Source organism: Anser anser (assembly GCF_964211835.1).
Source record: "Anser anser genome assembly, contig: HAP1_SCAFFOLD_152, whole genome shotgun sequence".
NCBI lineage: Eukaryota > Metazoa > Chordata > Aves > Anseriformes > Anatidae > Anser > Anser anser.
In genome coordinates this window covers 6,537-76,618 of record NW_028153745.1, presented here as the reverse complement: position 1 = coordinate 76,618, position 70,082 = coordinate 6,537, and the positions used below count along the sequence as shown (strand labels likewise).

The window sequence follows — 70,082 nt, the reverse complement described above, 5'->3', positions numbered from 1 at the left end:
ATAAAATTGACTAGTAACAGGCCAGCAGCTGTGTATTTTCTGTGAAGCACTGGATAGATTGTGAACATGGATTACCCAGTCAATGGGGAAACTGGGGAGGGTCCTGGTCACCGAGAGGAAAAAAAAAATTATATAAACTGTGTTATGGAACTAGTAGGTGGCTTGTGGGACGCCTGCCATTGCAATCGTGAATAAAAATGCTACCTCACTGAGATACTTGCCTGAGCCTATGGTATTGGTTACAGAGTGTTTCTAATAAGGTGTTAGGGTTTTAAGGTTTCAGGGCTAAGGCACTAGGGTTGGGTTTCAGGGTTAGGGTTTCCAGGGTTTAGGGTTAGGATTTTAAGGTTGTTAGGGTTGGAGTTATAAGGGTTAGGGTTTGGGGGTTAGTGTGTTAAGGTTTTAAAGTATTTTGTGGTTTTAGTGTTGATAGGGTTTTTAGGGTTAGGGTCTTAGGGTTTTAGTTATGGTCAGGTATTTAGGGTTAGGGTTTTAAGGTCTTATTTTTTTTTTTAAGGTTAGGGTCTCCAGCGTTAGGGCTTTGAGAATCTTTACGTTTTGGGTTAGGGTTTAGAGGGTCTTAATTTTTAGGGTTAGGGCTTTTAGGCGTAGGTCTAGTGTGGTAAATTTTATCGGGTTAGGACTGTAAGGGTTTTTAGGGTTAGGGTTTCTAGGGTTTTTTGGGGTAGGGGTTAGGGTTAGATCCGTGGGAGCCGTAGTGTTAGGGGTCAGGGTTCTTAGGGCTAAGGCCCAATATTAGGGTGGAAGGCCAAACTAAGGGGGGAGCCCCCCCCAAAATTGAAGGGTCGAAGCCCCAATTTAGGGGAAGAAACGTCAAAATTGTGGGGTCCCCCAAAATTGGGCGGAAGAGCTCTTAATATTGGGGGAAACCCAAAAAAGGAGGGTGGGGGACTCTAAAATTGGGGGGACCCCCCCAAATTGGTTGTGTCCCCCCCCAAATTGGTTGTGTCCCCCCCAAAATTGGTTGTGTCCCCCCCAATTAGGGGAGGAACCCCCAAAATTGGGTGGGCGAACCCCCATATTGGGGGGGCAGAACACTTAAACGGAAGTGTGAAATTCCAGAATTGAATGTGGACCCCCCAGAACAGTCTTCAGGGGTTTAGTGTGGTAAATTTTATCGGGTTAGGGCTGTAAGGGTTTTTAGGGTTAGGGTTTCTAGGGTTTGTTGGGGTAGGGGTTAGGGTTAGATCCGTGGTTGCCATAGCGTTAGGGGTCAAGGTTCTTAGGGGTTAGGCCTAATATTAGGGCGGAAGGCCAAAATAAGAGGGTGGGAGCCCCCCCCAAAATTGAAGGGTTGAAGCCCCAAGTTAGGGGAAGGAACGTCAAAATTGTGGGGTCCCCCAAAATTGGGCGGAAGAACTTTTAATATTAGGGGGGAACCCAAAAAAGGAGGGTGGGGGACTCTACAATCGGTTGTGTCCCCCCCAAATTAGGGGAGGAACCCCCAAAATTGGGTGGGCGAACCCCCATATTGGGGGGGAAGAAGACTTAAATGGAAGTGTGAAATTCCAGAATTGAATGTGGACCCCCCCCAGACCTGGGGAGGAATCCCCAAACTTGGGGGGGACCCCCAAAATTGGGGTTAAAGCCCCAGATCCCGGGGAGCTAAGCCCCAAATTAAGGGAAGGAACCTCAAACATGTGGTGAGAACCCCAACATTGGGGGAAAGAACCTTAATATTAGGGTGGCAGGCCAAGAAAGGATGGTGGGGGCCTCCAAAATTGTGGGGGGCTTGGAACTGGGGGGAATCCCCAAAATGGAGGGTGAACCCCAAAAGGGGGGGGGGCGAAGCACCAAATTAGGGGAAGGAACCCCAAAATTGCGGGGAAGAACTCTGAAATGGAGAGCTGAAAACCCGAAATTGAGGGGAAACCCCCCAAAACGGCGGGAAAACCCTCCATAAACACGAAACCGGTAATGTAACAGAGCAAAAAATGGCGTCCTACGGCACGCTGCGAGGCTCAATTTTCTGGGGAGTGCTGGGAAATGTAGTTCTTGGCCACCGGGTTTCCGGGAGTCCATATTGTTTTCCCAGAGCATGCCGGGAGATGTAGTTCTCGGACACTGGGCTTCCGGGAGGCCATGTTGGTTTCCCATCTTTGCTAGACTCCGGGTGCTCTGGCTTCACAGAGAAACCCCCAAACTGAAAAATGTACCTGCTAATATATTGGGCTCTAAATGTAGCCCTGGGTTAATTGAATAACAATCCCTGGGTAAGACTGAAGTGCAGGAGGGGTTGGCTACGGTTTTAAGAGCCGGTTTGCAGAAAAGGGATTTCCCGTTAAGAAATGGCATATACTGATTGTTCTCTTCCTTGCTCTGCCAAGACCTGAAGCACATCTTGGAAGCCAGGCAGAATCCGTGGAGCCAATGGAGTTCTCAAGCTCGACTTCAGCTTCTTCCCAGCTAGAAGACGCAAGGACACGCCGGCTGAGTTCCACAGGCAACGCGCCCGTATCTGTAGACAAGGATTTAGAGATGCTACTTTGGGAACTCTCAGACGGCATACTGGAAGCCGAGCTCGACTTGGACCCAGGGAAGGATGAGGATGACCTCCTCCTTGAGCTTTCCAAGATGATTGATGATTGAACTGCATAGTCCTATGGTATATTGAAAAAAAAAAAAAAAAAAAAAAAAAGAAAACAACTCTTCTTCTTGTTGGATACCCTGAGGTGATCCTTTTTCTAACTGAGGCTTTGCAATGAGACTTAAAGCACAGTTGGAACTGGTAGAAATTGGCAGGATCTGCACTCAGTTGTCCTAAGTTTTCCTGCTGGTCAGAGTTAAGGTCTTGTGCATGGTTCCGTAACTATAGGTGGCTACCTTTGATATCAAGAGGACAAAGCACTTGTTTCTTTTGGCACAGAAAGATGTCCATCGGCACGCTGTGGTGGCTGTGAATTGACGTAGTGATGGAGCGATGCTCTGAAGGCTTAAACGGAAAGCTTCTTCCTTCCGCCCCCCCTTGGCACAGCTCGATGTTGGGCACATTGTGAAGCCTGGGTGTTCTGATTTCTCGGACAGTTGATACCCAAATCCCGGAGTTACTATGTCAACTCTTGACTTTTATTTGTGTATGCCATTGTTTTGACTGTAATCTTTTCAGATGATGAAGCTGTAGGGGCGGGAGGGAGCAAAATAATTATTCTAGCGTTGTGGACCAAACATGCTGCCAGGAGTGGTGGTGGTGGGGTCAGCCCACCCGGCCTTACTTTCAATTATCAGGGATGATAAAATGGTGTGAAAAGCAGCAGCTCTGCGATATGGCTACGCTACCCCCACTCCCTTCTCTTGTGCTGTACCAAAGTTCCCCCAAGCTTTGGTTGGTGCTTTTTGCTGGTGACAGTAGGACTCCAGGGCGAGTAGTCAGGACTCTCCTGCAGTAACTGGGTCAATTAAGGGTTGGTTTAAGTGCCTCCTGGTTTTTAAAATTGCTCCCCTGAGCTGCTGGCTCTGCTGCCTGCTACAGCAAATGTTCGGGTGCCATCAGCGTCGCACTTGGGCGTGGGCACTGACCCTGCGGAGGAGAGCTGAGACTCGCGTGTATTGTGTACCCTGCCGCCAGTGATCGTTTTCCCCTAGCAGATCTATTTTGAATCATTTCCCTAAATTTTAGAGGAACTTTAGGCTCTTTGTGCTATGATTTGTGAAGCTGTAGGGGCCCTCAGGCATTTGCTGCTGGCAGAGGAAAACCGCTTGTCGAATTTGTTGTAAATACTTTCTGTTTGGACAACAACGCCTGTGTGTGTGTGTGTGCGTGTGTGTGTGTGTGCGCGTGCGTGCTTTGACGACCCCCTGCGATGCCCCAGCTCCGCGAGGGAAGCTTTGAAGCGGCTCTGGGAAAACCTCTGCGGAAGAAACCGCTGCTAGTGACTTGCGGAAAAGGGACTCCACAATCAGTGAGATTGTAAAGTAGGTATGTTTATTCAGCGCTGGGCAGCACGGGAGGTCGTGGGCATGAAGATTGATGACTCTTCCTCGTCACCGCTAGTTGACCTCTTGTCTTTGCACAGACTCAGTTGCTCCTTGGCTCTTGTCCATCTGCAGGACCAGTTTCTCCCAGTTTCTTAAGACAGGCTCACTCTCTTATTAGGAGACTGACCTTGGTAAGGGGCCCAAGGCTTCTTGCTTTAGTTAATTGGCACAATGCACCATAGTTAGCAAAGACGCTAAGTAGCATCCTAGTTTAACGCTGTCAGCGCTCTATCTCTACTTGATAAGATTCTCCTAACTCCCTCTCTCACTGGAGCCCACGCAGCCCTCCGTCCTGCCGAAGGACTTCACGGGGACTTCTGCCGGCTCCGGGTGCCCGCACACAGACAGAAATGGCTTTGAGAGAAAACAATCAGGAGGAGGAGAGCTCAGAGACTGCGGCCGGCTTCGGCCACCTTCCCCTCGCTTTCCCTCTCCGTGTTCAAACCGAGCACTGTTCTGCCGTCAACCTTCGCTGCCTCTGCCCGCGGCGCTGGGCTTTCGCGTGTGCCATTGCTCCTCTACATATTTTATCCTTCCTTTTGTAAGGAATGGTCCAGCAATTCGTGTCACTAAGGGATTTGAAGGGTTAACATCGAGGCCCGGGTCTAGGTGATAAAAGAACAAAGGGGTTTTTAGGGAAAAGTGCTGACTACTGCAGGGGATGTTGCTAGAGTTTCTGAAATCCGGCGCAGAGGCTCCCAAACGAGGAGGAAGGGGGAGATGAAGGACAATTGAAGGACAAAAGCCTGGGAGGAAGACAACCAGCATTCAGCCCGAGCAAGCCCCGAGAGACCACCAGAGACTGGTACGCAGGCGCCCCTGGGAGGGGTTTCGGATTCCGGAAACCAATTCTAATAACCCTGCCTCTTCTCGAAGTAGTAATGAATATGTATTAGCCTGGGAGCATCAAAACCAGCCGCCTTACGTAACAGGTGTGCGTCCTGGGGGAGCAGAGACTCCCGGCGCACCCAGCGCTGCTTGCTTGCCTCTATTCGTTTAATAAATTGTAAACTTTGATTGTAATCCTATTTGGATTTATAACAGCCATTTATAACACTTTCTATATTTGTATTTTATTTAAGGCTGTCTTGCCCCCCTCCCCCCCCAGCCTCGCTGCTCGCCAATAAAGCTGGCGCAGGGGCTAAGGGATTTGAAGGGCCTGCTTGTACACCTAAGGGATTTGAGGGCCTGCTTGTACACCTTTGGGGACTGCCTCTTTTGGGGGGGGGGGGGTGGGGGGGTGTTAGGAGCTGCTTGTATACTTTTTTAGGCATTCCTCTGAGAGGGGGTTGGGAGCTTCGTGTATACTGGGGGGGGAGGGCCTCCCTCGAGGTGGAAGGGGAGGGGTTGGAGCGTTTCTACACTGTAGGGGCCTGCCTGTACACTTTTGGGGCCTGCCTTGGAGGGGTTGGGAACTGCTTGTACACCTTTGGGGCCTGCGTCTGCGCGGGGCAGGGGGCTTGGGGGGTTGGAGCTGGTTTTAACCTTTCGGGCTTGCATCTGGAGGGGGTTGGGGCCTGCCTTTGGGGGGGTGGTTGTGAGCTGCTTGTATACTGTAGGGGCCTGCTTGTACACCTTTGGGGCCTGCGTCTGGGGGGGGGTGGGAGCTGCTTGTACACTGTTAGGGCCTGCCTTGGGGGAGGGGTTGGGGCATGTGCCTTGGGGGCATGGGGTTGGGAGCTGCTTCTACGCTGTAGGGGTCTGGGTCTTGGGGGGTTGGGGCTGTTTGTACACCTTTGGGGCGTGCCTCTGGGGAGGATGGGGAGTTGCTTGTACACCTTTGGGGCCTGTGTCTGGGGGGGGGGGTTGGGGCCTGTGCCGGGGGGGTTGGGAGCTGCTTGTACGCTCTAGGGTCCTCTGGCAGGCTTTGGGGCCTCCCTTTGAGGGGGGCAGTTGGGAGCTGGTTGTACACCTTTGGGGCCTGAGTCTGGGGTGTGGGGGCTGGGGCTGAGGCCTGGGGCCTGGGGCATGCATCTGGGTGGTGGTGGTGGGGGGTCCAGTTCATGGGGGGGGTGGGTTGGGAGCTGCTTGTGGACAGTTGGGGTCTGCATCCGGGTGTGGCTGGGGCCTGCTTGTAGACTTCTGCAGCCTGTGTCTGGTGTTTGGGGGCTTTTCTGTAGTGTTTGGGGATTGCATTTTGGCTTTGGGATGTGTCTAGAGCTTCTGGGGCCTAGCTGTAGTGCTTGGGGCCTGCGTCTGGGGCTTTTCTGTAGCATTTTGGTAGCGTGTTTGTGATTTGGGGTCTGTATCCAGGGTTTTGCCTTTTTTGTAGTTTTCAGCTTTGTGTCTGTTTCTTTGTTGGTTGCCTGGGGTTTGGGGTTTGGATCATTAGTCAGTGTCATTAGCATCGGGGGGTTGATATGAAGGGTTAGGGTTGTGGTTAGAGTTGTTAGGGTTAAAGAGAATAAGGATTTTAGGGTAAGGGGATCAAGGTTGTGGGAATAAAAATGTTTTTGCACAGAGTTACATCGTTTAGAGGGAAGGAAGGTGGTATTGATATATGCTTGCAGTGATAAGAAAGCTTAACAGACAACCTTGTAAAATGCAGACAACCAGAATCCTTAGAGCAATTGGGTGGAAATCACGGTGTAAGAAACATTACAAAAATGGTTACCAAAATTACCAAATTGGTTGTGTCCCCCCCAAAATTGGTTGTGTCCCCCCCAATTAGGGGAGGAACCCCCAAAATTGGGTGGGCGAACCCCCATATTGGGGGGGCAGAACACTTAAACGGAAGTGTGAAATTCCAGAATTGAATGTGGACCCCCCAGAACAGTCTTCAGGGGTTTAGTGTGGTAAATTTTATCGGGTTAGGGCTGTAAGGGTTTTTAGGGTTAGGGTTTCTAGGGTTTGTTGGGGTAGGGGTTAGGGTTAGATCCGTGGTTGCCATAGCGTTAGGGGTCAAGGTTCTTAGGGGTTAGGCCTAATATTAGGGCGGAAGGCCAAAATAAGAGGGTGGGAGCCCCCCCCAAAATTGAAGGGTTGAAGCCCCAAGTTAGGGGAAGGAACGTCAAAATTGTGGGGTCCCCCAAAATTGGGCGGAAGAACTTTTAATATTAGGGGGGAACCCAAAAAAGGAGGGTGGGGGACTCTACAATCGGTTGTGTCCCCCCCAAATTAGGGGAGGAACCCCCAAAATTGGGTGGGCGAACCCCCATATTGGGGGGGAAGAAGACTTAAATGGAAGTGTGAAATTCCAGAATTGAATGTGGACCCCCCCCAGACCTGGGGAGGAATCCCCAAACTTGGGGGGGACCCCCAAAATTGGGGTTAAAGCCCCAGATCCCGGGGAGCTAAGCCCCAAATTAAGGGAAGGAACCTCAAACATGTGGTGAGAACCCCAACATTGGGGGAAAGAACCTTAATATTAGGGTGGCAGGCCAAGAAAGGATGGTGGGGGCCTCCAAAATTGTGGGGGGCTTGGAACTGGGGGGAATCCCCAAAATGGAGGGTGAACCCCAAAAGGGGGGGGGGCGAAGCACCAAATTAGGGGAAGGAACCCCAAAATTGCGGGGAAGAACTCTGAAATGGAGAGCTGAAAACCCGAAATTGAGGGGAAACCCCCCAAAACGGCGGGAAAACCCTCCATAAACACGAAACCGGTAATGTAACAGAGCAAAAAATGGCGTCCTACGGCACGCTGCGAGGCTCAATTTTCTGGGGAGTGCTGGGAAATGTAGTTCTTGGCCACCGGGTTTCCGGGAGTCCATATTGTTTTCCCAGAGCATGCCGGGAGATGTAGTTCTCGGACACTGGGCTTCCGGGAGGCCATGTTGGTTTCCCATCTTTGCTAGACTCCGGGTGCTCTGGCTTCACAGAGAAACCCCCAAACTGAAAAATGTACCTGCTAATATATTGGGCTCTAAATGTAGCCCTGGGTTAATTGAATAACAATCCCTGGGTAAGACTGAAGTGCAGGAGGGGTTGGCTACGGTTTTAAGAGCCGGTTTGCAGAAAAGGGATTTCCCGTTAAGAAATGGCATATACTGATTGTTCTCTTCCTTGCTCTGCCAAGACCTGAAGCACATCTTGGAAGCCAGGCAGAATCCGTGGAGCCAATGGAGTTCTCAAGCTCGACTTCAGCTTCTTCCCAGCTAGAAGACGCAAGGACACGCCGGCTGAGTTCCACAGGCAACGCGCCCGTATCTGTAGACAAGGATTTAGAGACGCTACTTTGGGAACTCTCAGACGGCATACTGGAAGCCAAGCTCGACTTGGACCCAGGGAAGGATGAGGATGACCTCCTCCTTGAGCTTTCCAAGATGATTGATGATTGAACTGCATAGTCCTATGGTATATTGAAAAAAAAAAAAAAAAAAAAGAAAAAGAAAAAAATCGAAGAAGAAAAATTTTGACTGTAACTGTAACTCAGAAACTAAGATTACCTAAATGGAGAGAAATGAATTTTGATGCACAGGCTGTGCTAGAAATCTGTTAATCAGCATTCAGTTTTTCAAAACTTCAATTTGTGTATCATCATCATGAAAATTAATAAATTCAAGGTGGGAGATCCTTTCCTGAAAGGGAAGGACAGAAATACGAGTCTTGCTGTGGGGCCTACCCAGCGCAGTTCTGCCATTCCGAGAAGTAATACGTCAGGAGTGTCACAGCAGACGTTCCCAGGAAGAAACCTTTGAGGGGCAGCATGACACACTTGATTGGCTAAAGCAGCTTCAGCTGGACAGCCTGCTGCTGGGATGGGTAATTCTAAGTTGTGTTCAAGTTGCTGAGTTCCTTTCAGCATGTAGTAAAGATGTAACGTGCCGATGTCGTTTGGGAACAGGAGGCATTACGTGTCACCAGCAGTGGGCACGTAGGGAACAAAACAGTATCTTACGAGGTCCTCCACATCTGCCTTTCATTTTGTCCTTGGTTTGCCAGCTGGAGCTTTCAGGAGGTGAGGAAGGAGGCTGTCCCAGTGAATAGTTCAGGTGTTGCAGGGTATTTGTGATGCAGTGCTTGTAAAATTTACCTGCCCGCATCTCCTGTTACAGGCAGCCCCCCGTGGGCCCTGTGAGATGGGGAGCTGCTGCCCGGGGTTAGGCCCAAGGTGCCCTGTCAGGCCCAGGGCCGCCCTTCCCCTTCCCCTCGCCCTGCCCTTCCCTCCCGCTCCTCAGCCCTTGCTCAGGCCTTTTGGGCCGTCTGGCCGTCTGTCTGTCCATCCATCCGGCCGTCTGGCCGTCCATCTGGCCCTGTGTCCCTCCATCCCACCGCCCTGCCCCGTCCCTGCCGTCTCCCTAGGGAAGCAAAGAGTCCCTGGGCTGCCTTCAGGGGGGAGGTTCTGCTCAGGAAATTAAAGCTTCCCCCTTAACGGGCGCCTTGCGAGTTATTTTGAGTTCCAACCTTCTGCCTTCCTTTCGTAGCAGTGCCTCTGAGGGGTGCGCTGTAAGGTAGCCGTCATCTGGCGCGCTGCTCCTGCGTTTCCCAAAGGAACTGCCTTCGGGATCTGACTAACTCTGGATGCACGCGGTTGTCACCTTAATTTCTCCGTTAGTTTGCTGAAAACAACCCGCTTGGGTGACCTTTGTGTTTGTTTCTTCAAACTTGGATCGAGGAGGTCTCTGTTTCCTTATGTTGATGTTCACGACGAAAGTGCAGAAGGGATGCTTACTGTTGCCCGGGTCAGTCCTGTTGCCAGGATGGGAATGTTTAGCCTACCGGCCCTCTGGTGCTGTTAGGCTGCACTCGGAGTGTGAGCTCTGGGCCTTATTTGGAAAAGACTGCGTTATTTGAGTGTACAAACCCGAGATATTCTGCGGATAGGTGATTCTCAAACCACGTCAGAACCACCGCTGTGACGTGTGCTGGAGTCGGACGCGCGTTTGACTGATCAGGCGGAGCAGGTGAATTGAATTTGTTGCTGGATGGCGAGGTGTTCTGGGGGAAGAGCTAGTCTAAGGAAAACTTCCTCTTACTGCCCCTTCCCATCTCAAATGGCCACTGCCTGGGGAAATTGCTTCTTTATGACATTAACTACAACGTTACAGTGAGGATGAGGAATCATCATTACTCCCATAGTTATTTGCTGCCAGGCCGCAGCGTTGATTTCAGAGATTTAAAAAAAAAAACAACAGGAAAAAGAAAGGAAGTATGTATTCTTTCACATACTCTCTTTTCCCTGAGAGTAAATGTTGTAGCTTCAGCAGTACCCTTCCTCTGGAAACGATTCCCAGTGCCTGCTCAGACACTGGGGAGTAAAATGACAGAACAATGGAGGAGAGCCACCCGATATAAAGAAAGGAAAAAAGGGGTTATGGATGAAGGGAAAGCAACTACATAAAAAATTGGTGCTATCTAAAAATTGGTTAACGGTTTGGGACCTGCAGGTGCTGCCTACACGTGCGTGTGTTGCAGTCGTGCCTGTTGCCACTGCGCAAAATGGAGAGAGCTTCTTTGTCGAATGCAGCATGTTAAAGAATGCGCCATTGCCTGGAAGAAATGCACGGCCTTCCCTCGTGTGGGACTTCTTCCCCATTGATCTGTGGTTTACCTGAAGGTTTACCATAACCTACATAAGTTTCAAAAGCAAGCAAGCAACCAACCACAAAACAACACCAACATTAAAGAGTGGCAAGGCAGATGCTCATCTGGGGACTCTGACTCATCGGTGACATCACCAAGCAAAGCATTGTGAGCGCTTCGGGTCGGGGCTGCTGTGGCGAGCCTCGCAGCCGGGAGGGAGAGCGGGTACGGTTCGCCTCTGGCGGGTCTGTGTCAGCCCTCTGCCCTGGTGGCTTCGTTAGCAGTGAGAGTTTGACTGCTGTGTTCCCAGCTTTCGCTTCTGCACTGACCGTGTGGCAGAGCCCGCAAGCTGCTTCCTCAGCTGGAAGAGGAAGAGGAGTGACCTCAACTGTGCCGAGGTAAAGCAGAACCGTTGAAAAGATTTGTCAAAGATGCGGCTGGTACCAGCGCAGCCGCTGCAGCTGCAGCAGGTCCTGGAGCATTGGAGAAGATAGAGAGGGGTTTCTTCGTGAAAAGAATGCTGTGAAAGTGTTTTCACGCCAGAAATTAGGAGAAGCGCCTCTGTTGTTTGGATATCCTCTATTGACCTGGCACACGGGCATTACAGCATACCTGGCACACTCTTTGTATTGTTTGTAAAAGAAAAAAAAAAAAAAAGTGTTTTAGGGCAGGCCAAAAACCTGCCTTGGCACTTCCACATCGCAGCAGTGCTTGCAGGCCGTGCATCCTGGATGCCAGGCAAGGATCTAAATCCGATGGTGCTGTTGGTAACGTGAAGTTCAGGAAGCACTTCTGGGTTTTTCTGCTCTTCCATGTGAATTTTTGCCCTGTGAAGGTGGTGTACTGAGCTCTTTTCTTACCAACAAATAGGTTTAAAAGCAGTTACAGCAAGGATGAGCTGTGCTAGCAGGAGGCTCTTCTGTGCTTTGACCATGGGAAGATGAATGGTTTACCTATGCACCGTTAAATATAATTTGACACCTAGCACACAACACTTGCAGCCTGTGGGGTGCTTTAACAAGCAGGTAAATCAGCGGAGACTGTTTTGCAGCAAGGCTGATGCTGGGTGATTAAAAAGCCGGGTCACAACAAGGATTTATGCTGTTCTTTCTTGCTTGTCATCCGACTGTCCGCTTACACTGTTCTTAAAATAAAAAACCACCAAAACGGGGTAAGCATCTTTAATACCTTTATTATAAATGGAAGGCACAAAACAGGCCAGCAACAGAGACTGTCCAAGAGAAAGACTTTGTGCTTTATAAACAAACAAGAAATTACCCTTAGGTAGGTGTGATAATCCTTCCCTAATGCATTTTTTGGAGTGCAAAAATATTTTGTTCCCTTCTTGCTCTTCTCTCCAGGACAAAGGCAGAATAGCCAACTGGAAAGTTAGACCAGGGAGGTCAGTTTGTTCCATACTGAGAAAGACAAGCCTGTAAAACAAACTAGGCAGGTTTTCTTTGGACTAGTTATCTTCCTTCAGCAAAGGCAAAGTTTATGACACTTGTTGGCATGTATTTCCAGACCCCCAGCTACCGTGACTGTAGTGCATCTGTAATTCTTTTGTACAAAAAGAGTTCAAAATCTCGTAACGCAAAAACTTTACTAGCACCCTGGAGAAAAAAGAAATCTAAAAATCTTGCCAACTTCTATTACAGACCTGCTGAGTGCACCAGAGTTACTCATTTTTATTCAGGCTTTCAGGGGCTAGTTCAGTTGGTTTCTGTTCAGCACTTGGATCGCCATATTGGCAGATGTCAGTTTAAAAAAAAAAAAAAAGCTTTGGAGATCTTTTTTAAAATGAGACTGCTTTTTATGGCATTTAGGGCTGTGAGGTATCCTTGGTTTTTGCTTTCTTCCCATTCCTTAGACCAGATCCATTCATATCCTGAACAGTGTTCTGGGTCTGTTCAGGAAAATGGAAGGCAACAAGCAAAATGATGAGCTCCTTGGGCATTCAAAAGAGCTCAGTCTGGGAAAGATTTCAAGTCCAACTTCCATGCTAAGGAGCACCAGTAATTTTTAGAAGTAGATGCAGAGGAATCTGCATGGCACTAAGTGTGTTTCTGAAGGTGCTAAAGGTCAGAAGTGACGATTCCTCTCAATACTAAAGAAGAGAAGGAAACCTTGCACTTAACTACTGTTTTTATTCCCTTTGTCAAGCAGTCAAAACCAACAACTAATACGGGAACCCAACTTTTCCCCTCTTTACTTTAGATTTGGGAAAATTCCCTGCCAAAATAATACTTCCTGGAAAATTCACTAGTGTTTGTGTGAGTAAAAGGTTCCAACCTTTTATTATTAATTTGTAAGAACTATTTCATCCGCTTTTGTCCAGAAGAGTCAGAAATAATTTGCACAGAAATGTGCAGCATTTTAATGAAAGGCTTCAGAATCACTCTAATTTGAACTTTATCTGGTCTGGTTGCAGGTTTTATGACATTTAGTGTCTTAAAAAAAAAATCAAAATATCTGACTTCACATCAGAAAAAAAAAACCTGCTTGTGGCTAAATAAAATCTGTTGCAGCTCTGGTCATTGAAAAATCATTGGCTGTTAAATTGGACCTAAGTCATCTTTTCTAACCTTTCATGATCTTGCAGCAATGGATGATGATGGATATATGGATTAGGGAGCAGCACGTGATGGCAAACCTGTGGTATTTGCTACAGCGCAGAAAGAAAACAAATTGCTTCCAAAAAATCAAACTAATTCAAAATTCTTGGTATCATGCAGCCATGCCACTGGCAAAGTGAGCATTGCCCTGCCTCTCAAAGCTTGCTGTATCCTTGATCTGCTGTCTTCCTGCTGTTAATTGATTGCAACTCTACGTGTCTGATCAGGGCTACGAGTTGTTCTCGATATGGATACCATACGACATATACTGTGCACGCTTGTGTGTATAGATATGTTTATCCTGTATGCATGTACATATTTGATCTGGATAGGCTGGAGCGATGGGCTGAGGTCAACTGTATGAAGATCAACAAGGCCAAGTGCCGGGTCCTGCACCTGGGGCGCAACAACCCCAAGCAGAGCTACAGGCTGGGAGATGAGTGGCTGGAAAGCTGCCTGGCCGAGAAGGACCTGGGAGTGTTGGTTGACAGTCGGCTGAATATGAGCCAGCAGTGTGCCCAGGTGGCCAAGAAGGCCAACAGCATCCTGGCCTGTATAAGAAGCAGTGTGGCCAGCAGGTCTAGGGAAGTGATTGTCCCCCTGTACTCGGCTCTGGTGAGGCCGCACCTTGAGTACTGTGTTCAGTTTTGGGCCCCTCGCTACAGGAAGGACATGGACGTGCTCGAGCGAGTCCAGAGAAGGGCGACCAAGCTGGTGAGGGGTCTGGAGAACAAGTCTTACGAGGAGCGGCTGAGGGAGCTGGGCTTGTTCAGCCTGGAGAAGAGGAGGCTCAGGGGCGACCTTATCGCTCTCTACAGTTACCTTAAAGGAGGCTGTAAAGAGGTGGGGGTTGGTCTGTTCTCCTACATGCCTGGTGACAGGACGAGGGGGAATGGGCGAAAGTTGCGACAGGGGAGTTTTAGGTTGGATGTTAGGAAGTACTTCTTTACCGAAAGGGTTATTAAGCATTGGAACGGGCTGCCCAGGGAGGTGGTGGAGTCACCATCCCTGGAGGTCTTTAAAAGACGTTTAGATGTAGAGCTTAGCGATATGGTTTAGTGGAGTACTTAGTGTTAGGTCGGAGGTTGGACTCGATGATCTTGAGGTCTCTTCCAACCTAGAAATCCGTGATACTGTGTGATACATATGTATGCATATTTGTGTGCTGGCCCCCAGATCACTCATGGTATAAAGCATTGGCCTCGAAGGCATACTCATCAAAATATTTGGTAGATCCTCCATTTTTTTCTAGTTCCCTCAAAATGAGAGAGTTTTTACGCGCTCTCTGTGTCAAAAAGGCAAAACTTCTGATTTCCACTGTCGCTCTCGCTAACTTTCTATCACTCACTCCTCATGTGTGTGTGTCTAAACACATATGTGTGTATGCGTATGCACATTTGTGTATTTCTGTGCACTGGTGTGTTTTTTGCTGTACAGGTAATAAAGACGGGGAAAGGTTTTAGTGTTTTCTTAATAGGTGAAGAAATCTTGAAGACCAGAGATTGGAACATACTGAATTTTGAATTAAAAAAAAAAAAAAAAGTCAAATTTTCTGGCTGTGGAAGATGGAGCCTCATTTTTGCAGCCACTTTGAATCACGAGTTCATCTCTAAATGCACTGGGTTTTTTTGTTTTTGTTTTGTTTTGTGTTTTTTTTTTTTTGGTTTTTATTTTTTGAAGAGCTAACTAACCCTGGCTGTCTCCAGTCTGAGAGAGTGTTCAGATGGACTTGCTTCCTCCATTAGTTATAAGCTGTTTAAAAGCACATCCTATGTTTGAATTGTGGATGAGAGGCTCCCTTGGCAAAGTGAGGAGGCAAATTCTTCCTACCCCTTTATCATTAATTCACGGATTCAGTGTTGGTTCGGCCTCCAGGAGAGGTTAACTGGAAGTCTTTGAAGATCGATAACTTTGCTGAGGTTGTCCAGGTAGGTGAACTCGAAGACCCACAGTGACTGGAACGTGCTATTTAATGCGTCATACTGCGTTCTGTAGAAGTTACTCGTAGCCATAGTTGATCATTGCCTTGCATGTATGATCAGGTGGTTTTTGAAGAAGTGACTCCCTTTTCAGGCTTCCGGATGTGCTCCAAGGCATATTATTGAGGACGTGGAAGAGAACACTTGCTGACAAAGCTCCTGGCAGCTTTACAGAACTTTAGTTTAATATTGTGTTAGTTCCCGTAACAGCTGATTTCAAGGCATTGCTCTCCTCAAGAGACTAATTTGATGAACAGAAGAAAGCTGGAAAAATGCTTGTTACTCATTATTTTTCACTTGTTGGTACTTTGTTTAGGGTTACTTTTAAAAAGAAGATTTCACTGATCACAAGCCAGTGGAAGACTTTCAGCCCAAGCAAGGGTGAAGACAGCTCTCTCCAAGAGCAGAGGAAGTCCCTGTGGAGAGAACCCGAGCTTGTTATCAGAACTTGTCGGCATGTCTAAACAAGGAGACGATTGCTACTTCTATTTCTATTCTACCTGTACCAAGGTATGGCTGGGTTTCTTTTGCTTTGCTTTGCTTTGTTTTTTTGTTGTTTTTTTTTTTTTTCATTTTTTTCAGGAAGGGGTAGAGTAGGAGGAGGAGGCACACTGGTCTTTGGTTAACGTGATAACCAGATAGATTCTGAATTCAATCGTAGCAACCTGAGGCAGTAGCATGGACGTTTTTGAGGCTGTACTATATTTTCCTTGTTGGTTTCCTTTTGGTTACAGGGAGACAACTGTTCCTTCCGCCACTGTGAAGCTGCTCTGGGGAACGAGACAGTCTGCACGCTGTGGCAGGAGGGTCGTTGTTTCAGGAATGTCTGCCGATTCAGACACATGGAAATCGATGTGAGTGCCTAAAGATGTGTTCTCAAAATAAATCAACAAAAGCATTTTTCAGTGCTGTAGGTGTGCTGATTGTGCTTTTGCAGGACAGAGTCCTTTGCTTTGGAATTACACTGGTTTCTGTTAGCAGGGGAGGGGGTGGGAGGAAGGAGAGGGAAATAAAATCAATGCCTTAGGTATGTCTTAGCAAGATTTTCTTTTATTAGACGCCGACAGTATTTTCTCAACAGATGCAGAATAACCGCTAACTAGACTGCTAAAAGCTGCTGGAGCAGGGGGGTAATAAACAGGCTGTACTAGCCTCCTGAGAGCAGGCTTGATAATGATCTATCAGGTCTCTTGTGTCCCGGAGTCCTTCAGATAATGCTGTTCTAGCTGCCTGGGCTAGGAAGCAGTGGGGAAAGTTAAAGGTGCAGAAGAACGAAGTCTCCGAGAAGTAGTTCTGGATAGAGTTAACGTAGGCAATTTAAGATGTTCTTTTTCCCTCTGAATAATCCTAGTATAATCCTGGGTGTATTAGTTTAACCCACCCTAAACTGATGTCTGAGAGTGCCTGTCTTCTCAAACTGAATGATGACAAGGCTAAACGTGCATAGTGGTTACAGCTTCTGCAAACTTTGTGAATATGCCCGGAAATACTATACTTCCGTGATAAACTGACCTTTGGAATGATGTTTCAGCACTGTATTGTGACAGCCCTATCGCTGTCGTGACCTGGAACTGTGCATCTCTTTGCAAACCTTAGGTGCATGTTATCACGAGCTTGTCTTTCTTTCTGTCTTCAGAAAAAGCGCGCTGAGATTCCCTGCTACTGGCAGAAGCAGCCAGTAGGCTGTCAGAAAGCCAACTGTGCTTTTCATCACGCAAAGGGACGTTACATCGATGGCGTCTTCTTACCACCAAGCAAGAGTGAGTTTAGGTCCTTTTTCTTTAAGTATTGAAGAATTAATTTTGCATATTACTTAGTGGGTGCCAATAGTGTAGGAGACATCAGGTAACCGTTCATTTGTGAGTGCAGGAAAAGGTCTGCAGTCCTAGGTGGTCAGCTAAACCGAGTGTACTGCTGCTGTACTGCTGGTATTTGTTTTCTGCTTTCATGCTCAGCTTCTCTCTGCTTTGTGTGATATTTGCCTTGCAGTTTGCTTTCTGTTGTTTCGTCTTCTGCTGGGTGGCAGGGAGATGTGTTGTTGTTTGAAGGCAAGTCATTGTTCACGGTGTAAACAGTGGCGGGATGGGCAAAAGGAGATGCTGCATTCATTGCCTGTGCAGGTTATCTGCCTTAGCTACCATCTTCGTGCATTGTGGTCAAAGTTTTAAACTGCCATATTACTGATGATCCTCCTCTTCCTCTAGCTACACTGCCAAGTCCGCCTGAGTCCGCGGACGATGATTTGAAAGTGGCTCAGATGTCACTGCAGCAAAACAAACTTTCTGTCCAGTCCAATCCCTCTCCATAGCTAAGGCGGGTGATGAAAGTGGAAAACTCGGAAAATGTCCCAAGCCCTACACACCCTCCAGTTGTAATCAATGCTGCAGATGATGATGAAGATGATGATGGTGAGCATGGTTTGGTTCCTGGAAGGAATTTGTGCTGTAAATGATTGTGTAAGTCTTTGGTTCTTGGAAGGAATTTGTGCTGTAAATGAATGTATAAATCACAGATGACCTGAGGTCTGACTAGCGATAGGGCAGGCAGTCCGCTCAGGTCACTGGTGGCTTTGTCTGGCAGTCAGTGGACAGAACCTGAAATGTTGGAGGAAAGCTTAGAACCACTCTTGGCTTTAGCTGGTCTGTTGTGTAAAGCTCTATGTGAAACTAGGAAGGAAATTCCTTTTTTTTTGTCTGAAGAGTAATATGTCGTGTAGTAGTTAAAGCTGCAGAGAGAATCTAGAGTCCTAGATGTTTTGTCCTAGGGTAGTCTACTTACGAGTTCATCAGGTCAGTGTAGCTGTATTAAAAAAAAAAAAAAAACAAAAAAAAACCAACTTTTTTATAGGAACCATGGACTGAAGTGTCATTGCATGAGCTACATAATCACGAACAATCTGGCCTATGCATAACTGAATAGATTTTTCCCCTTCAGACCAGCTTTCTGCGGAAGGAGAAGAAACTAAAACTCCCGTCCAGCAACCAGCTGAGGAAGGCCAAAATGGATTACGGATGATTTCCACTGGGAAAGCCAGTGCTACTACTGCTAAACAAGGTATTCCAGCACCTGTAGTAGGATAAATCGGCAGGATAACTTGACAATTAACTCAAAAGCAATGTGGCGTAAAAACACAACAGAATGTAGGGGTGCTGAATGGACTCGGTTATTTCCATGATCTCATTTCTCCCTGATACCATCATGTGCCCATTGGGTCAGAAAGTTGAACTGCTTTTCTTTCCTTTTGGAGAACAAAACAGGGTCACAGCATGGAGTTTAAATGGCTGCACGTGCAGCCTGGCAACCACTGTTGAAAGCCATATCTAACGATAGAGGGATCTAATATCACGTAAATGGATTAAAATTAAAACTACAGTTTTTACCCTGAAGGGTGAAAGGAGGGGCAAAATGCCATTGATTCTATGGTTGTTTCACTTGTGAGGAGTGTTGACAGGCTTTATTCTAAATACTTCTGAAAGTTCCTGAGCACTAAGAAGCCTGAGGATCTGTGGTCCTCAGTGAGTGCCTCTAAGCCTTAGTCTCATTAACTGTTTTCTGTTTTCAGAGGACGGTCTGAATTTTGGAATAAAAACACTTGAAGAAATCAAATTGCAGAAAATGAAGGAAAAAACTAAGAGACACGGTGGTGAGTTAATATTCCCTGCTTCCTTACCCGGTTCACCTTCATCCTGTGTGATGATTTTTCTTTCAAAAAAAACCTCTTCCAGTAATACCGGGTAGCTGGCTATGCTTTGGTGAATCCAACTATTTTGCCAAAGAAGTGAAATTTGATTGGCTTCAGAATGGCAGGTGATGGTGGCTGGGAGCTGCTTGAGGGATAGACTTCCATGTTTAGCTGGGGGCATCGAGCAACCTGATTCTCAGCCAGCTGGTATTCTAGATGGGAATTCCAAGGGCAACCAGAGGCAAACTAGTCACCTCTCTTATTTGCATGCTCTGGTCACTGTATGTTTGACAGTAATGAATAATTAAAGTTTTTTGTTCTTCGTGATAGTTTTTTCTGTTTGGTAAACTTCCTTATGTTTTGCTTGCTCTGAGCAGAAGGTCCTTCAAGATCTTCTCTTCCTCCCGTCGATTCTATGATTTTTCCTGCTCCGGAAAAGGAAAATGTCCGGACAGTGGTGAGAACTGTGACACTGTCTACAGAGGAAGGTAATAATTCATGCTTTTGTTTTGATTTCATTACTCCTAAACTGGAAGGTTAAGCAAGAAGGAAGGCAATTCACCCCTGTTAGCCTCCTGGTGCTGCCGCCTTCTGTTCAAAACATGCTTTTATGCTGAAAGTCCCTGGTTGTACTGGAAAGCTTTGGTGCTCAGGTTAAGTGCAGTAGCAGGAGAAAGAAAAAAATGTGTCAGTATGCAAATAGGGGGATAACTGAAAAACAGGAGAGTAACGAGAAGAAAGAGCTCTAGAGGACAGTGCTATGTAAGAAGCAATTTCTGAAGCTTTAAAGAGGCTGACAGTGGCACGTGTGGACAGTAGTGCGATAGGAGTCTGTGTATAAATTATATTGTTTAGAGTTGTGCAAATTCCTTTGAAAGGGAAAGAAGTGAAGAAGTACTTCTACTCATAGACATTCACCTTAGAAAGGAATATTTCTCAGCATTTGTACCTAATAATATTCTGCTTGCTTATGCAGCTCTGTTCTGCACAAAGTATAGCTGTCAAGCAGACTCAGATTCATTCTCGACTACATTCAGCTGGAATTTGAGGCAAACACTGAGACTATGGATACTTTTTCTAAGTTAATTATAGTTGAAATATGAGTTTGTGTGGTTTAGCTGTCAAAACAGTGCCTTGCTGGGTTTTTTTTGGACATGGGCTAACAGTATACTATTTCTATTGGCTACTGGTTTCTATGAAATAGAAAAATTTTACTTTTGTTTTAGGGGAGGAACCTGTGGTTCGACTAGATCTTGCTGAGAAACAAGGAAAACGGAAAGCCTCCGTGGGTAAGAACTTTTTATGAGCTGTTATTTAGGTGCCGCCTTCTCTATATGACTGCATTGAAGAGTATTTTTGACGTATGAGAGGAAAATGCGTTGCAGTGGAGATCTGTGTTGACTGCAGAAATGGCAAAAAAACCATTTAGCAGCTGAAAGGCAATTTTATGAAAATATGCTTGAAAAATAGAAGCTTGTGGTTGACTGTTCTCAAATCTTCCTGCAAAGAAATGTTCTTAAAATATTCCTTGTTTTCTCTGTCTGAAGCTGATGTAAGCGCCCTTCCGGTGAAGCGCAGCCTTGCTGAAAGGCTGGGGAAGAAGGTGGAGGTTCCGGGAAATGCTGACAAAGCACCAAAGAGAGGTACAGCTACTAAACAGGCATCTGGATGTGATTCACGGGTTTTGTAGTTAGGCTTTCTGTTTGTCCTTTTCCTGCGATGTTTCTTTTTGCATGTTGGCTGAGGTCTTAATCACCGGGATTCAAAGTTACCTTTCCTGCCTTGTTTTTGAATGTGAACACAAAGTTGACGTTTATGCAGCCTCCCTAATTTGGTCTTTTTCTGTTTTGCAGTTCAAGTTCCCAAGTCTGTGAAGGAGAGGCTAGGATTACCTTCTCAACGGACTAGTACTGCGAAAGGTAACAACTGGCTATTAAATATACTTTCTCCTTCTTCCTTTCCGTGAACTTAGACCGTTTTCATACAGCCCTAAAAAGGAATTCAAATGAAAACAAAGAACTGATTCCTCTTGCTCGAGTGCTGAAGCTCTTCTGACAGCCACTATCAGAAATCTGGCTCTAGGTGTGTGTTTATTTTCCGCTTGTGCCTTGTCAAGGTTTTAAGCTGCTTCTGTGAACCATCATATACAATTAGAATAGAGCCACTGCCGGGAGCAGGAATTTGAAATGCAGTCTGAAAAAGTAATCAAGTAAACTAGCATTTCTGTGTAGCAACTCTCTCTGGATAGGGCTGGTCTTCAAAATACAACAAGTGGCTCAGAGGAGGAGGAGAATGTTAGGCTATTGTCCTAAGATGCGTTATTGGGAACGCTCAGGCTTAGTTTTCCTTAGTACTGTGACAAATTTTGGAGACTTAAACTATTGTTGGACTCTCTTTAAATGTTGGCGCTTCTCATTTCTTGATGATGACAGGGAAGGCTGCTAAGCCAAAGGGAGAGGTCCATGTGAAAACACTGGAGGAAATCCGTCGTGAGAGAGCTCTTCAGAGACGAGAATGTCAAGCCAAAGCCCAGGCTGAATGGCATGGTAAAACCAAAGATCCCAGCGCAGGGGCAAAAATTGAGGGTGAGCCCAAGAAGCAGAGCGTGCTCACTCTTTCCGGGCCCAGCAAAGTGCAGTCGAAGGAGCCGGCAGGTAAAGCCAAGCCAGAAGGAGAAGTGCGTGTTAAAACCCTGGAAGAAATAAAGCGCGAGAAAGCTCTGCGGATGCAGCAGAGTGGAGAAAATGTGCCAGCTCCCCCAGCACAACCTGGACCTGCCCCAGCCGGGCAGAAATCGTTATGGAACACAAAGCTATCAGGTAATAAGATGCTTTAATACCTGCCCCGGTGAGGTGCTTCCCATATTGAGCAAGTTCCGTTTGCTCAGGATCTGCTTTGCTTTTTCCTTCAATGCAGAGGATAAAAGAGTTTAAGGCTGCAAAGTTCAAAGGCAAAGAAGGGCCAGAACATGCAACCATGTCTGTTTTCGTTAATTACGTGATGGTATTCTGTATTTCCCACTAGAAAATTAACACATTGAGGGGCTTTTTAGTCTAATTTTGGTATTCTGTTTTTTTCTGCCATCTGTTTATGGTATGAAGTCCTCCCTGCGTTGAGTTCAAGTTCACCTTCCTCTTTGGCATGTGTTGCTTAACTTGACACGTGTATGTGTTTGTAAAGCATGCTTCAGCGTCTTAATGTGGGGGGCCAGTTTCTGTCAAAAATGACAGAGGATCAAAGGCCTCGTTGTTAAGATTATATCAACTTTGTAAAATGAGATTGTGTGAGGGAGATAAGGAGGGCTTAAAGGCTGCATGCACTGCACATTGTAGCCTTTCTCTCTGTCTCATGGGACACGAGGAAATAAACACACAAAGAAAACAAGTACCCAGCTTTCTTTCGTTTCTTCTCCTGCCAGCCAGATGTTAGGTCAGGAATGGGAGACTAGAATATGACTCTACAAATTTGGATTTTGTAGAACAACTTAATAGATTTTGTGGGACATCACTGCAGGGGAGAGGAAGCTGGTACAACAGTTGCATACACTCTCTTGTCTTACTATACCTGCTGCTTTTCCTTTCCTAGAGGGAGCAAGACTTTAAATACAAAAGCTGTCAACATTTGTGAATCTTACTAGACTTCATACAACGTCTTAGAGTATTGCTTGCACTTGGGATCGCTCTGTGTCTGAGTTTCCCTCGTCCTGGATTATGATTTACTGTAGCTATTCAGTTCCTTTGTTCCTTTGTATGGATTGTTGGTAGACGGAGTTTACTATGTGGAAGATATTGCTGAGAATCCAGGCAATGGCAGTGTAATTCTGCTGGCCAAATACAGTTAACTGTGTAGACGGGCCGTGGAAATGAGGAAGAGAACGTGGATTTTTCATGAGGCAGAGCAAGACTGTATCAGTTCTCTCTTCCTTTTACTCTAGCCAACTTTAACATGTTTGCGAAGCCTTGGGATGGGAAAGTCGCTTCCCCCAAGAAGAAGGCACTGAAACGTAAGGCACCTGGCAGTTTTCCCTCTGCTGTAGCAGCTGTGAAGCCACGGACTGCCTCTGACGCTGACACAATGGGACCTCCAGCCAAAAAAGCAGCTATGGTAAGGACAGGGGCTAATGCAGAAATGGATCCCTTGTAAAATTTACACCCTCCTCTAGGAGAAAAGATGGAAAACTCAAAAGTTCTACAGGCTTTCTGTTTCCTTTTAAATCCAGTAGCTGCCTACAGAATTCTTGTAGTACCCTTCCATATTTATTAGATTAATGGCACTATTTACTTAGTCCTCTGTGATTCTGTGATTTCTCTGGTGTGGAGGATTTTGTCCATTAATGCTGTGTTCTTAAAAGACACAAGATCATTAGTAACCTCCAAGTGAATATTAACTTTCTTCAGGAGCACCTTGGTTTTGTATTTTGGCTAAGGCTCCGCAATGCCAGAGGAGAAGCAGCATGGAGGAAAAAGCTAGTAAGGAATCTTTTACCCATGAGTCCTAAATGCTGTTTTGCTGCTTTCTAGGCTGTTCCAGCCACGCTGGAGCACGTCCCAGCCACCAGACTTGAAGAAAATCCCCAAAACAGGTGATGACCACAACTTGTTCTTTTTCTCAATCGGTGTATATCCCCAGTGAAACATAAGTTCTGTCACACGTGGGGAAAAAAGGAGGGTTCTGAGATAATTAAAGCCCAAATCCATCAGAGGAATAAGTCACGTGAAATGACTTTCTAGCAGCTAGCAGGAATGCTTAATTAGACTTACTTTCTTTAAATGCTGCAAGTCGGTACAGCTTTCCAGTGACTTCTTGCTCTGTCTGAATACCTAAATGAGGATGAGGTGAAGTTCTCCTACTTCCTCGTGAGGTGATAAATGATGAGTAGTGTCCTCTGCCTTTTGGTCCTCAAGAATGCCACCCGAACAAACATACAAGGTGACAAGAGTGCAGGGAGAGCAGAGGGAAGTGATGGCTGCAGATCAGCTTCCTGTAGTGGGGAGCAAACTCTGCTGAGTGTGCCGTGGGAAAAATGACTAACTTAGCAAACAGATATTTGCAGATGGAGACTTCTTAACATTTTTACAGGAAAATTAAGCAAGGTGGCAAAGTGCCTCTTGCTACAACAATTGAACCATCTTTGCTAGACTCCAGGTGCTCTGGCTTCACAGAGAAACCCCCAAACTGAAAAATGTACCTGCTAATATATTGGGCTCTAAATGTCGCCCTGGGTTAATTGAATAACAATCCCTGGGTAAGATTGAAGTGCAGGAGGGGTTGGCTACGGTTTTAAGAGCCGGTTTGCAGAAAAGGGATTTCCCGTTAAGAAATGGCATATACTGATTGTTCTCTTCCTTGCTCTGCCAAGACCTGAAGCACATCTTGGAAGCCAGGCAGAATCTGTGGAGCCAATGGAGTTCTCAAGCTCGACTTCAGCTTCTTCCCAGCTAGAAGAAGCAAGGACACGCCGGCTGAGTTCCACAGGCAACGCGCCCGTATCTGTAGACGAGGATTTAGAGACGCTACTTTGGGAACTCTCAGACGGCATACTGGAAGCCGAGCTCGACTTGGACCCAGGGAAGGATGAGGATGACCTCCTCCTTGAGCTTTCCAAGATGATTGATGATTGAACTGCATAGTCCTATGGTATATTAAAAAAACAAAAAAAAACAAAAAAAAAACAACTCTTCTTCTTGTTGGATACCCCGAGGTGATCCTTTTTCTAACTGAGGCTTTGCAATGAGACTTAAAGCACAGTTGGAACTGGTAGAAATTGGCAGGATCTGCACTCAGTTGTCCTAAGTTTCCCTGCTGGTCAGAGTTAAGGTCTTGTGCATGGTTCCGTAACTATAGGTGGCTACCTTTGATATCAAGAGGACAAAGCACTTGTTTCTTTTGGCACAGAAAGATGTCCATCGGCACGCTGTGGTGGCTGTGAATTGACGTAGTGATGGAGCGATGCTCTGAAGGCTTAAACGGAAAGCTTCTTCCTTCCGCCCCGCCTTGGCACAGCTCGATGTTGGGCACATTGTGAAGCCTGGGTGTTCTGATTTCTCGGACAGTTGATACCCAAATCCCGGAGTTACTATGTCAACTCTTGACTTTTATTTGTGTATGCCATTGTTTTGACTGTAATCTTTTCAGATGATGAAGCTGTAGGGGCGGGAGGGAGCAGAATAATTATTCTAGCGTTGTGGACCAAACATGCTGCCAGGAGTGGTGGTGGTGGGTTCAGCCCACCCGGCCTTACTTTCAATTATCAGGGATGATAAAATGGTGTGAAAAGCAGCAGCTCTGCGATACGGCTACGCTACCCCCACTCCCTTCTCTTGTGCTGTACCAAAGTTCCCCCAAGCTTTGGTTGGTGCTTTTTGCTGGTGACAGTAGGACTCCAGGGCGAGTAGTCGGGACTCTCCTGCAGTAACTGGGTCAATTAAGGGTTGGTTTAAGTGCCTCCTGGTTTTTAAAATTGCTCCCCTGAGCTGCTGGCTCTGCTGCCTGCTACAGCAAATGTTCGGGTGCCATCAGCGTCGCACTTGGGCGTGGGCACTGACTCTGCGGAGGAGAGCTGAGGCTCGGGTGTATTGTGTACCCTGCCGCCAGTGATCGTTTTCCCCTAGCAGATCTATTTTGAATTATTTCCCTAAATTTTAGAGGAACTTTAGGCTCTTTGTGCTATGATTTGTGAAGCTGTAGGGGCCCTCAGGCATTTGCTGCTGGCAGAGAAAAACCGCTTGTCGAATTTGTTGTAAATACTTTCTGTTTGGACAACAACGCCTGTGTGTGTGTGTGTGTGTGTGTGTGTGTGTGTGTACGTGCGTGCTTTGATGACCCCCTGCGACGCCCCAGCTCCGCGAGGGAAGCTTTGAAGCGGCTCTGGGAAAACCTCTGCGGAAGAAACTGCTGCTGGCGACTTGCGGAAAACGGACTCCACAATCAGTGAGATTGTAAAGTAGGTATGTTTATTCAGCGCTGGGCAGCACGGGAGGTCGTGGGCATGAAGATTGATGACTCTTCCTCGTCACCGCTAGTTGACCTCTTGTCTTTGCACAGACTCAGTTGCTCCTTGGCTCTTGTCCACCTGCAGGACCAGTTTCTCCCAGTTTCTTAAGATAGGCTCGCTCTCTTATTAGGAGACTGACCTTGGTAAGGGGCCCAAGGCTTCTTGCTTTAGTTAATTGGCACAATGCACCATAGTTAGCAAAGACACTAAGTAGCATCCTAGTTTAATGCCGTCAGCGCTCTATCTCTACTTGATAAGATTCTCCTAACTCCCTCTCTCACTGGAGCCCACGCAGCCCTCCGTCCTGCCGAAGGACTTCACGGGGACTTCTGCCGGCTCCGGGTGCCCGCACACAGACAGAAATGGCTTTGAGAGAAAACAATCAGGAGGAGGAGAGCTCAGAGACTGCGGCCGGCTTCGGCCACCTTCCCCTCGCTTTCCCTCTCCGTGTTCAAACCGAGCACTGTTCTGCCGTCAACCTTCGCTGCCTCTGCCCGCGGCGCTGGGCTTTCGCGTGTGCCATTGCTCCTCTACATATTTTATCCTTCCTTTTGTAAGGAATGGTCCAGCAATTCGTGTCACTAAGGGATTTGAAGGGTTAACATCGAGGCCCGGGTCTAGGTGATAAGAGAACAAAGGGGTTTTTAGGGAAAAGTGCTGACTACTGCAGGGGATGTTGCTAGAGTTTCTGAAATCCGGCGCAGAGGCTCCCAAACGAGGAGGAAGGGGGGGATGAAGGACAATTGAAGGACAAAAGCCTGGGAGGAAGACAACCAGCATTCAGCCCGAGCAAGCCCCGAGAGACCACCAGAGACTGGTACGCAGGCGCCCCTGGGAGGGGTTTCGGATTCCGGAAACCAATTCTAATAACCCTGCCTCTTCTCGAAGTAGTAATGAATATGTATTAGCCTGGGAGCATCAAAACCAGCCGCCTTACGTAACAGGTGTGCGTCCTGGGGGAGCAGAGACTCCCGGCGCACCCAGCGCTGCTTGCTTGCCTCTATTCGTTTAATAAATTGTAAACTTTGATTGTAATCCTATTTGGATTTATAACAGCCATTTATAACACTTTTTATATTTGTATTTTATTTAAGGCTGTCTTGCCCCCCTCCCCCCCCCAGCCTCGCTGCTCACCAATAAAGCTGGCGCAGGGACTCCTGCCTGCGACCATAGAGACGCGGTCCTCCCGGCCTGCTAGAGCGGCCCCCCACGCTCCTCCAGCATCCCAGCGTCCCTTGTGCGCTCCCGCCCGGCCTCAGGGGCTTCCGGAGGCGGCCCAGCAGGGGCGGCGGGAGCAGCGAGGCGGCGGCAGCCATGGCGTACCGCGGGCAGGACCAGAAGGTGCAGACGGTGATGGTGCAGCCCATCGTAGCCTTCCTGCGGCCGGGGAGCGACGGGGGAGCGGGTGGGGGGCGGCCCGGGCCTCAGGGGTCTCGGCCCGGACCTTGAGGCCTTGTCCCGGGGCCCTGGGGCCTCGTTGCAGGGTTTGAGGCCTTGTCTTGAGGCCTTGTCCCGGGCCTGGAGCTCTTGTCCCCGTGCTGAGCCCTTCACGCAGTGCCCCAGAACCTCATCTTCCGCTACCTGCAGAGCGTGAGTAGCGCGGGGAGAGGACGGGGAGGGGATGGGGATGGGGATTTGGAGGGGGTGGGGGGAGCGGGGAGGGTCCGGGGATCTCCCTCGCTGAGTTTTCGGCTCCCACCCGTTGCTCGGGGCAGGTTTGTGGGGAATGGAGAGCTGTGCGGCGTGCTGGTGGGTACAAGGAGCTGCTGCGCAGCCCGGCGTTTCCCCCTCGTGTTAACGGGAGTGGGATCGTGCAGCCGGGCGTGCAGGAGTGTTCCCTTGTGACTGGAAACGTGTCCTTCAGCAAACGTGTAGTATTCACCCAGTCATATAAGACTCTAAAATGTCAGACTGTTAATTGAAACTGCCCCTGAGAGTTGCTCCTTGGAGTTTTTGGGAGCTCTAGCGGCTATGGTTAGCGGGTATTTCTGAACACACGAGAGAGAACAAAACTGCTCGCGGTGTTTGTGTTCCAATTTACTCTCCTCCTTCGTTCTGCAGAGCTCGAGGATCCAGGTGTGGCTGAGCAAGTGAACGTGCGGATAGAAGGCTGCATCATCGTGAGTGTCAGCACGACCCCACGTTACATCGTTAGTTTGTTTTCCCTCATTCACAATCCTATTTTTTCTTGTCAAGAAAAACTAGCCCAAGGGAAAAAAGAAATCGTGCTTCTCTAACAATTAGTCTTCGTTGTCCAGCCTGGGTCAGCACAGCTGACGATGGTTCGTGTTGTTGCTGAACTAATTGCCACTGTTGCCGATTTCTAGGGCTTTGACGAGTACGTGAATTTGGCGCTGGACGACGCAGAGGAGATTCACTCCAAGGCAAAATCAAGGAAACAGCTGGGTGTGTCGTGTGTCTGTGCAACCCGAGTGACGCGCGGTCTGAAACCTGCCCGGGTGAGCCTTCTAGGTAGCAGCACTGAGACGTACCAACCGTGTGACGAGCCTTGCTGTTGAAGTTCAGTGAGCAATTCCTGGCTACATCTCTGTCCCTGATGATTTTTGAGCTGCTGATTTTGCTGGATGAAGGAGAATCTGTCCCTGCCTGAGACCAGTTCTGGTCTTTGAAACGTGTAATACCAGGCGGCCTGCACTCTGCATGATGGGCAAAACCCTGCTCAACCACACAAAACACTTTCTGAAAACACGAGATTATTCTCAGGTTCTGGGCTCTCTCTAATCCCCTCTTTCCCTTCTCTTTGCTGCAGGCTGGATCGTGTTAAAAGGGGACAACATCACTCTTCTACAGAGCGTTTCTAAGTAGAATTTGCCATCCTTAGAACAAAGGTGGCTGCCGTGCTGCGGAGTGACTGAGTGCCAGGGGAACGCGGCCCACTGGTAGATAGGAAGTTATTTGTAACTGGGGTTGCATGCTGAGGTCAAAAGTCTTTCCTTTGTGGGAGCGAGTTGTTTGTAGCTTGAAACAATACGTGATGTATTTCACAAATAGCCATTTTTCACATTAACTGTAAATGTAAACCACAAATCTGCCTGTTTTCAGTCTCTTCCTTCTGTGAATGGAGAAGGAGGAGAAATATAGAAGCGTGGGCTTTTCCTTTTGCTGTGGATCTGATAAGTTTCGATAACGCTATGTGCTTTCTTGACCATTACATCTGCGTTATGTGGCCAGGGTGGACTCGTTCAGGGCACGGAAGCCCCACACAGTCCTTGAGCTAGCAGGGTGCTAAGGAGGGTGTTGGAGATTTTGCATACAATTGCAGCCCTTTGTTGCTGCAGTGACAGGTTCCTCAGATTCTTTCTAAACAGGGTTTAGCTTGTTGAGAATCTTTTTGGGAGTGTTTATTGTGGATCAGTCAGTAAAAGTATCTTAGTGGGCCCGTGAGGGATTTGGGGCTGTGGTGCAGTAACCCAGTGTTTACAAGTGTTACTGCTATGCATGCTTGTCCAATAACGTCTCCAGATCAGAGAGTGAGAGCGGGCAACTGGTTTGGATTAAATCTGTCACTTCTTGCTGCTTTGGACAGAGCCTGTAGATTAAACCCTTGTGCTGTTCAATAAGCTGGGGTATCAGATGTGTCGGTTGGGTTTTTATCATTTGATTTATTTTTTTTATCCGTTTGGAGATCTGTCTTTTCTATTTAAGTTTCCCCAAGAGAGCTGAGTTGCTTGATGCATCGACCAAAGAGAAGTTCCCCGGCTGACTTGGGACAGCCAGTCCCCTCGTTTTTCTGATCACAAAAAAAAAAAAAAAAAAAAGAAAAAGAAAAAAATCGAAGAAGAAAAATTTTGACTGTAACTGTAACTCAGAAACTAAGATTACCTAAATGGAGAGAAATGAATTTTGATGCACAGGCTGTGCTAGAAATCTGTTAATCAGCATTCAGTTTTTCAAAACTTCAATTTGTGTATCATCATCATGAAAATTAATAAATTCAAGGTGGGAGATCCTTTCCTGAAAGGGAAGGACAGAAATACGAGTCTTGCTGTGGGGCCTACCCAGCGCAGTTCTGCCATTCCGAGAAGTAATACGTCAGGAGTGTCACAGCAGACGTTCCCAGGAAGAAACCTTTGAGGGGCAGCGTGACACACTTGATTGGCTAAAGCAGCTTCAGCTGGACAGCCTGCTGCCGGGATGGGTAATTCTAAGTTGTGTTCAAGTTGCTGAGTTCCTTTCAGCATGTAGTAAAGATGTAACGTGCCGATGTCGTTTGGGAACAGGAGGCATTACGTGTCACCAGCAGTGGGCACGTAGGGAACAAAACAGTATCTTACGAGGTCCTCCACATCTGCCTTTCATTTTGTCCTTGGTTTGCCAGCTGGAGCTTTCAGGAGGTGAGGAAGGAGGCTGTCCCAGTGAATAGTTCAGGTGTTGCAGGGTATTTGTGATGCAGTGCTTGTAAAATTTACCTGCCCGCATCTCCTGTTACAGGCAGCCCCCCGTGGGCCCTGTGAGATGGGGAGCTGCTGCCCGGGGTTAGGCCCAAGGTGCCCTGTCAGGCCCAGGGCCGCCCTTCCCCTTCCCCTCGCCCTGCCCTTCCCTCCCGCTCCTCAGCCCTTGCTCAGGCCTTTTGGGCCGTCTGGCCGTCCGTCTGTCCATCCATCCGGCCGTCTGGCCGTCCATCTGGCCCTGTGTCCCTCCATCCCACCGCCCTGCCCCGTCCCTGCCGTCTCCCTAGGGAAGCAAAGAGTCCCTGGGCTGCCTTCAGGGGGGAGGTTCTGCTCAGGAAATTAAAGCTTCCCCCTTAACGGGCGCCTTGCGAGTTATTTTGAGTTCCAACCTTCTGCCTTCCTTTCGTAGCAGTGCCTCTGCGGGGTGCGCTGTAAGGTAGCCGTCATCTGGTGCGCTGCTCCTGCGTTTCCCAAAGGAACTGCCTTCGGGATCTGACTAACTCTGGATGCACGCGGTTGTCACCTTAATTTCTCCGTTAGTTTGCTGAAAACAACCCGCTTGGGTGACCTTTGTGTTTGTTTCTTCAAACTTGGATCGAGGAGGTCTCTGTTTCCTTATGTTGATGTTCACGACGAAAGTGCAGAAGGGATGCTTACTGTTGCCCGGGTCAGTCCTGTTGCCAGGATGGGAATGTTTAGCCTACCGGCCCTCTGGTGCTGTTAGGCTGCACTCGGAGTGTGAGCTCTGGGCCTTATTTGGAAAAGACTGCGTTATTTGAGTGTACAAACCCGAGATATTCTGCGGATAGGTGATTCTCAAACCACGTCAGAACCACCGCTGTGACGTGTGCTGGAGTCGGACGCGCGTTTGACTGATCAGGCGGAGCAGGTGAATTGAATTTGTTGCTGGATGGCGAGGTGTTCTGGGGGAAGAGCTAGTCTAAGGAAAACTTCCTCTTACTGCCCCTTCCCATCTCAAATGGCCACTGCCTGGGGAAATTGCTTCTTTATGACATTAACTACAACGTTACAGTGAGGATGAGGAATCATCATTACTCCCATAGTTATTTGCTGCCAGGCCGCAGCGTTGATTTCAGAGATTTAAAAAAAAAAACAACAGGAAAAAGAAAGGAAGTATGTATTCTTTCACATACTCTCTTTTCCCTGAGAGTAAATGTTGTAGCTTCAGCAGTACCCTTCCTCTGGAAACGATTCCCAGTGCCTGCTCAGACACTGGGGAGTAAAATGACAGAACAATGGAGGAGAGCCACCCGATATAAAGAAAGGAAAAAAGGGGTTATGGATGAAGGGAAAGCAACTACATAAAAAATTGGTGCTATCTAAAAATTGGTTAACGGTTTGGGACCTGCAGGTGCTGCCTACACGTGCGTGTGTTGCAGTCGTGCCTGTTGCCACTGCGCAAAATGGAGAGAGCTTCTTTGTCGAATGCAGCATGTTAAAGAATGCGCCATTGCCTGGAAGAAATGCACGGCCTTCCCTCGTGTGGGACTTCTTCCCCATTGATCTGTGGTTTACCTGAAGGTTTACCATAACCTACATAAGTTTCAAAAGCAAGCAAGCAACCAACCACAAAACAACACCAACATTAAAGAGTGGCAAGGCAGATGCTCATCTGGGGACTCTGACTCATCGGTGACATCACCAAGCAAAGCATTGTGAGCGCTTCGGGTCGGGGCTGCTGTGGCGAGCCTCGCAGCCGGGAGGGAGAGCGGGTACGGTTCGCCTCTGGCGGGTCTGTGTCAGCCCTCTGCCCTGGTGGCTTCGTTAGCAGTGAGAGTTTGACTGCTGTGTTCCCAGCTTTCGCTTCTGCACCGACCGTGTGGCAGAGCCCGCAAGCTGCTTCCTCAGCTGGAAGAGGAAGAGGAGTGACCTCAACTGTGCCGAGGTAAAGCAGAACCGTTGAAAAGATTTGTCAAAGATGCGGCTGGTACCAGCGCAGCCGCTGCAGCTGCAGCAGGTCCTGGAGAAGATAGAGAGGGGTTTCTTCGTGAAAAGAATGCTGTGAAAGTGTTTTCACGCCAGAAATTAGGAGAAGCGCCTCTGTTGTTTGGATATCCTCTATTGACCTGGCACACGGGCATTACAGCATACCTGGCACACTCTTTGTATTGTTTGTAAAAGAAAAAAAAAAAAAAGTGTTTTAGGGCAGGCCAAAAACCTGCCTTGGCACTTCCACATCGCAGCAGTGCTTGCAGGCCGTGCATCCTGGATGCCAGGCAAGGATCTAAATCCGATGGTGCTGTTGGTAACGTGAAGTTCAGGAAGCACTTCTGGGTTTTTCTGCTCTTCCATGTGAATTTTTGCCCTGTGAAGGTGGTGTACTGAGCTCTTTTCTTACCAACAAATAGGTTTAAAAGCAGTTACAGCAAGGATGAGCTGTGTTAGCAGGAGGCTCTTCTGTGCTTTGACCATGGGAAGATGAATGGTTTACCTATGCACCGTTAAATATAATTTGACACCTAGCACACAACACTTGCAGCCTGTGGGGTGCTTTAACAAGCAGGTAAATCAGCGGAGACTGTTTTGCAGCAAGGCTGATGCTGGGTGATTAAAAAGCAGGGTCACAACAAGGAGAAAAAAAAAAAAAAAAAGCTTTGGAGATCTTTTTTAAAATGAGACTGCTTTTTATGGCATTTAGGGCTGTGAGGTATCCTTGGTTTTTGCTTTCTTCCCATTCCTTAGACCAGATCCATTCATATCCTGAACAGCGTTCTGGGTCTGTTCAGGAAAATGGAAGGCAACAAGCAAAATGATGAGCTCCTTGGGCATTCAAAAGAGCTCAGTCTGGGAAAGATTTCAAGTCCAACTTCCATGCTAAGGAGCACCAGTAATTTTTAGAAGTAGATGCAGAGGAATCTGCATGGCACTAAGTGTGTTTCTGAAGGTGCTAAAGGTCAGAAGTGACGATTCCTCTCAATACTAAAGAAGAGAAGGAAACCTTGCACTTAACTACTGTTTTTATTCCCTTTGTCAAGCAGTCAAAACCAACAACTAATACGGGAACCCAACTTTTCCCCTCTTTACTTTAGATTTGGGAAAATTCCCTGCCAAAATAATACTTCCTGGAAAATTCACTAGTGTTTGTGTGAGTAAAAGGTTCCAACCTTTTATTATTAATTTGTAAGAACTATTTCATCCGCTTTTGTCCAGAAGAGTCAGAAATAATTTGCACAGAAATGTGCAGCATTTTAATGAAAGGCTTCAGAATCACTCTAATTTGAACTTTATCTGGTCTGGTTGCAGGTTTTATGACATTTAGTGTCTTAAAAAAAAAATCAAAATATCTGACTTCACATCAGAAAAAAAAAACCTGCTTGTGGCTAAATAAAATCTGTTGCAGCTCTGGTCATTGAAAAATCATTGGCTGTTAAATTGGACCTAAGTCATCTTTTCTAACCTTTCATGATCTTGCAGCAATGGATGATGATGGATATATGGATTAGGGAACAGCACGTGATGGCAAACCTGTGGTATTTGCTACAGCGCAGAAAGAAAACAAATTGCTTCCAAAAAATCAAACTAATTCAAAATTCTTGGTATCATGCAGCCATGCCACTGGCAAAGTGAGCATTGCCCTGCCTCTCAAAGCTTGCTGTATCCTTGATCTGCTGTCTTCCTGCTGTTAATTGATTGCAACTCTACGTGTCTGATCAGGGCTACGAGTTGTTCTCGATATGGATACCATACGACATATACTGTGCACGCTTGTGTGTATAGATATGTTTATCCTGTATGCATGTACATATTTGATCTGGATAGGCTGGAGCGATGGGCTGAGGTCAACTGTATGAAGATCAACAAGGCCAAGTGCCGGGTCCTGCACCTGGGGCGCAACAACCCCAAGCAGAGCTACAGGCTGGGAGATGAGTGGCTGGAAAGCTGCCTGGCCGAGAAGGACCTGGGAGTGTTGGTTGACAGTCGGCTGAATATGAGCCAGCAGTGTGCCCAGGTGGCCAAGAAGGCCAACAGCATCCTGGCCTGTATAAGAAGCAGTGTGGCCAGCAGGTCTAGGGAAGTGATTGTCCCCCTGTACTCGGCTCTGGTGAGGCCGCACCTTGAGTACTGTGTTCAGTTTTGGGCCCCTCGCTACAGGAAGGACATGGACGTGCTCGAGCGAGTCCAGAGAAGGGCGACCAAGCTGGTGAGGGGTCTGGAGAACAAGTCTTACGAGGAGCGGCTGAGGGAGCTGGGCTTGTTCAGCCTGGAGAAGAGGAGGCTCAGGGGCGACCTTATCGCTCTCTACAGTTACCTTAAAGGAGGCTGTAAAGAGGTGGGGGTTGGTCTGTTCTCCTACGTGCCTGGTGACAGGACGAGGGGGAATGGGCGAAAGTTGCGACAGGGGAGTTTTAGGTTGGATGTTAGGAAGTACTTCTTTACCGAAAGGGTTATTAAGCATTGGAACGGGCTGCCCAGGGAGGTGGTGGAGTCACCATCCCTGGAGGTCTTTAAAAGACGTTTAGATGTAGAGCTTAGCGATATGGTTTAGTGGAGTACTTAGTGTTAGGTCGGAGGTTGGACTCGATGATCTTGAGGTCTCTTCCAACCTAGAAATCCGTGATACTGTGTGATACATATGTATGCATATTTGTGTGCTGGCCCCCAGATCACTCATGGTATAAAGCATTGGCCTCGAAGGCATACTCATCAAAATATTTGGTAGATCCTCCATTTTTTTCTAGTTCCCTCAAAATGAGAGAGTTTTTACGCGCTCTCTGTGTCAAAAAGGCAAAACTTCTGATTTCCACTGTCGCTCTCGCTAACTTTCTATCACTCACTCCTCGTGTGTGTGTCTAAACACATATGTGTGTATGCGTATGCACATTTGTGTATTTCTGTGCACTGGTGTGTTTTTTGCTGTACAGGTAATAAAGACGGGGAAAGGTTTTAGTGTTTTCTTAATAGGTGAAGAAATCTTGAAGACCAGAGATTGGAACATACTGAATTTTGAATTAAAAAAAAAAAAAAAAAAAGTCAAATTTTCTGGCTGTGGAAGATGGAGCCTCATTTTTGCAGCCACTTTGAATCACGAGTTCATCTCTAAATGCACTGGGTTTTTTTGTTTTTGTTTTGTTTTGTGGTTTTTTTTTTTTTGGTTTTTATTTTTTGAAGAGCTAACTAACCCTGGCTGTCTCCAGTCTGAGAGAGTGTTCAGATGGACTTGCTTCCTCCATTAGTTATAAGCTGTTTAAAAGCACATCCTATGTTTGAATTGTGGATGAGAGGCTCCCTTGGCAAAGTGAGGAGGCAAATTCTTCCTACCCCTTTATCATTAATTCACGGATTCAGTGTTGGTTCGGCCTCCAGGAGAAGTTAACTGGAAGTCTTTGAAGATCGATAACTTTGCTGAGGTTGTCCAGGTAGGTGAACTCGAAGACCCACAGTGACTGGAACGTGCTATTTAATGCGTCATACTGCGTTCTGTAGAAGTTACTCGTAGCCATAGTTGATCATTGCCTTGCATGTATGATCAGGTGGTTTTTGAAGAAGTGACTCCCTTTTCAGGCTTCCGGATGTGCTCCAAGGCATATTATTGAGGACGTGGAAGAGAACACTTGCTGACAAAGCTCCTGGCAGCTTTACAGAACTTTAGTTTAATATTGTGTTAGTTCCCGTAACAGCTGATTTCAAGGCATTGCTCTCCTCAAGAGACTAATTTGATGAACAGAAGAAAGCTGGAAAAATGCTTGTTACTCATTATTTTTCACTTGTTGGTACTTTGTTTAGGGTTACTTTTAAAAAGAAGATTTCACTGATCACAAGCCAGTGGAAGACTTTCAGCCCAAGCAAGGGTGAAGACAGCTCTCTCCAAGAGCAGAGGAAGTCCCTGTGGAGAGAATCCGAGCTTGTTATCAGAACTTGTCGGCATGTCTAAACAAGGAGACGATTGCTACTTCTATTTCTATTCTACCTGTACCAAGGTATGGCTGGGTTTCTTTTGCTTTGCTTTGCTTTGTTTTTTTGTTGTTGTTTTTTTTTTTTTCTTTTTTTTCAGGAAGGGGTAGAGTAGGAGGAGGAGGCACACTGGTCTTTGGTTAACGTGATAACCAGATAGATTCTGAATTCAATCGTAGCAACCTGAGGCAGTAGCATGGACGTTTTTGAGGCTGTACTATATTTTCCTTGTTGGTTTCCTTTTGGTTACAGGGAGACAACTGTTCCTTCCGCCACTGTGAAGCTGCTCTGGGGAACGAGACAGTCTGCACGCTGTGGCAGGAGGGTCGTTGTTTCAGGAATGTCTGCCGATTCAGACACATGGAAATCGATGTGAGTGCCTAAAGATGTGTTCTCAAAATAAATCAACAAAAGCATTTTTCAGTGCTGTAGGTGTGCTGATTGTGCTTTTGCAGGACAGAGTCCTTTGCTTTGGAATTACACTGGTTTCTGTTAGCAGGGGAGGGGGTGGGAGGAAGGAGAGGGAAATAAAATCAATGCCTTAGGTATGTCTTAGCAAGATTTTCTTTTATTAGACGCCGACAGTATTTTCTCAACAGATGCAGAATAACCGCTAACTAGACTGCTAAAAGCTGCTGGAGCAGGGGGGTAATAAACAGGCTGTACTAGCCTCCTGAGAGCAGGCTTGATAATGATCTATCAGGTCTCTTGTGTCCCGGAGTCCTTCAGATAATGCTGTTCTAGCTGCCTGGGCTAGGAAGCAGTGGGGAAAGTTAAAGGTGCAGAAGAACGAAGTCTCCGAGAAGTAGTTCTGGATAGAGTTAACGTAGGCAATTTAAGATGTTCTTTTTCCCTCTGAATAATCCTAGTATAATCCTGGGTGTATTAGTTTAACCCACCCTAAACTGATGTCTGAGAGTGCCTGTCTTCTCAAACTGAATGATGACAAGGCTAAACGTGCATAGTGGTTACAGCTTCTGCAAACTTTGTGAATATGCCCGGAAATACTATACTTCCGTGATAAACTGACCTTTGGAATGATGTTTCAGCACTGTATTGTGACAGCCCTATCGCTGTCGTGACCTGGAACTGTGCATCTCTTTGCAAACCTTAGGTGCATGTTATCACGAGCTTGTCTTTCTTTCTGTCTTCAGAAAAAGCGCGCTGAGATTCCCTGCTACTGGCAGAAGCAGCCAGTAGGCTGTCAGAAAGCCAACTGTGCTTTTCATCACGCAAAGGGACGTTACATCGATGGCGTCTTCTTACCACCAAGCAAGAGTGAGTTTAGGTCCTTTTTCTTTAAGTATTGAAGAATTAATTTTGCATATTACTTAGTGGGTGCCAATAGTGTAGGAGACATCAGGTAACCGTTCATTTGTGAGTGCAGGAAAAGGTCTGCAGTCCTAGGTGGTCAGCTAAACCGAGTGTACTGCTGCTGTACTGCTGGTATTTGTTTTCTGCTTTCATGCTCAGCTTCTCTCTGCTTTGTGTGATATTTGCCTTGCAGTTTGCTTTCTGTTGTTTCGTCTTCTGCTGGGTGGCAGGGAGATGTGTTGTTGTTTGAAGGCAAGTCATTGTTCACGGTGTAAACAGTGGCGGGATGGGCAAAAGGAGATGCTGCATTCATTGCCTGTGCAGGTTATCTGCCTTAGCTACCATCTTCGTGCATTGTGGTCAAAGTTTTAAACTGCCATATTACTGATGATCCTCCTCTTCCTCTAGCTACACTGCCAAGTCCGCCTGAGTCCGCGGACGATGATTTGAAAGTGGCTCAGATGTCACTGCAGCAAAACAAACTTTCTGTCCAGTCCAATCCCTCTCCATAGCTAAGGCGGGTGATGAAAGTGGAAAACTCGGAAAATGTCCCAAGCCCTACACACCCTCCAGTTGTAATCAATGCTGCAGATGATGATGAAGATGATGATGGTGAGCATGGTTTGGTTCCTGGAAGGAATTTGTGCTGTAAATGATTGTGTAAGTCTTTGGTTCTTGGAAGGAATTTGTGCTGTAAATGAATGTATAAATCACAGATGACCTGAGGTCTGACTAGCGATAGGGCAGGCAGTCCGCTCAGGTCACTGGTGGCTTTGTCTGGCAGTCAGTGGACAGAACCTGAAATGTTGGAGGAAAGCTTAGAACCACTCTTGGCTTTAGCTGGTCTGTTGTGTAAAGCTCTATGTGAAACTAGGAAGGAAATTCCTTTTTTTTTGTCTGAAGAGTAATATGTCGTGTAGTAGTTAAAGCTGCAGAGAGAATCTAGAGTCCTAGATGTTTTGTCCTAGGGTAGTCTACTTACGAGTTCATCAGGTCAGTGTAGCTGTATTAAAAAAAAAAAAAAAACAAAAAAAAACCAACTTTTTTATAGGAACCATGGACTGAAGTGTCATTGCATGAGCTACATAATCACGAACAATCTGGCCTATGCATAACTGAATAGATTTTTCCCCTTCAGACCAGCTTTCTGCGGAAGGAGAAGAAACTAAAACTCCCGTCCAGCAACCAGCTGAGGAAGGCCAAAATGGATTACGGATGATTTCCACTGGGAAAGCCAGTGCTACTACTGCTAAACAAGGTATTCCAGCACCTGTAGTAGGATAAATCGGCAGGATAACTTGACAATTAACTCAAAAGCAATGTGGCGTAAAAACACAACAGAATGTAGGGGTGCTGAATGGACTCGGTTATTTCCATGATCTCATTTCTCCCTGATACCATCATGTGCCCATTGGGTCAGAAAGTTGAACTGCTTTTCTTTCCTTTTGGAGAACAAAACAGGGTCACAGCATGGAGTTTAAATGGCTGCACGTGCAGCCTGGCAACCACTGTTGAAAGCCATATCTAACGATAGAGGGATCTAATATCACGTAAATGGATTAAAATTAAAACTACAGTTTTTACCCTGAAGGGTGAAAGGAGGGGCAAAATGCCATTGATTCTATGGTTGTTTCACTTGTGAGGAGTGTTGACAGGCTTTATTCTAAATACTTCTGAAAGTTCCTGAGCACTAAGAAGCCTGAGGATCTGTGGTCCTCAGTGAGTGCCTCTAAGCCTTAGTCTCATTAACTGTTTTCTGTTTTCAGAGGACGGTCTGAATTTTGGAATAAAAACACTTGAAGAAATCAAATTGCAGAAAATGAAGGAAAAAACTAAGAGACACGGTGGTGAGTTAATATTCCCTGCTTCCTTACCCGGTTCACCTTCATCCTGTGTGATGATTTTTCTTTCAAAAAAAACCTCTTCCAGTAATACCGGGTAGCTGGCTATGCTTTGGTGAATCCAACTATTTTGCCAAAGAAGTGAAATTTGATTGGCTTCAGAATGGCAGGTGATGGTGGCTGGGAGCTGCTTGAGGGATAGACTTCCATGCTTAGCTGGGGGCATCGAGCAACCTGATTCTCAGCCAGCTGGTATTCTAGATGGGAATTCCAAGGGCAACCAGAGGCAAACTAGTCACCTCTCTTATTTGCATGCTCTGGTCACTGTATGTTTGACAGTAATGAATAATTAAAGTTTTTTGTTCTTCGTGATAGTTTTTTCTGTTTGGTAAACTTCCTTATGTTTTGCTTGCTCTGAGCAGAAGGTCCTTCAAGATCTTCTCTTCCTCCCGTCGATTCTATGATTTTTCCTGCTCCGGAAAAGGAAAATGTCCGGACAGTGGTGAGAACTGTGACACTGTCTACAGAGGAAGGTAATAATTCATGCTTTTGTTTTGATTTCATTACTCCTAAACTGGAAGGTTAAGCAAGAAGGAAGGCAATTCACCCCTGTTAGCCTCCTGGTGCTGCCGCCTTCTGTTCAAAACATGCTTTTATGCTGAAAGTCCCTGGTTGTACTGGAAAGCTTTGGTGCTCAGGTTAAGTGCAGTAGCAGGAGAAAGAAAAAAATGTGTCAGTATGCAAATAGGGGGATAACTGAAAAACAGGAGAGTAACGAGAAGAAAGAGCTCTAGAGGACAGTGCTATGTAAGAAGCAATTTCTGAAGCTTTAAAGAGGCTGACAGTGGCACGTGTGGACAGTAGTGCGATAGGAGTCTGTGTATAAATTATATTGTTTAGAGTTGTGCAAATTCCTTTGAAAGGGAAAGAAGTGAAGAAGTACTTCTACCCATAGACATTCACCTTAGAAAGGAATATTTCTCAGCATTTGTACCTAATAATATTCTGCTTGCTTATGCAGCTCTGTTCTGCACAAAGTATAGCTGTCAAGCAGACTCAGATTCATTCTCGACTACATTCAGCTGGAATTTGAGGCAAACACTGAGACTATGGATACTTTTTCTAAGTTAATTATAGTTGAAATATGAGTTTGTGTGGTTTAGCTGTCAAAACAGTGCCTTGCTGGGTTTTTTTTGGACATGGGCTAACAGTATACTATTTCTATTGGCTACTGGTTTCTATGAAATAGAAAAATTTTACTTTTGTTTTAGGGGAGGAACCTGTGGTTCGACTAGATCTTGCTGAGAAACAAGGAAAACGGAAAGCCTCCGTGGGTAAGAACTTTTTATGAGCTGTTATTTAGGTGCCGCCTTCTCTATATGACTGCATTGAAGAGTATTTTTGACGTATGAGAGGAAAATGCGTTGCAGTGGAGATCTGTGTTGACTGCAGAAATGGCAAAAAAACCATTTAGCAGCTGAAAGGCAATTTTATGAAAATATGCTTGAAAAATAGAAGCTTGTGGTTGACTGTTCTCAAATCTTCCTGCAAAGAAATGTTCTTAAAATATTCCTTGTTTTCTCTGTCTGAAGCTGATGTAAGCGCCCTTCCGGTGAAGCGCAGCCTTGCTGAAAGGCTGGGGAAGAAGGTGGAGGTTCCGGGAAATGCTGACAAAGCACCAAAGAGAGGTACAGCTACTAAACAGGCATCTGGATGTGATTCACGGGTTTTGTAGTTAGGCTTTCTGTTTGTCCTTTTCCTGCGATGTTTCTTTTTGCATGTTGGCTGAGGTCTTAATCACCGGGATTCAAAGTTACCTTTCCTGCCTTGTTTTTGAATGTGAACACAAAGTTGACGTTTATGCAGCCTCCCTAATTTGGTCTTTTTCTGTTTTGCAGTTCAAGTTCCCAAGTCTGTGAAGGAGAGGCTAGGATTACCTTCTCAACGGACTAGTACTGCGAAAGGTAACAACTGGCTATTAAATATACTTTCTCCTTCTTCCTTTCCGTGAACTTAGACCGTTTTCATACAGCCCTAAAAAGGAATTCAAATGAAAACAAAGAACTGATTCCTCTTGCTCGAGTGCTGAAGCTCTTCTGACAGCCACTATCAGAAATCTGGCTCTAGGTGTGTGTTTATTTTCCGCTTGTGCCTTGTCAAGGTTTTAAGCTGCTTCTGTGAACCATCATATACAATTAGAATAGAGCCACTGCCGGGAGCAGGAATTTGAAATGCAGTCTGAAAAAGTAATCAAGTAAACTAGCATTTCTGTGTAGCAACTCTCTCTGGATAGGGCTGGTCTTCAAAATACAACAAGTGGCTCAGAGGAGGAGGAGAATGTTAGGCTATTGTCCTAAGATGCGTTATTGGGAACGCTCAGGCTTAGTTTTCCTTAGTACTGTGACAAATTTTGGAGACTTAAACTATTGTTGGACTCTCTTTAAATGTTGGCGCTTCTCATTTCTTGATGATGACAGGGAAGGCTGCTAAGCCAAAGGGAGAGGTCCATGTGAAAACACTGGAGGAAATCCGTCGTGAGAGAGCTCTTCAGAGACGAGAATGTCAAGCCAAAGCCCAGGCTGAATGGCATGGTAAAACCAAAGATCCCAGCGCAGGGGCAAAAATTGAGGGTGAGCCCAAGAAGCAGAGCGTGCTCACTCTTTCCGGGCCCAGCAAAGTGCAGTCGAAGGAGCCGGCAGGTAAAGCCAAGCCAGAAGGAGAAGTGCGTGTTAAAACCCTGGAAGAAATAAAGCGCGAGAAAGCTCTGCGGATGCAGCAGAGTGGAGAAAATGTGCCAGCTCCCCCAGCACAACCTGGACCTGCCCCAGCCGGGCAGAAATCGTTATGGAACACAAAGCTATCAGGTAATAAGATGCTTTAATACCTGCCCCGGTGAGGTGCTTCCCATATTGAGCAAGTTCCGTTTGCTCAGGATCTGCTTTGCTTTTTCCTTCAATGCAGAGGATAAAAGAGTTTAAGGCTGCAAAGTTCAAAGGCAAAGAAGGGCCAGAACATGCAACCATGTCTGTTTTCGTTAATTACGTGATGGTATTCTGTATTTCCCACTAGAAAATTAACACATTGAGGGGCTTTTTAGTCTAATTTTGGTATTCTGTTTTTTTCTGCCATCTGTTTATGGTATGAAGTCCTCCCTGCGTTGAGTTCAAGTTCACCTTCCTCTTTGGCATGTGTTGCTTAACTTGACACGTGTATGTGTTTGTAAAGCATGCTTCAGCGTCTTAATGTGGGGGGCCAGTTTCTGTCAAAAATGACAGAGGATCAAAGGCCTCGTTGTTAAGATTATATCAACTTTGTAAAATGAGATTGTGTGAGGGAGATAAGGAGGGCTTAAAGGCTGCATGCACTGCACATTGTAGCCTTTCTCTCTGTCTCATGGGACACGAGGAAATAAACACACAAAGAAAACAAGTACCCAGCTTTCTTTCGTTTCTTCTCCTGCCAGCCAGATGTTAGGTCAGGAATGGGAGACTAGAATATGACTCTACAAATTTGGATTTTGTAGAACAACTTAATAGATTTTGTGGGACATCACTGCAGGGGAGAGGAAGCTGGTACAACAGTTGCATACACTCTCTTGTCTTACTATACCTGCTGCTTTTCCTTTCCTAGAGGGAGCAAGACTTTAAATACAAAAGCTGTCAACATTTGTGAATCTTACTAGACTTCATACAACGTCTTAGAGTATTGCTTGCACTTGGGATCGCTCTGTGTCTGAGTTTCCCTCGTCCTGGATTATGATTTACTGTAGCTATTCAGTTCCTTTGTTCCTTTGTATGGATTGTTGGTAGACGGAGTTTACTATGTGGAAGATATTGCTGAGAATCCAGGCAATGGCAGTGTAATTCTGCTGGCCAAATACAGTTAACTGTGTAGACGGGCCGTGGAAATGAGGAAGAGAACGTGGATTTTTCATGAGGCAGAGCAAGACTGTATCAGTTCTCTCTTCCTTTTACTCTAGCCAACTTTAACATGTTTGCGAAGCCTTGGGATGGGAAAGTCGCTTCCCCCAAGAAGAAGGCACTGAAACGTAAGGCACCTGGCAGTTTTCCCTCTGCTGTAGCAGCTGTGAAGCCACGGACTGCCTCTGACGCTGACACAATGGGACCTCCAGCCAAAAAAGCAGCTATGGTAAGGACAGGGGCTAATGCAGAAATGGATCCCTTGTAAAATTTACACCCTCCTCTAGGAGAAAAGATGGAAAACTCAAAAGTTCTACAGGCTTTCTGTTTCCTTTTAAATCCAGTAGCTGCCTACAGAATTCTTGTAGTACCCTTCCATATTTATTAGATTAATGGCACTATTTACTTAGTCCTCTGTGATTCTGTGATTTCTCTGGTGTGGAGGATTTTGTCCATTAATGCTGTGTTCTTAAAAGACACAAGATCATTAGTAACCTCCAAGTGAATATTAACTTTCTTCAGGAGCACCTTGGTTTTGTATTTTGGCTAAGGCTCCGCAATGCCAGAGGAGAAGCAGCATGGAGGAAAAAGCTAGTAAGGAATCTTTTACCCATGAGTCCTAAATGCTGTTTTGCTGCTTTCTAGGCTGTTCCAGCCACGCTGGAGCACGTCCCAGCCACCAGACTTGAAGAAAATCCCCAAAACAGGTGATGACCACAACTTGTTCTTTTTCTCAATCGGTGTATATCCCCAGTGAAACATAAGTTCTGTCACACGTGGGGAAAAAAGGAGGGTTCTGAGATAATTAAAGCCCAAATCCATCAGAGGAATAAGTCACGTGAAATGACTTTCTAGCAGCTAGCAGGAATGCTTAATTAGACTTACTTTCTTTAAATGCTGCAAGTCGGTACAGCTTTCCAGTGACTTCTTGCTCTGTCTGAATACCTAAATGAGGATGAGGTGAAGTTCTCCTACTTCCTCGTGAGGTGATAAATGATGAGTAGTGTCCTCTGCCTTTTGGTCCTCAAGAATGCCACCCGAACAAACATACAAGGTGACAAGAGTGCAGGGAGAGCAGAGGGAAGTGATGGCTGCAGATCAGCTTCCTGTAGTGGGGAGCAAACTCTGCTGAGTGTGCCGTGGGAAAAATGACTAACTTAGCAAACAGATATTTGCAGATGGAGACTTCTTAACATTTTTACAGGAAAATTAAGCAAGGTGGCAAAGTGCCTCTTGCTACAACAATTGAACCATCTTTGCTAGACTCCAGGTGCTCTGGCTTCACAGAGAAACCCCCAAACTGAAAAATGTACCTGCTAATATATTGGGCTCTAAATGTCGCCCTGGGTTAATTGAATAACAATCCCTGGGTAAGATTGAAGTGCAGGAGGGGTTGGCTACGGTTTTAAGAGCCGGTTTGCAGAAAAGGGATTTCCCGTTAAGAAATGGCATATACTGATTGTTCTCTTCCTTGCTCTGCCAAGACCTGAAGCACATCTTGGAAGCCAGGCAGAATCTGTGGAGCCAATGGAGTTCTCAAGCTCGACTTCAGCTTCTTCCCAGCTAGAAGAAGCAAGGACACGCCGGCTGAGTTCCACAGGCAACGCGCCCGTATCTGTAGACGAGGATTTAGAGACGCTACTTTGGGAACTCTCAGACGGCATACTGGAAGCCGAGCTCGACTTGGACCCAGGGAAGGATGAGGATGACCTCCTCCTTGAGCTTTCCAAGATGATTGATGATTGAACTGCATAGTCCTATGGTATATTAAAAAAACAAAAAAAAAACAAAAAAAAAACAACTCTTCTTCTTGTTGGATACCCCGAGGTGATCCTTTTTCTAACTGAGGCTTTGCAATGAGACTTAAAGCACAGTTGGAACTGGTAGAAATTGGCAGGATCTGCACTCAGTTGTCCTAAGTTTCCCTGCTGGTCAGAGTTAAGGTCTTGTGCATGGTTCCGTAACTATAGGTGGCTACCTTTGATATCAAGAGGACAAAGCACTTGTTTCTTTTGGCACAGAAAGATGTCCATCGGCACGCTGTGGTGGCTGTGAATTGACGTAGTGATGGAGCGATGCTCTGAAGGCTTAAACGGAAAGCTTCTTCCTTCCGCCCCCCCTTGGCACAGCTCGATGTTGGGCACATTGTGAAGCCTGGGTGTTCTGATTTCTCGGACAGTTGATACCCAAATCCCGGAGTTACTATGTCAACTCTTGACTTTTATTTGTGTATGCCATTGTTTTGACTGTAATCTTTTCAGATGATGAAGCTGTAGGGGCGGGAGGGAGCAGAATAATTATTCTAGCGTTGTGGACCAAACATGCTGCCAGGAGTGGTGGTGGTGGGGTCAGCCCACCCGGCCTTACTTTCAATTATCAGGGATGATAAAATGGTGTGAAAAGCAGCAGCTCTGCGATACGGCTACGCTACCCCCACTCCCTTCTCTTGTGCTGTACCAAAGTTCCCCCAAGCTTTGGTTGGTGCTTTTTGCTGGTGACAGTAGGACTCCAGGGCGAGTAGTCGGGACTCTCCTGCAGTAACTGGGTCAATTAAGGGTTGGTTTAAGTGCCTCCTGGTTTTTAAAATTGCTCCCCTGAGCTGCTGGCTCTGCTGCCTGCTACAGCAAATGTTCGGGTGCCATCAGCGTCGCACTTGGGCGTGGGCACTGACTCTGCGGAGGAGAGCTGAGGCTCGGGTGTATTGTGTACCCTGCCGCCAGTGATCGTTTTCCCCTAGCAGATCTATTTTGAATTATTTCCCTAAATTTTAGAGGAACTTTAGGCTCTTTGTGCTATGATTTGTGAAGCTGTAGGGGCCCTCAGGCATTTGCTGCTGGCAGAGAAAAACCGCTTGTCGAATTTGTTGTAAATACTTTCTGTTTGGACAACAACGCCTGTGTGTGTGTGTGTGTGTGTGTGTGTGTGTGTACGTGCGTGCTTTGATGACCCCCTGCGACGCCCCAGCTCCGCGAGGGAAGCTTTGAAGCGGCTCTGGGAAAACCTCTGCGGAAGAAACTGCTGCTGGCGACTTGCGGAAAACGGACTCCACAATCAGTGAGATTGTAAAGTAGGTATGTTTATTCAGCGCTGGGCAGCACGGGAGGTCGTGGGCATGAAGATTGATGACTCTTCCTCGTCACCGCTAGTTGACCTCTTGTCTTTGCACAGACTCAGTTGCTCCTTGGCTCTTGTCCACCTGCAGGACCAGTTTCTCCCAGTTTCTTAAGATAGGCTCGCTCTCTTATTAGGAGACTGACCTTGGTAAGGGGCCCAAGGCTTCTTGCTTTAGTTAATTGGCACAATGCACCATAGTTAGCAAAGACACTAAGTAGCATCCTAGTTTAATGCCGTCAGCGCTCTATCTCTACTTGATAAGATTCTCCTAACTCCCTCTCTCACTGGAGCCCACGCAGCCCTCCGTCCTGCCGAAGGACTTCACGGGGACTTCTGCCGGCTCCGGGTGCCCGCACACAGACAGAAATGTCTTTGAGAGAAAACAATCAGGAGGAGGAGAGCTCAGAGACTGCGGCCGGCTTCGGCCACCTTCCCCTCGCTTTCCCTCTCCGTGTTCAAACCGAGCACTGTTCTGCCGTCAACCTTCGCTGCCTCTGCCCGCGGCGCTGGGCTTTCGCGTGTGCCATTGCTCCTCTACATATTTTATCCTTCCTTTTGTAAGGAATGGTCCAGCAATTCGTGTCACTAAGGGATTTGAAGGGTTAACATCGAGGCCCGGGTCTAGGTGATAAGAGAACAAAGGGGTTTTTAGGGAAAAGTGCTGACTACTGCAGGGGATGTTGCTAGAGTTTCTGAAATCCGGCGCAGAGGCTCCCAAACGAGGAGGAAGGGGGAGATGAAGGACAATTGAAGGACAAAAGCCTGGGAGGAAGACAACCAGCATTCAGCCCGAGCAAGCCCCGAGAGACCACCAGAGACTGATACGCAGGCGCCCCTGGGAGGGGTTTCGGATTCCGGAAACCAATTCTAATAACCCTGCCTCTTCTCGAAGTAGTAATGAATATGTATTAGCCTGGGAGCATCAAAACCAGCCGCCTTACGTAACAGGTGTGCGTCCTGGGGGAGCAGAGACTCCCGGCGCACCCAGCGCTGCTTGCTTGCCTCTATTCGTTTAATAAATTGTAAACTTTGATTGTAATCCTATTTGGATTTATAACAGCCATTTATAACACTTTTTATATTTGTATTTTATTTAAGGCTGTCTTGCCCCCCTCCCCCCCCCAGCCTCGCTGCTCACCAATAAAGCTGGCGCAGGGACTCCTGCCTGCGACCATAGAGACGCAGTCCTCCCGGCCTGCTAGAGCGGCCCCCCACGCTCCTCCAGCATCCCAGCGTCCCTTGTGCGCTCCCGCCCGGCCTCAGGGGCTTCCGGAGGCGGCCCAGCAGGGGCGGCGGGAGCAGCGAGGCGGCGGCAGCCATGGCGTACCGCGGGCAGGACCAGAAGGTGCAGACGGTGATGGTGCAGCCCATCGTAGCCTTCCTGCGGCCGGGGAGCGACGGGGGAGCGGGTGGGGGGCGGCCCGGGCCTCAGGGGTCTCGGCCCGGACCTTGAGGCCTTGTCCCGGGGCCCTGGGGCCTCGTTGCAGGGTTTGAGGCCTTGTCTTGAGGCCTTGTCCCGGGCCTGGAGCTCTTGTCCCCGTGCTGAGCCCTTCACGCAGTGCCCCAGAACCTCATCTTCCGCTACCTGCAGAGCGTGAGTAGCGCGGGGAGAGGACGGGGAGGGGATGGGGATGGGGATTTGGAGGGGGTGGGGGGAGCGGGGAGGGTCCGGGGATCTCCCTCGCTGAGTTTTCGGCTCCCACCCGTTGCTCGGGGCAGGTTTGTGGGGAATGGAGAGCTGTGCGGCGTGGTGGTGGGTACAAGGAGCTGCTGCGCAGCCCGGCGTTTCCCCCTCGTGTTAACGGGAGTGGGATCGTGCAGCCGGGCGTGCAGGAGTGTTCCCTTGTGACTGGAAACGTGTCCTTCAGCAAACGTGTAGTATTCACCCAGTCATATAAGACTCTAAAATGTCAGACTGTTAATTGAAACTGCCCCTGAGAGTTGCTCCTTGGAGTTTTTGGGAGCTCTAGCGGCTATGGTTAGCGGGTATTTCTGAACACACGAGAGAGAACAAAACTGCTCGCGGTGTTTGTGTTCCAATTTACTCTCCTCCTTCGTTCTGCAGAGCTCGAGGATCCAGGTGTGGCTGAGCAAGTGAACGTGCGGATAGAAGGCTGCATCATCGTGAGTGTCAGCACGACCCCACGTTACATCGTTAGTTTGTTTTCCCTCATTCACAATCCTATTTTTTCTTGTCAAGAAAAACTAGCCCAAGGGAAAAAAGAAATCGTGCTTCTCTAACAATTAGTCTTCGTTGTCCAGCCTGGGTCAGCACAGCTGACGATGGTTCGTGTTGTTGCTGAACTAATTGCCACTGTTGCCGATTTCTAGGGCTTTGACGAGTACGTGAATTTGGCGCTGGACGACGCAGAGGAGATTCACTCCAAGGCAAAATCAAGGAAACAGCTGGGTGTGTCGTGTGTCTGTGCAACCCGAGTGACGCGCGGTCTGAAACCTGCCCGGGTGAGCCTTCTAGGTAGCAGCACTGAGACGTACCAACCGTGTGACGAGCCTTGCTGTTGAAGTTCAGTGAGCAATTCCTGGCTACATCTCTGTCCCTGATGATTTTTGAGCTGCTGATTTTGCTGGATGAAGGAGAATCTGTCCCTGCCTGAGACCAGTTCTGGTCTTTGAAACGTGTAATACCAGGCGGCCTGCACTCTGCATGATGGGCAAAACCCTGCTCAACCACACAAAACACTTTCTGAAAACACGAGATTATTCTCAGGTTCTGGGCTCTCTCTAATCCCCTCTTTCCCTTCTCTTTGCTGCAGGCTGGATCGTGTTAAAAGGGGACAACATCACTCTTCTACAGAGCGTTTCTAAGTAGAATTTGCCATCCTTAGAACAAAGGTGGCTGCCGTGCTGCGGAGTGACTGAGTGCCAGGGGAACGCGGCCCACTGGTAGATAGGAAGTTATTTGTAACTGGGGTTGCATGCTGAGGTCAAAAGTCTTTCCTTTGTGGGAGCGAGTTGTTTGTAGCTTGAAACAATACGTGATGTATTTCACAAATAGCCATTTTTCACATTAACTGTAAATGTAAACCACAAATCTGCCTGTTTTCAGTCTCTTCCTTCTGTGAATGGAGAAGGAGGAGAAATATAGAAGCGTGGGCTTTTCCTTTTGCTGTGGATCTGATAAGTTTCGATAACGCTATGTGCTTTCTTGACCATTACATCTGCGTTATGTGGCCAGGGTGGACTCGTTCAGGGCACGGAAGCCCCACACAGTCCTTGAGCTAGCAGGGTGCTAAGGAGGGTGTTGGAGATTTTGCATACAATTGCAGCCCTTTGTTGCTGCAGTGACAGGTTCCTCAGATTCTTTCTAAACAGGGTTTAGCTTGTTGAGAATCTTTTTGGGAGTGTTTATTGTGGATCAGTCAGTAAAAGTATCTTAGTGGGCCCGTGAGGGATTTGGGGCTGTGGTGCAGTAACCCAGTGTTTACAAGTGTTACTGCTATGCATGCTTGTCCAATAACGTCTCCAGATCAGAGAGTGAGAGCGGGCAACTGGTTTGGATTAAATCTGTCACTTCTTGCTGCTTTGGACAGAGCCTGTAGATTAAACCCTTGTGCTGTTCAATAAGCTGGGGTATCAGATGTGTCGGTTGGGTTTTTATCATTTGATTTATTTTTTTTATCCGTTTGGAGATCTGTCTTTTCTATTTAAGTTTCCCCAAGAGAGCTGAGTTGCTTGATGCATCGACCAAAGAGAAGTTCCCCGGCTGACTTGGGACAGCCAGTCCCCTCGTTTTTCTGATCACAAAAAAAAAAAAAAAAAAAAAGAAAAAGAAAAAAATCGAAGAAGAAAAATTTTGACTGTAACTGTAACTCAGAAACTAAGATTACCTAAATGGAGAGAAATGAATTTTGATGCACAGGCTGTGCTAGAAATCTGTTAATCAGCATTCAGTTTTTCAAAACTTCAATTTGTGTATCATCATCATGAAAATTAATAAATTCAAGGTGGGAGATCCTTTCCTGAAAGGGAAGGACAGAAATACGAGTCTTGCTGTGGGGCCTACCCAGCGCAGTTCTGCCATTCCGAGAAGTAATATGTCAGGAGTGTCACAGCAGACGTTCCCAGCAAGAAACCTTTGAGGGGCAGCGTGACACACTTGATTGGCTAAAGCAGCTTCAGCTGGACAGCCTGCTGCCGGGATGGGTAATTCTAAGTTGTGTTCAAGTTGCTGAGTTCCTTTCAGCATGTAGTAAAGATGTAACGTGCCGATGTCGTTTGGGAACAGGAGGCATTACGTGTCACCAGCAGTGGGCACGTAGGGAACAAAACAGTATCTTACGAGGTCCTCCACATCTGCCTTTCATTTTGTCCTTGGTTTGCCAGCTGGAGCTTTCAGGAGGTGAGGAAGGAGGCTGTCCCAGTGAATAGTTCAGGTGTTGCAGGGTATTTGTGATGCAGTGCTTGTAAAATTTACCTGCCCGCATCTCCTGTTACAGGCAGCCCCCCGTGGGCCCTGTGAGATGGGGAGCTGCTGCCCGGGGTTAGGCCCAAGGTGCCCTGTCAGGCCCAGGGCCGCCCTTCCCCTTCCCCTCGCCCTGCCCTTCCCTCCCGCTCCTCAGCCCTTGCTCAGGCCTTTTGGGCCGTCTGGCCGTCCGTCTGTCCATCCATCCGGCCGTCTGGCCGTCCATCTGGCCCTGTGTCCCTCCATCCCACCGCCCTGCCCCGTCCCTGCCGTCTCCCTAGGGAAGCAAAGAGTCCCTGGGCTGCCTTCAGGGGGGAGGTTCTGCTCAGGAAATTAAAGCTTCCCCCTTAACGGGCGCCTTGCGAGTTATTTTGAGTTCCAACCTTCTGCCTTCCTTTCGTAGCAGTGCCTCTGAGGGGTGCGCTGTAAGGTAGCCGTCATCTGGCGCGCTGCTCCTGCGTTTCCCAAAGGAACTGCCTTCGGGATCTGACTAACTCTGGATGCACGCGGTTGTCACCTTAATTTCTCCGTTAGTTTGCTGAAAACAACCCGCTTGGGTGACCTTTGTGTTTGTTTCTTCAAACTTGGATCGAGGAGGTCTCTGTTTCCTTATGTTGATGTTCACGACGAAAGTGCAGAAGGGATGCTTACTGTTGCCCGGGTCAGTCCTGTTGCCAGGATGGGAATGTTTAGCCTACCGGCCCTCTGGTGCTGTTAGGCTGCACTCGGAGTGTGAGCTCTGGGCCTTATTTGGAAAAGACTGCGTTATTTGAGTGTACAAACCCGAGATATTCTGCGGATAGGTGATTCTCAAACCACGTCAGAACCACCGCTGTGACGTGTGCTGGAGTCGGACGCGCGTTTGACTGATCAGGCGGAGCAGGTGAATTGAATTTGTTGCTGGATGGCGAGGTGTTCTGGGGGAAGAGCTAGTCTAAGGAAAACTTCCTCTTACTGCCCCTTCCCATCTCAAATGGCCACTGCCTGGGGAAATTGCTTCTTTATGACATTAACTACAACGTTACAGTGAGGATGAGGAATCATCATTACTCCCATAGTTATTTGCTGCCAGGCCGCAGCGTTGATTTCAGAGATTTAAAAAAAAAAACAACAGGAAAAAGAAAGGAAGTATGTATTCTTTCACATACTCTCTTTTCCCTGAGAGTAAATGTTGTAGCTTCAGCAGTACCCTTCCTCTGGAAACGATTCCCAGTGCCTGCTCAGACACTGGGGAGTAAAATGACAGAACAATGGAGGAGAGCCACCCGATATAAAGAAAGGAAAAAAGGGGTTATGGATGAAGGGAAAGCAACTACATAAAAAATTGGTGCTATCTAAAAATTGGTTAACGGTTTGGGACCTGCAGGTGCTGCCTACACGTGCGTGTGTTGCAGTCGTGCCTGTTGCCACTGCGCAAAATGGAGAGAGCTTCTTTGTCGAATGCAGCATGTTAAAGAATGCGCCATTGCCTGGAAGAAATGCACGGCCTTCCCTCGTGTGGGACTTCTTCCCCATTGATCTGTGGTTTACCTGAAGGTTTACCATAACCTACATAAGTTTCAAAAGCAAGCAAGCAACCAACCAAAAAACAACACCAACATTAAAGAGTGGCAAGGCAGATGCTCATCTGGGGACTCTGACTCATCGGTGACATCACCAAGCAAAGCATTGTGAGCGCTTCGGGTCGGGGCTGCTGTGGCGAGCCTCGCAGCCGGGAGGGAGAGCGGGTACGGTTCGCCTCTGGCGGGTCTGTGTCAGCCCTCTGCCCTGGTGGCTTCGTTAGCAGTGAGAGTTTGACTGCTGTGTTCCCAGCTTTCGCTTCTGCACCGACCGTGTGGCAGAGCCCGCAAGCTGCTTCCTCAGCTGGAAGAGGAAGAGGAGTGACCTCAACTGTGCCGAGGTAAAGCAGAACCGTTGAAAAGATTTGTCAAAGATGCGGCTGGTACCAGCGCAGCCGCTGCAGCTGCAGCAGGTCCTGGAGAAGATAGAGAGGGGTTTCTTCGTGAAAAGAATGCTGTGAAAGTGTTTTCACGCCAGAAATTAGGAGAAGCGCCTCTGTTGTTTGGATATCCTCTATTGACCTGGCACACGGGCATTACAGCATACCTGGCACACTCTTTGTATTGTTTGTAAAAGAAAAAAAAAAAAAGTGTTTTAGGGCAGGCCAAAAACCTGCCTTGGCACTTCCACATCGCAGCAGTGCTTGCAGGCCGTGCATCCTGGATGCCAGGCAAGGATCTAAATCCGATGGTGCTGTTGGTAACGTGAAGTTCAGGAAGCACTTCTGGGTTTTTCTGCTCTTCCATGTGAATTTTTGCCCTGTGAAGGTGGTGTACTGAGCTCTTTTCTTACCAACAAATAGGTTTAAAAGCAGTTACAGCAAGGATGAGCTGTGTTAGCAGGAGGCTCTTCTGTGCTTTGACCATGGGAAGATGAATGGTTTACCTATGCACCGTTAAATATAATTTGACACCTAGCACACAACACTTGCAGCCTGTGGGGTGCTTTAACAAGCAGGTAAATCAGCGGAGACTGTTTTGCAGCAAGGCTGATGCTGGGTGATTAAAAAGCAGGGTCACAACAAGGAGAAAAAAAAAAAAAAAAGCTTTGGAGATCTTTTTTAAAATGAGACTGCTTTTTATGGCATTTAGGGCTGTGAGGTATCCTTGGTTTTTGCTTTCTTCCCATTCCTTAGACCAGATCCATTCATATCCTGAACAGCGTTCTGGGTCTGTTCAGGAAAATGGAAGGCAACAAGCAAAATGATGAGCTCCTTGGGCATTCAAAAGAGCTCAGTCTGGGAAAGATTTCAAGTCCAACTTCCATGCTAAGGAGCACCAGTAATTTTTAGAAGTAGATGCAGAGGAATCTGCATGGCACTAAGTGTGTTTCTGAAGGTGCTAAAGGTCAGAAGTGACGATTCCTCTCAATACTAAAGAAGAGAAGGAAACCTTGCACTTAACTACTGTTTTTATTCCCTTTGTCAAGCAGTCAAAACCAACAACTAATACGGGAACCCAACTTTTCCCCTCTTTACTTTAGATTTGGGAAAATTCCCTGCCAAAATAATACTTCCTGGAAAATTCACTAGTGTTTGTGTGAGTAAAAGGTTCCAACCTTTTATTATTAATTTGTAAGAACTATTTCATCCGCTTTTGTCCAGAAGAGTCAGAAATAATTTGCACAGAAATGTGCAGCATTTTAATGAAAGGCTTCAGAATCACTCTAATTTGAACTTTATCTGGTCTGGTTGCAGGTTTTATGACATTTAGTGTCTTAAAAAAAAAATCAAAATATCTGACTTCACATCAGAAAAAAAAAACCTGCTTGTGGCTAAATAAAATCTGTTGCAGCTCTGGTCATTGAAAAATCATTGGCTGTTAAATTGGACCTAAGTCATCTTTTCTAACCTTTCATGATCTTGCAGCAATGGATGATGATGGATATATGGATTAGGGAACAGCACGTGATGGCAAACCTGTGGTATTTGCTACAGCGCAGAAAGAAAACAAATTGCTTCCAAAAAATCAAACTAATTCAAAATTCTTGGTATCATGCAGCCATGCCACTGGCAAAGTGAGCATTGCCCTGCCTCTCAAAGCTTGCTGTATCCTTGATCTGCTGTCTTCCTGCTGTTAATTGATTGCAACTCTACGTGTCTGATCAGGGCTACGAGTTGTTCTCGATATGGATACCATACGACATATACTGTGCACGCTTGTGTGTATAGATATGTTTATCCTGTATGCATGTACATATTTGATCTGGATAGGCTGGAGCGATGGGCTGAGGTCAACTGTATGAAGATCAACAAGGCCAAGTGCCGGGTCCTGCACCTGGGGCGCAACAACCCCAAGCAGAGCTACAGGCTGGGAGATGAGTGGCTGGAAAGCTGCCTGGCCGAGAAGGACCTGGGAGTGTTGGTTGACAGTCGGCTGAATATGAGCCAGCAGTGTGCCCAGGTGGCCAAGAAGGCCAACAGCATCCTGGCCTGTATAAGAAGCAGTGTGGCCAGCAGGTCTAGGGAAGTGATTGTCCCCCTGTACTCGGCTCTGGTGAGGCCGCACCTTGAGTACTGTGTTCAGTTTTGGGCCCCTCGCTACAGGAAGGACATGGACGTGCTCGAGCGAGTCCAGAGAAGGGCGACCAAGCTGGTGAGGGGTCTGGAGAACAAGTCTTACGAGGAGCGGCTGAGGGAGCTGGGCTTGTTCAGCCTGGAGAAGAGGAGGCTCAGGGGCGACCTTATCGCTCTCTACAGTTACCTTAAAGGAGGCTGTAAAGAGGTGGGGGTTGGTCTGTTCTCCTACGTGCCTGGTGACAGGACGAGGGGGAATGGGCGAAAGTTGCGACAGGGGAGTTTTAGGTTGGATGTTAGGAAGTACTTCTTTACCGAAAGGGTTATTAAGCATTGGAACGGGCTGCCCAGGGAGGTGGTGGAGTCACCATCCCTGGAGGTCTTTAAAAGACGTTTAGATGTAGAGCTTAGCGATATGGTTTAGTGGAGTACTTAGTGTTAGGTCGGAGGTTGGACTCGATGATCTTGAGGTCTCTTCCAACCTAGAAATCCGTGATACTGTGTGATACATATGTATGCATATTTGTGTGCTGGCCCCCAGATCACTCATGGTATAAAGCATTGGCCTCGAAGGCATACTCATCAAAATATTTGGTAGATCCTCCATTTTTTTCTAGTTCCCTCAAAATGAGAGAGTTTTTACGCGCTCTCTGTGTCAAAAAGGCAAAACTTCTGATTTCCACTGTCGCTCTCGCTAACTTTCTATCACTCACTCCTCGTGTGTGTGTCTAAACACATATGTGTGTATGCGTATGCACATTTGTGTATTTCTGTGCACTGGTGTGTTTTTTGCTGTACAGGTAATAAAGACGGGGAAAGGTTTTAGTGTTTTCTTAATAGGTGAAGAAATCTTGAAGACCAGAGATTGGAACATACTGAATTTTGAATTAAAAAAAAAAAAAAAAAAGTCAAATTTTCTGGCTGTGGAAGATGGAGCCTCATTTTTGCAGCCACTTTGAATCACGAGTTCATCTCTAAATGCACTGGGTTTTTTTGTTTTTGTTTTGTTTTGTGGTGTTTTTTTTTTTGGTTTTTATTTTTTGAAGAGCTAACTAACCCTGGCTGTCTCCAGTCTGAGAGAGTGTTCAGATGGACTTGCTTCCTCCATTAGTTATAAGCTGTTTAAAAGCACATCCTATGTTTGAATTGTGGATGAGAGGCTCCCTTGGCAAAGTGAGGAGGCAAATTCTTCCTACCCCTTTATCATTAATTCACGGATTCAGTGTTGGTTCGGCCTCCAGGAGAAGTTAACTGGAAGTCTTTGAAGATCGATAACTTTGCTGAGGTTGTCCAGGTAGGTGAACTCGAAGACCCACAGTGACTGGAACGTGCTATTTAATGCGTCATACTGCGTTCTGTAGAAGTTACTCGTAGCCATAGTTGATCATTGCCTTGCATGTATGATCAGGTGGTTTTTGAAGAAGTGACTCCCTTTTCAGGCTTCCGGATGTGCTCCAAGGCATATTATTGAGGACGTGGAAGAGAACACTTGCTGACAAAGCTCCTGGCAGCTTTACAGAACTTTAGTTTAATATTGTGTTAGTTCCCGTAACAGCTGATTTCAAGGCATTGCTCTCCTCAAGAGACTAATTTGATGAACAGAAGAAAGCTGGAAAAATGCTTGTTACTCATTATTTTTCACTTGTTGGTACTTTGTTTAGGGTTACTTTTAAAAAGAAGATTTCACTGATCACAAGCCAGTGGAAGACTTTCAGCCCAAGCAAGGGTGAAGACAGCTCTCTCCAAGAGCAGAGGAAGTCCCTGTGGAGAGAACCCGAGCTTGTTATCAGAACTTGTCGGCATGTCTAAACAAGGAGACGATTGCTACTTCTATTTCTATTCTACCTGTACCAAGGTATGGCTGGGTTTCTTTTGCTTTGCTTTGCTTTGTTTTTTTGTTTTTTTTTTTTTTTTTTTTTTTTCATTTTTTTCAGGAAGGGGTAGAGTAGGAGGAGGAGGCACACTGGTCTTTGGTTAACGTGATAACCAGATAGATTCTGAATTCAATCGTAGCAACCTGAGGCAGTAGCATGGACGTTTTTGAGGCTGTACTATATTTTCCTTGTTGGTTTCCTTTTGGTTACAGGGAGACAACTGTTCCTTCCGCCACTGTGAAGCTGCTCTGGGGAACGAGACAGTCTGCACGCTGTGGCAGGAGGGTCGTTGTTTCAGGAATGTCTGCCGATTCAGACACATGGAAATCGATGTGAGTGCCTAAAGATGTGTTCTCAAAATAAATCAACAAAAGCATTTTTCAGTGCTGTAGGTGTGCTGATTGTGCTTTTGCAGGACAGAGTCCTTTGCTTTGGAATTACACTGGTTTCTGTTAGCAGGGGAGGGGGTGGGAGGAAGGAGAGGGAAATAAAATCAATGCCTTAGGTATGTCTTAGCAAGATTTTCTTTTATTAGACGCCGACAGTATTTTCTCAACAGATGCAGAATAACCGCTAACTAGACTGCTAAAAGCTGCTGGAGCAGGGGGGTAATAAACAGGCTGTACTAGCCTCCTGAGAGCAGGCTTGATAATGATCTATCAGGTCTCTTGTGTCCCGGAGTCCTTCAGATAATGCTGTTCTAGCTGCCTGGGCTAGGAAGCAGTGGGGAAAGTTAAAGGTGCAGAAGAACGAAGTCTCCGAGAAGTAGTTCTGGATAGAGTTAACGTAGGCAATTTAAGATGTTCTTTTTCCCTCTGAATAATCCTAGTATAATCCTGGGTGTATTAGTTTAACCCACCCTAAACTGATGTCTGAGAGTGCCTGTCTTCTCAAACTGAATGATGACAAGGCTAAACGTGCATAGTGGTTACAGCTTCTGCAAACTTTGTGAATATGCCCGGAAATACTATACTTCCGTGATAAACTGACCTTTGGAATGATGTTTCAGCACTGTATTGTGACAGCCCTATCGCTGTCGTGACCTGGAACTGTGCATCTCTTTGCAAACCTTAGGTGCATGTTATCACGAGCTTGTCTTTCTTTCTGTCTTCAGAAAAAGCGCGCTGAGATTCCCTGCTACTGGCAGAAGCAGCCAGTAGGCTGTCAGAAAGCCAACTGTGCTTTTCATCACGCAAAGGGACGTTACATCGATGGCGTCTTCTTACCACCAAGCAAGAGTGAGTTTAGGTCCTTTTTCTTTAAGTATTGAAGAATTAATTTTGCATATTACTTAGTGGGTGCCAATAGTGTAGGAGACATCAGGTAACCGTTCATTTGTGAGTGCAGGAAAAGGTCTGCAGTCCTAGGTGGTCAGCTAAACCGAGTGTACTGCTGCTGTACTGCTGGTATTTGTTTTCTGCTTTCATGCTCAGCTTCTCTCTGCTTTGTGTGATATTTGCCTTGCAGTTTGCTTTCTGTTGTTTCGTCTTCTGCTGGGTGGCAGGGAGATGTGTTGTTGTTTGAAGGCAAGTCATTGTTCACGGTGTAAACAGTGGCGGGATGGGCAAAAGGAGATGCTGCATTCATTGCCTGTGCAGGTTATCTGCCTTAGCTACCATCTTCGTGCATTGTGGTCAAAGTTTTAAACTGCCATATTACTGATGATCCTCCTCTTCCTCTAGCTACACTGCCAAGTCCGCCTGAGTCCGCGGACGATGATTTGAAAGTGGCTCAGATGTCACTGCAGCAAAACAAACTTTCTGTCCAGTCCAATCCCTCTCCATAGCTAAGGCGGGTGATGAAAGTGGAAAACTCGGAAAATGTCCCAAGCCCTACACACCCTCCAGTTGTAATCAATGCTGCAGATGATGATGAAGATGATGATGGTGAGCATGGTTTGGTTCCTGGAAGGAATTTGTGCTGTAAATGATTGTGTAAGTCTTTGGTTCTTGGAAGGAATTTGTGCTGTAAATGAATGTATAAATCACAGATGACCTGAGGTCTGACTAGCGATAGGGCAGGCAGTCCGCTCAGGTCACTGGTGGCTTTGTCTGGCAGTCAGCGGACAGAACCTGAAATGTTGGAGGAAAGCTTAGAACCACTCTTGGCTTTAGCTGGTCTGTTGTGTAAAGCTCTATGTGAAACTAGGAAGGAAATTCCTTTTTTTTTGTCTGAAGAGTAATATGTCGTGTAGTAGTTAAAGCTGCAGAGAGAATCTAGAGTCCTAGATGTTTTGTCCTAGGGTAGTCTACTTACGAGTTCATCAGGTCAGTGTAGCTGTATTAAAAAAAAAAAAAAAACAAAAAAAAACCAACTTTTTTATAGGAACCATGGACTGAAGTGTCATTGCATGAGCTACATAATCACGAACAATCTGGCCTATGCATAACTGAATAGATTTTTCCCCTTCAGACCAGCTTTCTGCGGAAGGAGAAGAAACTAAAACTCCCGTCCAGCAACCAGCTGAGGAAGGCCAAAATGGATTACGGATGATTTCCACTGGGAAAGCCAGTGCTACTACTGCTAAACAAGGTATTCCAGCACCTGTAGTAGGATAAATCGGCAGGATAACTTGACAATTAACTCAAAAGCAATGTGGCGTAAAAACACAACAGAATGTAGGGGTGCTGAATGGACTCGGTTATTTCCATGATCTCATTTCTCCCTGATACCATCATGTGCCCATTGGGTCAGAAAGTTGAACTGCTTTTCTTTCCTTTTGGAGAACAAAACAGGGTCACAGCATGGAGTTTAAATGGCTGCACGTGCAGCCTGGCAACCACTGTTGAAAGCCATATCTAACGATAGAGGGATCTAATATCACGTAAATGGATTAAAATTAAAACTACAGTTTTTACCCTGAAGGGTGAAAGGAGGGGCAAAATGCCATTGATTCTATGGTTGTTTCACTTGTGAGGAGTGTTGACAGGCTTTATTCTAAATACTTCTGAAAGTTCCTGAGCACTAAGAAGCCTGAGGATCTGTGGTCCTCAGTGAGTGCCTCTAAGCCTTAGTCTCATTAACTGTTTTCTGTTTTCAGAGGACGGTCTGAATTTTGGAATAAAAACACTTGAAGAAATCAAATTGCAGAAAATGAAGGAAAAAACTAAGAGACACGGTGGTGAGTTAATATTCCCTGCTTCCTTACCCGGTTCACCTTCATCCTGTGTGATGATTTTTCTTTCAAAAAAAACCTCTTCCAGTAATACCGGGTAGCTGGCTATGCTTTGGTGAATCCAACTATTTTGCCAAAGAAGTGAAATTTGATTGGCTTCAGAATGGCAGGTGATGGTGGCTGGGAGCTGCTTGAGGGATAGACTTCCATGTTTAGCTGGGGGCATCGAGCAACCTGATTCTCAGCCAGCTGGTATTCTAGATGGGAATTCCAAGGGCAACCAGAGGCAAACTAGTCACCTCTCTTATTTGCATGCTCTGGTCACTGTATGTTTGACAGTAATGAATAATTAAAGTTTTTTGTTCTTCGTGATAGTTTTTTCTGTTTGGTAAACTTCCTTATGTTTTGCTTGCTCTGAGCAGAAGGTCCTTCAAGATCTTCTCTTCCTCCCGTCGATTCTATGATTTTTCCTGCTCCGGAAAAGGAAAATGTCCGGACAGTGGTGAGAACTGTGACACTGTCTACAGAGGAAGGTAATAATTCATGCTTTTGTTTTGATTTCATTACTCCTAAACTGGAAGGTTAAGCAAGAAGGAAGGCAATTCACCCCTGTTAGCCTCCTGGTGCTGCCGCCTTCTGTTCAAAACATGCTTTTATGCTGAAAGTCCCTGGTTGTACTGGAAAGCTTTGGTGCTCAGGTTAAGTGCAGTAGCAGGAGAAAGAAAAAAATGTGTCAGTATGCAAATAGGGGGATAACTGAAAAACAGGAGAGTAACGAGAAGAAAGAGCTCTAGAGGACAGTGCTATGTAAGAAGCAATTTCTGAAGCTTTAAAGAGGCTGACAGTGGCACGTGTGGACAGTAGTGCGATAGGAGTCTGTGTATAAATTATATTGTTTAGAGTTGTGCAAATTCCTTTGAAAGGGAAAGAAGTGAAGAAGTACTTCTACCCATAGACATTCACCTTAGAAAGGAATATTTCTCAGCATTTGTACCTAATAATATTCTGCTTGCTTATGCAGCTCTGTTCTGCACAAAGTATAGCTGTCAAGCAGACTCAGATTCATTCTCGACTACATTCAGCTGGAATTTGAGGCAAACACTGAGACTATGGATACTTTTTCTAAGTTAATTATAGTTGAAATATGAGTTTGTGTGGTTTAGCTGTCAAAACAGTGCCTTGCTGGGTTTTTTTTGGACATGGGCTAACAGTATACTATTTCTATTGGCTACTGGTTTCTATGAAATAGAAAAATTTTACTTTTGTTTTAGGGGAGGAACCTGTGGTTCGACTAGATCTTGCTGAGAAACAAGGAAAACGGAAAGCCTCCGTGGGTAAGAACTTTTTATGAGCTGTTATTTAGGTGCCGCCTTCTCTATATGACTGCATTGAAGAGTATTTTTGACGTATGAGAGGAAAATGCGTTGCAGTGGAGATCTGTGTTGACTGCAGAAATGGCAAAAAAACCATTTAGCAGCTGAAAGGCAATTTTATGAAAATATGCTTGAAAAATAGAAGCTTGTGGTTGACTGTTCTCAAATCTTCCTGCAAAGAAATGTTCTTAAAATATTCCTTGTTTTCTCTGTCTGAAGCTGATGTAAGCGCCCTTCCGGTGAAGCGCAGCCTTGCTGAAAGGCTGGGGAAGAAGGTGGAGGTTCCGGGAAATGCTGACAAAGCACCAAAGAGAGGTACAGCTACTAAACAGGCATCTGGATGTGATTCACGGGTTTTGTAGTTAGGCTTTCTGTTTGTCCTTTTCCTGCGATGTTTCTTTTTGCATGTTGGCTGAGGTCTTAATCACCGGGATTCAAAGTTACCTTTCCTGCCTTGTTTTTGAATGTGAACACAAAGTTGACGTTTATGCAGCCTCCCTAATTTGGTCTTTTTCTGTTTTGCAGTTCAAGTTCCCAAGTCTGTGAAGGAGAGGCTAGGATTACCTTCTCAACGGACTAGTACTGCGAAAGGTAACAACTGGCTATTAAATATACTTTCTCCTTCTTCCTTTCCGTGAACTTAGACCGTTTTCATACAGCCCTAAAAAGGAATTCAAATGAAAACAAAGAACTGATTCCTCTTGCTCGAGTGCTGAAGCTCTTCTGACAGCCACTATCAGAAATCTGGCTCTAGGTGTGTGTTTATTTTCCGCTTGTGCCTTGTCAAGGTTTTAAGCTGCTTCTGTGAACCATCATATACAATTAGAATAGAGCCACTGCCGGGAGCAGGAATTTGAAATGCAGTCTGAAAAAGTAATCAAGTAAACTAGCATTTCTGTGTAGCAACTCTCTCTGGATAGGGCTGGTCTTCAAAATACAACAAGTGGCTCAGAGGAGGAGGAGAATGTTAGGCTATTGTCCTAAGATGCGTTATTGGGAACGCTCAGGCTTAGTTTTCCTTAGTACTGTGACAAATTTTGGAGACTTAAACTATTGTTGGACTCTCTTTAAATGTTGGCGCTTCTCATTTCTTGATGATGACAGGGAAGGCTGCTAAGCCAAAGGGAGAGGTCCATGTGAAAACACTGGAGGAAATCCGTCGTGAGAGAGCTCTTCAGAGACGAGAATGTCAAGCCAAAGCCCAGGCTGAATGGCATGGTAAAACCAAAGATCCCAGCGCAGGGGCAAAAATTGAGGGTGAGCCCAAGAAGCAGAGCGTGCTCACTCTTTCCGGGCCCAGCAAAGTGCAGTCGAAGGAGCCGGCAGGTAAAGCCAAGCCAGAAGGAGAAGTGCGTGTTAAAACCCTGGAAGAAATAAAGCGCGAGAAAGCTCTGCGGATGCAGCAGAGTGGAGAAAATGTGCCAGCTCCCCCAGCACAACCTGGACCTGCCCCAGCCGGGCAGAAATCGTTATGGAACACAAAGCTATCAGGTAATAAGATGCTTTAATACCTGCCCCGGTGAGGTGCTTCCCATATTGAGCAAGTTCCGTTTGCTCAGGATCTGCTTTGCTTTTTCCTTCAATGCAGAGGATAAAAGAGTTTAAGGCTGCAAAGTTCAAAGGCAAAGAAGGGCCAGAACATGCAACCATGTCTGTTTTCGTTAATTACGTGATGGTATTCTGTATTTCCCACTAGAAAATTAACACATTGAGGGGCTTTTTAGTCTAATTTTGGTATTCTGTTTTTTTCTGCCATCTGTTTATGGTATGAAGTCCTCCCTGCGTTGAGTTCAAGTTCACCTTCCTCTTTGGCATGTGTTGCTTAACTTGACACGTGTATGTGTTTGTAAAGCATGCTTCAGCGTCTTAATGTGGGGGGCCAGTTTCTGTCAAAAATGACAGAGGATCAAAGGCCTCGTTGTTAAGATTATATCAACTTTGTAAAATGAGATTGTGTGAGGGAGATAAGGAGGGCTTAAAGGCTGCATGCACTGCACATTGTAGCCTTTCTCTCTGTCTCATGGGACACGAGGAAATAAACACACAAAGAAAACAAGTACCCAGCTTTCTTTCGTTTCTTCTCCTGCCAGCCAGATGTTAGGTCAGGAATGGGAGACTAGAATATGACTCTACAAATTTGGATTTTGTAGAACAACTTAATAGATTTTGTGGGACATCACTGCAGGGGAGAGGAAGCTGGTACAACAGTTGCATACACTCTCTTGTCTTACTATACCTGCTGCTTTTCCTTTCCTAGAGGGAGCAAGACTTTAAATACAAAAGCTGTCAACATTTGTGAATCTTACTAGACTTCATACAACGTCTTAGAGTATTGCTTGCACTTGGGATCGCTCTGTGTCTGAGTTTCCCTCGTCCTGGATTATGATTTACTGTAGCTATTCAGTTCCTTTGTTCCTTTGTATGGATTGTTGGTAGACGGAGTTTACTATGTGGAAGATATTGCTGAGAATCCAGGCAATGGCAGTGTAATTCTGCTGGCCAAATACAGTTAACTGTGTAGACGGGCCGTGGAAATGAGGAAGAGAACGTGGATTTTTCATGAGGCAGAGCAAGACTGTATCAGTTCTCTCTTCCTTTTACTCTAGCCAACTTTAACATGTTTGCGAAGCCTTGGGATGGGAAAGTCGCTTCCCCCAAGAAGAAGGCACTGAAACGTAAGGCACCTGGCAGTTTTCCCTCTGCTGTAGCAGCTGTGAAGCCACGGACTGCCTCTGACGCTGACACAATGGGACCTCCAGCCAAAAAAGCAGCTATGGTAAGGACAGGGGCTAATGCAGAAATGGATCCCTTGTAAAATTTACACCCTCCTCTAGGAGAAAAGATGGAAAACTCAAAAGTTCTACAGGCTTTCTGTTTCCTTTTAAATCCAGTAGCTGCCTACAGAATTCTTGTAGTACCCTTCCATATTTATTAGATTAATGGCACTATTTACTTAGTCCTCTGTGATTCTGTGATTTCTCTGGTGTGGAGGATTTTGTCCATTAATGCTGTGTTCTTAAAAGACACAAGATCATTAGTAACCTCCAAGTGAATATTAACTTTCTTCAGGAGCACCTTGGTTTTGTATTTTGGCTAAGGCTCCGCAATGCCAGAGGAGAAGCAGCATGGAGGAAAAAGCTAGTAAGGAATCTTTTACCCATGAGTCCTAAATGCTGTTTTGCTGCTTTCTAGGCTGTTCCAGCCACGCTGGAGCACGTCCCAGCCACCAGACTTGAAGAAAATCCCCAAAACAGGTGATGACCACAACTTGTTCTTTTTCTCAATCGGTGTATATCCCCAGTGAAACATAAGTTCTGTCACACGTGGGGAAAAAAGGAGGGTTCTGAGATAATTAAAGCCCAAATCCATCAGAGGAATAAGTCACGTGAAATGACTTTCTAGCAGCTAGCAGGAATGCTTAATTAGACTTACTTTCTTTAAATGCTGCAAGTCGGTACAGCTTTCCAGTGACTTCTTGCTCTGTCTGAATACCTAAATGAGGATGAGGTGAAGTTCTCCTACTTCCTCGTGAGGTGATAAATGATGAGTAGTGTCCTCTGCCTTTTGGTCCTCAAGAATGCCACCCGAACAAACATACCAGGTGACAAGAGTGCAGGGAGAGCAGAGGGAAGTGATGGCTGCAGATCAGCTTCCTGTAGTGGGGAGCAAACTCTGCTGAGTGTGCCGTGGGAAAAATGACTAACTTAGCAAACAGATATTTGCAGATGGAGACTTCTTAACATTTTTACAGGAAAATTAAGCAAGGTGGCAAAGTGCCTCTTGCTACAACAATTGAACCATCTTTGCTAGATTCCAGGTGCTCTGGCTTCACAGAGAAACCCCCAAACTGAAAAATGTACCTGCTAATATATTGGGCTCTAAATGTCGCCCTGGGTTAATTGAATAACAATCCCTGGGTAAGATTGAAGTGCAGGAGGGGTTGGCTACGGTTTTAAAAGCCGGTTTGCAGAAAAGGGATTTCCCGTTAAGAAATGGCATATACTGATTGTTCTCTTCCTTGCTCTGCCAAGACCTGAAGCACATCTTGGAAGCCAGGCAGAATCTGTGGAGCCAATGGAGTTCTCAAGCTCGACTTCAGCTTCTTCCCAGCTAGAAGAAGCAAGGACACGCCGGCTGAGTTCCACAGGCAACGCGCCCGTATCTGTAGACGAGGATTTAGAGACGCTACTTTGGGAACTCTCAGACGGCATACTGGAAGCCGAGCTCGACTTGGACCCAGGGAAGGATGAGGATGACCTCCTCCTTGAGCTTTCCAAGATGATTGATGATTGAACTGCATAGTCCTATGGTATATTAAAAAAAAAAAAAAAACAAAAAAAAAACAACTCTTCTTCTTGTTGGATACCCCGAGGTGATCCTTTTTCTAACTGAGGCTTTGCAATGAGACTTAAAGCACAGTTGGAACTGGTAGAAATTGGCAGGATCTGCACTCAGTTGTCCTAAGTTTCCCTGCTGGTCAGAGTTAAGGTCTTGTGCATGGTTCCGTAACTATAGGTGGCTACCTTTGATATCAAGAGGACAAAGCACTTGTTTCTTTTGGCACAGAAAGATGTCCATCGGCACGCTGTGGTGGCTGTGAATTGACGTAGTGATGGAGCGATGCTCTGAAGGCTTAAACGGAAAGCTTCTTCCTTCCGCCCCCCCTTGGCACAGCTCGATGTTGGGCACATTGTGAAGCCTGGGTGTTCTGATTTCTCGGACAGTTGATACCCAAATCCCGGAGTTACTATGTCAACTCTTGACTTTTATTTGTGTATGCCATTGTTTTGACTGTAATCTTTTCAGATGATGAAGCTGTAGGGGCGGGAGGGAGCAGAATAATTATTCTAGCGTTGTGGACCAAACATGCTGCCAGGAGTGGTGGTGCTGGGGTCAGCCCACCCGGCCTTACTTTCAATTATCAGGGATGATAAAATGGTGTGAAAAGCAGCAGCTCTGCGATACGGCTACGCTACCCCCACTCCCTTCTCTTGTGCTGTACCAAAGTTCCCCCAAGCTTTGGTTGGTGCTTTTTGCTGGTGACAGTAGGACTCCAGGGCGAGTAGTCGGGACTCTCCTGCAGTAACTGGGTCAATTAAGGGTTGGTTTAAGTGCCTCCTGGTTTTTAAAATTGCTCCCCTGAGCTGCTGGCTCTGCTGCCTGCTACAGCAAATGTTCGGGTGCCATCAGCGTCGCACTTGGGCGTGGGCACTGACTCTGCGGAGGAGAGCTGAGGCTCGCGTGTATTGTGTACCCTGCCGCCAGTGATCGTTTTCCCCTAGCAGATCTATTTTGAATTATTTCCCTAAATTTTAGAGGAACTTTAGGCTCTTTGTGCTATGATTTCTGAAGCTGTAGGGGCCCTCAGGCATTTGCTGCTGGCAGAGGAAAACCGCTTGTCGAATTTGTTGTAAATACTTTCTGTTTGGACAACAACGCCTGTGTGTGTGTGTGTGTGTGTGTGTGTGCGCGTGCGTGCTTTGACGACCCCCTGCGACGCCCCAGCTCCGCGAGGGAAGCTTTGAAGCGGCTCTGGGAAAACCTCTGTGGAAGAAACCGCTGCTGGCGACTTGCGGAAAAGGGACTCCACAATCAGTGAGATTGTAAAGTAGGTATGTTTATTCAGCGCTGGGCAGCACGGGAGGTCGTGGGCATGAAGATTGATGACTCTTCCTCGTCACCGCTAGTTGACCTCTTGTCTTTGCACAGACTCAGTTGCTCCTTGGCTCTTGTCCATCTGCAGGACCAGTTTCTCCCAGTTTCTTAAGATAGGCTCGCTCTCTTATTAGGAGACTGACCTGGGTAAGGGGCCCAAGGCTTCTTGCTTTAGTTAATTGGCACAATGCACCATAGTTAGCAAAGACAATTAGTAGCATCCTAGTTTAATGCCGTCAGCGCTCTATCTCTACTTGATAAGATTCTCCTAACTCCCTCTCTCACTGGAGCCCACGCAGCCCTCCGTCCTGCCGAAGGACTTCACGGGGACTTCTGCCGGCTCCGGGTGCCCGCACACAGACAGAAATGGCTTTGAGAGAAAACAATCAGGAGGAGGAGAGCTCAGAGACTGCGGCCGGCTTCGGCCACCTTCCCCTCGCTTTCCCTCTCTGTGTTCAAACCGAGCACTGTTCTGCCGTCAACCTTCGCTGCCTCTGCCCGCGGCGCTGGGCTTTCGCGTGTGCCATTGCTCCTCTACATATTTTATCCTTCCTTTTGTAAGGAATGGTCCAGCAATTCGTGTCACTAAGGGATTTGAAGGGTTAACATCGAGGCCCGGGTCTAGGTGATAAGAGAACAAAGGGGTTTTTAGGGAAAAGTGCTGACTACTGCAGGGGATGTTGCTAGAGTTTCTGAAATCCGGCGCAGAGGCTCCCAAACGAGGAGGAAGGGGGGGATGAAGGACAATTGAAGGACAAAAGCCTGGGAGGAAGACAACCAGCATTCAGCCCGAGCAAGCCCCGAGAGACCACCAGAGACTGATACGCAGGCGCCCCTGGGAGGGGTTTCGGATTCCGGAAACCAATTCTAATAACCCTGCCTCTTCTCGAAGTAGTAATGAATATGTATTAGCCTGGGAGCATCAAAACCAGCCGCCTTACGTAACAGGTGTGCGTCCTGGGGGAGCAGAGACTCCCGGCGCACCCAGCGCTGCTTGCTTGCCTCTATTCGTTTAATAAATTGTAAACTTTGATTGTAATCCTATTTGGATTTATAACAGCCATTTATAACACTTTTTATATTTGTATTTTATTTAAGGCTGTCTTGCCCCCCTCCCCCCCCAGCCTCGCTGCTCGCCAATAAAGCTGGCGCAGGGGCTAAAGGATTTGAAGGGCCTGCTTGTATACCTAAGGGATTTGAGGGCCTGCTTGTACACCTTTGGGGACTGCCTCTTTTGGGGGGGGGGGGGGTGTTAGGAGCTGCTTGTATACTTTTTTAGGCATTCCTCTGAGAGGGGGTTGGGAGCTTCATGTATACTGTAGGGGCCTGCCTGTACACTTTTGGGGCCTGCCTTGGAGGGGTTGGGAACTGCTTGTACACCTTTGGGGCCTGCGTCTGCGTGGGGTGGGGCGGGGGGGGGGGGGTTGGAGCTGGTTTTAACCTTTCGGGCTTGCATCTGGAGGGGTTGGGTCCTGCCTTTGGGGGGGTGGTTGTGAGCTGCTTGTATACTGTAGGGGCCTGCTTGTACACCTTTGGGCCTGCGTCTGGGGGGGGTGGGAGCTGCTTGTACACTGTTAGGGCCTGCCTTGGGGGAGGGGTTGGGGCATATGCCTTGGGGGGGTGGGGGGAGCTGCTTCTACGCTGTAGGGGTCTGGGTCTTGGGGGGTTGGGGCTGTTTGTACACCTTTGGGGCGTGCCTCTGGGGAGGATGGGGAGTTGCTTGTAGACCTTTGGGGCCTGTGTCTGGGGGGGGTTGGGGCCTGTGCCGGGGGGGGTTGGGAGCTGCTTGTACACTCTAGGGCCCTCTGGCAGGCTTTGGGGCCTCCCTTTGATGGGGGCAGTTGGGAGCTGGTTGTACACCTTTGGGGCCTGAGTCTGGGGTGTGGGGGCTGGGGCTGAGGCCTGGGGCATGCATCTGGGTGGTGGTGGTGGGGGGTCCAGTTCATGGGGGGGGTGGGTTGGGAGCTGCTTGTGGACAGTTGGGGTCTGCATCCGGGTGTGGCTGGGGCCTGCTTGTAGACTTCTGCAGCCTGTGTCTGGTGTTTGGGGGCTTTTCTGTAGTGTTTGGGGATTGCATTTTGGCTTTGGGATGTGTCTAGAGCTTCTGGGGCCTAGCTGTAGTGCTTGGGGCCTGCGTCTGGGGCTTTTCTGTAGCATTTTGGTAGCGTGTTTGTGATTTGGGGTCTGTATCCAGGGTTTTGCCTTTTTTGTAGTTTTCAGCTTTGTGTCTGTTTCTTTGTTGGTTGCCTGGGGTTTGGGGTTTGGATCATTAGTCAGTGTCATTAGCGTCGGGGGGTTGATATGAAGGGTTAGGGTTGTGGTTAGAGTTGTTAGGGTTAAAGAGAATAAGGATTTTAGGGTAAGGGGATCAAGGTTGTGGGAATAAAAATGTTTTTGCACAGAGTTACATCGTTTAGAGGGAGGGAAGGTGGTATTGATATATGCTTGCAGTGATAAGAAAGCTTAACAGACAACCTTGTAAAATGCAGACAACCAGAATCCTTAGAGCAATTGGGTGGAAATCACGGTGTAAGAAACATTACCACCTCAAAGAGGAAAACAGTCAAGAAAAAAATAAAATTGACTAGTAACAGGCCAGCAGCTGTGTATTTTCTGTGAAGCACTGGATAGATTGTGAACATGGATTACCCAGTCAATGGGGAAACTGGGGAGGGTCCTGGTCACCGAGAGGAAAAAAAAAAATATATAAACTGTGTTATGGAACTAGTAGGTGGCTTGTGGGACGCCTGCCATTGCAATAGTGAATAAAAATGCTACCTCACTGAGATACTTGCCTGAGCCTATGGTATTGGTTACAGAGTGTTTCTAATAAGGTGTTAGGGTGTTAAGGTTTCAGGGCTAAGGCACTAGGGTTGGGTTTCAGGGTTAGGGTTTCCAGGGTTTAGGGTTAGGATTTTAAGGTTGTTAGGGTTGGAGTTATAAGGGTTAGGGTTTGGGGGTTAGTGTGTTAAGGTTTTAAAGTTTTGGGGGGTTTTAGTGTTGATAGGGTCTCCAGGGTTAGAGCCGTTATAGTCTTATTTTTTTGGGTTAGGGTTTAGAGGGTCTTAATTTTTAGGGTTAGGGGTTTTAGGCGTAGGTCTTCAGGGCTTTAGTGTGGTAAATTTTATCGGGTTAGGCCTGTAAGAGTTTTTAGGGTTAGGGTTTCTAGGTATTTTTGGGGTAGGAGTTAGGGTTAGATCCGTGGGCGTTGTAGGGTTAGGGGTCAGGGCTCTTAGGGGTTAGGCCTAATATTAGGGCAGAAGGCCAAAATAAGAGGGTAGGAGCGCCCCCAAACTTGAAGGGTTGAAGCCCCAAGTTAGGGGAA

At 46.8% G+C, this 70,082-nt stretch overlaps 3 pseudogenes across 3 annotated transcripts; all 3 read left to right on the top strand.

Annotated features, from left to right (window-relative positions):
• Nucleotides 1-15,508: 15,508 nt before the first annotated feature.
• LOC310891570 (zinc finger CCCH domain-containing protein 11A-like) lies at nt 15,509-21,570 on the top strand (annotated as a pseudogene). Its single transcript has 11 exons — nt 15,509-15,562; nt 15,787-15,906; nt 16,689-16,812; nt 17,257-17,460; nt 17,987-18,106; nt 18,615-18,695; nt 19,112-19,222; nt 19,961-20,023; nt 20,282-20,377; nt 20,588-20,653; nt 21,167-21,570. The product of its transcript is annotated as a zinc finger CCCH domain-containing protein 11A-like (transcript).
• Nucleotides 21,571-35,896: 14,326 nt separating this feature from the next.
• Nucleotides 35,897-42,089, top strand: LOC310891569 (zinc finger CCCH domain-containing protein 11A-like; annotated as a pseudogene). The gene is made up of 11 exons: nt 35,897-36,079; nt 36,306-36,425; nt 37,208-37,331; nt 37,776-37,979; nt 38,506-38,625; nt 39,134-39,214; nt 39,631-39,741; nt 40,480-40,542; nt 40,801-40,896; nt 41,107-41,172; nt 41,686-42,089. The product of its transcript is annotated as a zinc finger CCCH domain-containing protein 11A-like (transcript).
• A 14,452-nt stretch (nt 42,090-56,541) lies between these two features.
• Nucleotides 56,542-62,593, top strand: LOC310891565 (zinc finger CCCH domain-containing protein 11A-like; annotated as a pseudogene). The gene is made up of 11 exons: nt 56,542-56,595; nt 56,827-56,946; nt 57,729-57,852; nt 58,297-58,500; nt 59,027-59,146; nt 59,655-59,735; nt 60,152-60,262; nt 61,001-61,063; nt 61,322-61,417; nt 61,628-61,693; nt 62,207-62,593. The product of its transcript is annotated as a zinc finger CCCH domain-containing protein 11A-like (transcript).
• The last annotated feature ends 7,489 nt before the right edge of the window (nt 62,594-70,082 follow it).